This window comes from Pollicipes pollicipes, unplaced genomic scaffold, assembly GCF_011947565.3.
Source record: "Pollicipes pollicipes isolate AB1234 unplaced genomic scaffold, Ppol_2.1 Scaffold_4002;HRSCAF=4701_pilon_pilon_pilon, whole genome shotgun sequence".
NCBI lineage: Eukaryota > Metazoa > Arthropoda > Thecostraca > Pollicipedomorpha > Pollicipedidae > Pollicipes > Pollicipes pollicipes.
Genome location: NW_023596420.1, coordinates 34,818,620 through 34,890,708, shown reverse-complemented (window position 1 = coordinate 34,890,708; position 72,089 = coordinate 34,818,620). Strand labels below are relative to the sequence as shown.

Here is a 72,089-nt window from a genome sequence, read left to right as displayed (position 1 = left end):
AAAAAGCAAGTACCCAAGGCCCGACGTAGAGGTCGCCCAACAATCGAATGCACCGGAGCGGCTTATCAGAACGGGCCACGACAAGAACGTAAGGCCCTACATTCAAATAAGTAGTGCCGAGAGCCCAGTGTAGGGGGCCCCCGAAAGACAGAGTGTCTCGAGCAGATTATCTGATGGACCCCGATAAGAGCGCAGGGCCCTAAATTCAAACAGCGAAACCCAGTGTGCAGGGTCCGCGATCAATCCAGTGTGGCCGAACAGTGAGGCGAACAAAGGGGGCACCCGACAAGTGCGTGGGCCCTCCGTTTAAAAAGAATGACCCAGTGTAGAGTCCCCCCGAACGATCGAATGTGCTTGAGCAGGTTATCAGCTGGGCCCCTGACAAGCGCGTAGGGTCCTCCATTGAAATCGAAAGTACCCAAGACAAGACGTAGAGGTCCCCTAACAATCGAATGTGCCCGAGCAGCTTATCAGAAGGGGCGGCAACAAGAGCACAGAGCGTAATTCCCTCCATTAAAGTAAGAACTGCCCAAAGCCCAGTGCGGAGGGCCCCCAAAAGATGGAGTGTACCCGAGCAGGTTATTAGATGGCCCCGGTAGGAGCGCAGGGCCCTAAATTCAAACGTCAAGACTCAATGTGCAGGGCTCCCGGACAATCCACTTTGGCCAACAAGGTTAACAGATGGAACCCCAAACAAGTGCGTAAGGCCTTCAATCAAATAGGGCATCCCCAAGACCCAATGTAGAGGGCACCCAAAGATCGAGTGTATCCGAGCGGGCTATCAGATGGCCTTGACAATAGCGTAGGTTTCTACATTAAAATGTCCAATGTGCCGGGCCCCTAAGCAATACAGTGTGCCGGAGCAGGCTAACAGATGAGGCTCCGACAAGTGTGCAGGGCCCACCATTCAAATGGAAAGTACCCTCGACCCAGTTTGGAGGGCCCCAACGGACAGAGTGTGCATAGGCAGGTTAACAGATGGGCCCCCGACAAGAGCGTATGGCCCTGAGCAAGTGACATAAAATTGGAAGCACCCTAGACCAATGCCGAGGGCCCATGAGCATATCGCGAGTGTGTCGGTAGGTGAACCGAAGCCAACGTAAAGGGCCCCTGAGCCACCGAGAATACCCGGGCAAGTGAACACGGTGGTCCCCGGCTATAGCCCACAGAGCCTTCGTGGCGACTGGAAAGAATCCGTGGAAGACCTCTGGTTGACAAGAGCGCCCCGGCACGCTAGCAGGAAGAGCACAGCAACAGTGCAGGGCCCTCCGAGGAAACGTTAAGCAGTCAGGGCTAACGTGGAAGGCTCCTTAACAACAAAATGACCCTGCAAGTGGGCATATGGGTCCCCAAAAACAGGATGGAGCATTGGATAGCGTGGTAAGGTTTAAAATTCCCAATTAACAACTTTTTTCCATTATTGAAGATTTTTTCTCTGTTCTTGTATGCCATTCAATTCCGTTTGCAACTGTTTTCGGTGGCCTGGAAATCCAAAGAAATTTTGTTGTGTTTTGTGCTTAAAAAACTACATCTGTTCGGTCATCTATGGGGGCCTCTTCGGGGCCTATGGGCCACTTCGGGGCCCAAGGAGGGCCATGGCCCCATGACCGCTCTATCTGGATCCGTCCCTGACTCGATCGGTGGTGGAGGTAGGGCGGGGGAAGCACAGCGGCCACGTGCCAACAATTAAAGGGTGATAAGCTTGAACATCTCTCAACTTTATTTACATGCCCATGAACTGCTCCTGGAAAGCCGACGCAAGCGTGCAAAGTGGGCCCACACGAAAGTCAACCACCGCTCTGGGAATCGACCCTGTACCAGCCCTGGAATAAAAATGGCTTCATTGGCCGGCACGTCCGTGATACCGGACGGTGTCGTATTCAAGGGAGGACCGACGGAGGCAGATGCCCTGCTATTGTATTAACCCACGTATCATATCCAAGCCAATAGATGCTGATAACTAAGGAACCCGGAATGGGGGCGTTCTGATCGTCCAGCAAAAAGTTTCGCGATCCTAAAACAGAGCAATCTATTGCAGGAATGGCCCGCTGATGCAAATATGGGCCTCCTAATCCAAAACAGGATATTTCCGATTTTATTAAGGGGCCTTCAAATCTACCCAAGGGGCCTCGTTATTCCAGAAGAGGACATTCTGATTGCGAACTCGGGCATCGGGCGGTTGAAAGGGGCCTTCTGTTCGAAAAATGGGCTTCCTGAATATCATAGGTGCCTTCTAATTCCGAGCACTGAGACCAGCTAATCCAGAGCACCTCATAGCAGCTCAGAGCAGCTAACCCAGAGCAGCTCAGAGCAGCTCAGAGCAGCTCAGAGCAGCTAACCCAGAACACCTCAGAGCAGCTCAGATCAGCTAACCCAGAACACCTTAGAGCAGCTCAGAGCAGCTAACCCAGAGCACCTCAGGAGCAGCTCAGAGCAGCTAACCCAAAGCATCTCAGAGCAGCTCAGAGCAGCTCAGAGCAGCAGCCAGGTCCTACCTCGGCCTCCTAGTTCACAACGGGGTTTTCGGAGCGAGGAAATCGAGAGATGTACATTTCCGTCGCATAGCGCGAACGCCACCTCCGCCGAGCTGCCTTCCGGTGCACGCGGAAACACCCGGCTGCAGCTGGAAGGTCGGTGACCCGGACACCGTGCCGTTAGAACTCGGTCGCTGCGACGATAGACGAAAGCCGGCGAAACACTGGTGGCGAGCTCGGCACCCCAGAGCAAATGAAAGGAATCGCGGTGGGGCAACTTTTCGCAGGGGCGATATTTTTTAGGGAGCGTGACGCACGTCTTCACGGGCCTTTTAAGTGACGTCGGCGACTGCATATTAGCGCTCAGCGTCCATGGTGCAATCAGAACTCGGATCGGGCCCCCACCTAGTAGTGCGGTGCTCTAACCATTCGGTCGTTACGCCCCCTGGGAGCGGTTGCAGGAGAAGACAATCAAAACAACGGGCCGGCACATGGCGGGAGAATCAGGAGCAGGGAAATCAGGAATCGGAGAACGACAGAATCAGAGAGCGGATAGGCTAGCTCGGCTGGCACCCCGCCAGGCCCCTCCTGTGGGCGGCGGCGGCGACCGGTCATCAGACAAAGTCAGAGGTAGGATTAGGCTAGCTCGGCTGGCACCCCCGCCGGGCCCCTCCTGTGGGCGTTATTGGACGGCGGCGGCGACCGGTCATCAGACCGAATCAGAGATAGGATGAGGCTAGCTCGGTCGACGCCCCCGCCAGGGCGCTTCTGTGGGCGTTATTGGACGGCGGTGGTGACCGGTCATCACTACATCCACCGCCTCAAAATATCCAATGTCAGAGGAAGAATTGAACGCAGCATGAAACAATCAAGTTTGCTTTTCCCACTCCGCACATGGTCATAGCCCTCACTACCCCCCCCCCCCCCCCCCACACACACACCTAAAGGTGGTACAAGCTGTCTGATCATGAGCCTGGCGCGTGCTGCGATGTAAATCCCTCCATTTGGGACTGTTGGGGGGGGGGGGGGGGATGGACGTGCGTTAGAGGGATGCTCGCGGAGGGCCCGATGTGATAGAAGCGAAAAGGTGAAACTGGCAAAGATATCGGAAACCGGTGGCAGGCGTTGTGTTTAAAAACAAGCGTGCAGCAGGTCCTCTGTTTACAGTTCTTTGTTCTAACAAAGGAGCGCGGCTGACAAAGCTGTGCCAGCTTGCCTTGCGCCTACTGTTAGGAGAATGAGAACTGAACTGATGATCCTTGGGCAGCGGCCGGGGCCGAAAATGCGATGCTAAAGGATCCATTTGCGAAATGCAATATGCTACACTTTTCACTAGCAGCGGGATGCCCTGGCACTCGACGATGGCTTTGGTAAAGTTTTCGATAGGTCTGTCGCATGGCGGTTACAAGTCAGCGTGTCATATAATGACCGCCTATTAGAAAAAATTCGTTGATTAAGAGTGATCAGTGAGATTAACAGGATTTGAAATTATGTCCTGCCCGTCACCACCTAAGTGTAAAATTTCGAAGACGCACTGCTGTAACGACTTCACAGGAATCAGGCTGACCATCAAACATTAAACCAATACCAGCAATTTTTCATCTTGCATATGCGGTCATTATTGCTGCATTAGTAACAAAGGGATTCGTAAAAAATTGACGCCTGGATCTTGAAACTATACAAGCGACTATGTTTCAGTTAAGCAAAACGATCTACTTACTAGTTTTCCACGAAACTGTGTCACCATTTCTAAACCCATGCTGGGAATGCAGACGCCAATCAATCCAGTGGGTGGGTAGAGGAAGTGATGTCGTCACAGTTTTAAGCCTCGTGAAACCCCGGTTGCCATCGTGATCAACCCCGAGGCTAAAGAAACAACGAAGTGAAATACTGTGGTCTCCGTTAGTGTGGAGCCAGGGATGAATTTCTGAGTAATAACTTGATCCCTGGTAGAGCCTACTGCTTTGGCAGCAGCTGCGAAGTCGGGCATAATCCTATTGCTTTGATTGGTCAGAGGAAGTCACTTCGTTACACAATTAAACCTCGGCTGTCTGCTTTACGATGACGTGTTCCGGGGTTCGCTCTGGTATATGTTCCGCCACATTTTAGGATCCCGAGTTGGGAAAGGGATGGTTGTAAACGTTTATAGGCCTGCAGCCTCGTATGTGATTTTTTCTGACCCCGGTTACGCGTAAAGTCTGTTGTTCAGGATAACCGGTTTTCATGTAATGCACCAACCATTTTTTGCGATCCATTTGACGCGGCAAGACAAACTACTGTGATGTCAACAAGACCTGCACATGGGAATGGGAGCAAGGCGTGACGAACGACCCTGTGTGTGCTCCTCCGCTCCAACATTCAGACCCGTCACCCTGCTAGACGTGTCCAAGGCCATCAACTTCACGAGCTCTCGCGCGGTCGGTACGGACGGTGTGCATTTACAGCCACTGTGAACTGTTGCCCAGTCATCGGATCCCTTCTCATCAAACGCTCCATCATCACCTCTGTCTTCCAATCAGCCTGGGAACTAGCTCGTGTTACTCCAGTCCACAAATCCGGGACAGATCGTGTCACTCCAGTCCACAAATCCGACGACCTATCCGATCTCAACAGCTTCAGATCCATTTCAATACTCTCCGCGCTTTTCGAGATCACGGGGAATGTCGTCTGCATTCACCTCGTGACATAGCTCTGACATTCAACGGTGTCATATCTCCGCTCCACATCTCCGGCACGCGTACCGACCGTGGCGTTCCACTGAGGACGCCGTGCGCGATGCTGTCCACCGAGTGTCAGGAGATATCGACGACGGTCATGTGGTGTCGTTAACTACGCTCGACCTAGGCAAAACTTTTGACAGCATCGACCACGGCGTTCTGCAGGACAAGTTGGAGCGGTACGACGTCTAGTCAAAGGCAAAGGCGCAGGCAAAGCCAGAGGCAAAGGCACAGGCAAATGCACAGGCGAGTCAAAGGACTTGATTAAAACACTGCTGTGCGTTGACCGCCACAGTACGCCCCCCCCCCTTTCCCAGACGCGTCACTGGGTGAACGTGACGTGTCAAAACCGTGCCGGCCGAGACACAGCCCGACCCGAGCGGGTGCGCAAGGTGGGCCGTACAGGCGGCAGCTCCGGTTGCGTTAATTGAGCTGGCGCGACGGCCGTTGGCTCAACAGGAGCCGCAACGGGCAGCACTGGTCGACCTGCAGTTGGTGTAGACGCTCGAGTCGCCCGGTCCACGGCGGGTACCGCCAGTGAGGGTTCCACCGGTGGTGCGCACGCGGGCAGGAACAGCCTTGGTCCTGCTAGGGGCATGTCGGCGTTGGTCGCTGGGCCGCCCGGCGACTCCGGTAACGCCTCCCACGCGCCGTGAGAAGGGTCAAGGTAGGCAGGCTTCGCGCGGTCGATGGACACGACCTCCTCCTTCCCTTGGCGGTTGATGCTGATGGTCTTTGCGAACCTTTTCACCACCTTGAAGACGCCTCCCGACCCGCCCAGCGCGGGTCGGGAGGCGTCTCGGCGGACGAACACGTGGCTGCAGTTCTCGAGGGCCGACGGAATAAAAGCTCCTGCTGATTTTACCGGTCGGAGGACCGCTGGACGGAGACAACGCATGACCTGGTGCAGGTCGTCCACATATGGGGCAGGGTCCAGTAAGCCCGTCGGCGGCGGCGCTGTGAAGAACTCCCCGGGGAGCCGTAGGCGTTGCCCGTACACCAGCTCAGCCGCCGCGTAGCCGATGTCCTCCTTCAGGGCAGAGCGCATACCGAGCAGGATGAGCGGCAGCCTGTCAGTTCAGCGCGGCGATGCTTCGGACGCGCGTAACGCCGTCTTGAGCTGCCGGTGGAACCTTTACACCAAGCCGTTGCTCTGGGGTTGGCAACTTGTCGTGCGGTGGCGCTTGCACCCGAGCAGGATGGAGAGATGGCGCCACAGTCCAAACTCAAACTGCGAGCCGCGGTCGGTGGTGATTTGAGCCGGAACGTCGAACCGTGCCACCCATCCGGAAGCGAAGGCTCGCGCCACCGTGGCCGCCCTGATGTCAGACAGTGACAGGACCTCCTCCCACCGCGTGAACCGGTCCACACAGGCGAGGAGGTTGGAGTGTCCGTCGGAGGCCGGCATCGGACTGATGAGGTCGATGTGCACATTGTCGAAACGCGCCTCAGGGGACACGAACGCCTGCACCGGCGCCCGGGTGTGTCGTTACACTTTGGCACGTTGGCACCTGATGCACTCACGCGTCCAGTCCCTGATGTCGACCTTCATGTTGGGCCACACGAAGCGGCTGCAGACGATGTGCTGGGCGTCACGGATCCCCGGGTGTGAAAGATCGTGCAGGAGCTGGAAGCGTTCCCGCCGGAGGCGCTCGGGGACTAGGGGATATGGCGCGCCGGGCGACTCATCGACGATCGAGAGGCGCCCGCCATCCAGCTGCGTCCAGCGCAGTGTCAGGGAGTGTTGTGATGTCAGGAACGTCAGGAGGTCGTGATCCTCCCGCTGAGCGTCCACCAGCTCGTCGAAGTCCTGGAGAGGAGGCGGCGGGTCACAAAGCGCAGCCACCGTTCTGAACGGAGCGTCCACCACGGCACTGTCTTTTCCAGGGACGTGACGGATGTTTGTGGAGAACTGGCCGACGAAGTCCAGACGACGAGTCTCGCGCGGGGAGTAGCGCTCAGCGCTGGACCCGATGACCGAGACGAGCGGGCGATAGTCTGTGAAGATCGTGAACTCCTGGCCGTCCACGCTGTGTCTGAAGTGACGGATGGCCAGGTAGACTGCCAGGAGCTCCCGTCCGAACGTGCTGTAGCGCGTCTCGGCCGGCTTCAGGGTCTTGGAGAAGTATCCCAGTGGCTGTCATCGACCGCTGACGTGCTGCTGCAGGACTGCGCCAACGCCTGTGTCGGAAGCGTCCACTTGGAGGCTGAGCGGAACGCCGGCTGCGGGGTCAGCCTCTGCCAGCCTGGTTTTGATGGCTGTGAAGGCTCTCTCGGCCTCGTCACCGCACGTGAGGGCATGGGTCCGCCGGGACTCTTTGTTGGAGCATTCAGCGGCCGGAGGAGGGCGGCCGCGCCAGGTAGGAACCGGTGGTAGTACGTCACCACCCCGATGAACCGGCGAAGCTGCTGCTCTGTGTCCGGGCGAGGAAAATCCCGGATGGCCTGCACCTTGTCTGGCAGCGGTGCAATGTCATTGATGGTGACATTGTGGCCCAGGAAGGTGATGCTGCTGACGCCAAAGACACACTTCTCAGAGTTGACCACGACGCCGTACCTTTTCCAGTCGCTCCAGCACATGCATCAGATGAGCGAGGTGCTCCCCTTCTGAGCGGCTGGCGATGAGGATATGATCCGAATGGCTGAAACAGCCAGGGACACCCCTCAGCACCCCATCCATGGAGCGCTGGAATGTCTGGCTGGCGTCCCTGAGCCCGGACGGCAAGGCCATCATCTCCCACAGCCCAAACGGGATGGTGATGGCCATCTTGTGAACATCTGCAGGCTCAACTGGGATCTGGTTGTTTGCTCTGACCAGGTCAAGCTTGGAGAATACTGAGCAGCCCTGGAGGTGGACAGAAGAGTCTTGAAGGTATGTCAGAGGGTTCCTGCCAGGGACTGTAACAGCATTGAAAGCCCTGTAGTCGCCGCTGGGTCGCCACTCTCGTGGACTGACCTTGGGCACCAGATTCAGTGGAGATGCCCAGCTGCTCTTTGATGGCCGGATGACCCTAAGCCGCCTCAGTTTGTCAAACTTCTGACGGGCGATGGCGAGACGGTCTGGGGCCAGCCGTCCGGGGCGAGAAACCCTAGGCGGACCAGACGAGACTATGTGGTGGGTCACGGAATGTTTCAAGAGTGTTGGCCCCGTAGCTGGTGTGGTCACCCGTGGGAACTCAGCCAGGAGGCTTGCATAGGCACTGCTGGCTGCCACTGCACGCAGTCCCAGTGACGTCACCACGGCCGGTGTGCCTCTGGCTCGGATTTCTCCTGACACATCACGCAGCACTCGATGATGTATATCCACTGATAGTCTGTGGTGAGCCAAAAAGTCAGCACCCAAAATTGGAGGTGCAACCTCTGCAACAATGAAGCGCCATTCCAGGGGTGCACCAGTATCCATCTGGACTCCCCAACCACACCAGCCAACAGTCTTCACTGCTGAACTATTGGCAGCTTCCAGCCTGGGAAGCATCTCAGAAGTAATGTTGCGGCTGTTGGGAAGCACAGATGGTGACAGGACACTGACCTGTGCACCAGTGTCCACCAACAGTGCCTTGTCAAGTGTTGTATCCTCGACAAAGAGCAGCTGCGACAGGGGCAGTTGGCCTGAAGCATGACGCGGCACTCGCATCAGGCATGCCTGTTTTCCGCCTCCCAGGTACAGGGCTGAGAGCACTTGTGGGCACTGGCACTAAATGTCTCATGGTACCAGCAGTAGCTGCCTGGTGAATCAGCCCGGGATCTGGGACGGGAGCGGGAGGCCTGGCGTGACCGTTCAGGTGTGGCAGAGCGAGACCTGGAACGGCAGACATGCTCTTCCATTCGCTTGTTGGATGCCTCGAGTCGGCTGACCATGGCAGTCAAACTGGCGATGGCGGCCGCCACGCCTGATCCCTCTGCGTCGGTGCAGGTCAACTGGCTGGGACCAGGAACTGGCGTGGCCGAAGACACGCCCGCAATGCTCCCAGAAGCAGGTGGACGAAATCCCTCCAGGAACCTGTCTGCTGCTGCAGCCAGATCCTCCCGAGGCGTGCTGTCTGGAAGGAGCGAGAGGGCAGCCCTCGCTGTCTGAGGTAGCCGCTGTCTGAACAGCATGCGCAGCAGGTTGCTGTCGGCCGGCACGTCTCCTGCTGATGTCAGTTCGCCGCGCATACTGCGCAGAAGCTGCGAGGGCGTCCTCTCGCCCAGCTGCTGGTGACGCAGCAGGGCTTCCAAGCGGCTGGCTCGAGAGTGCACCAGCCTCTCCCGCAACGCCACACACAGTGCCTCAAACTCTCCACGCTTGGTGACTATAACGTCACGCACCTGTGAAGCGATAGCCGTAGGCACGTTTGCCACCAGCAGCTGAAACTTGGTGGCCGCGTCCGTGACGCCGGATGCATCGAATGCGCAGACCACCTGCACCAGCCAGAGTTATCTTCCGGCGAGAACGCTGGTAGCCGGAAGGACGCTAGCGGCCGTGGGTGAATGGCGTCCGTGCTGGCTGGTGCCGGCGACAGCGCGGGCGTCTCGGGCTCGTCATGGTCTCTAGCCATTGTCACTGTTCAGATCACGTCGGGGTCGCCAATATCGCGTCACCGTCCGCCCGCTATCTCCGGCTAACGACACAACCGGTGGAGGCGCGATTTATATGTATATTTGTACGGATGGCCGCAGCATCTGAAATTTGGTTTGGGCTATTGGGGAAGAGAACAAAAATATTGAAATCATGGCTTGTAGTAAGAACAAAAAAGCCCAAGTGAATTTGCACTGCATTCACCGCTGGCACTAAAGGACATTCTTTGGCAGCGGATGACAGTGAACACCATGCTCTAGCGGGTCTCAGTGATTGCCAAAGGCCATTAGAAATTGGCTGCTTGCAATTCTTACATTTTCTAGCTTCCTAAGTGAGTGCTTCCTTCCTAAGTCTGTGCCTGCACCGACTGTACTTTTTAAGCTATGGAGCTGATAAGAAGTTGATCTTGATAATCTATCGTAAAGGTGTCAGTCTCAATAAAGGCTGATAGGAGTAGATGCTTAAAATGTTGTGCACCTGTTGCACCATTCCCCGGAGCACATAATGCTAAGTTTATTATTGAAATGTCATGCAAGCTACAACATAAATAGGAGCATCTGGGGCATTGCAGTTATTGCAGGTACATTCTGGCCCAGGCACAATCTGTCTCACCCAGAGGGAAGATTTTGGGGCAATGTGATACCCGCTTAGGCTTTTACTGACCTAGACGTACTTGATTTGGGAACAAGTGTGTAGTTCCCGATTTGTTGGACAGGATGTCGACCCCTCCCCAACTTTAAGAAAAAGCTTGGTCAAAATCAGGGAGAACATGGTTTGCACCATTTGTTCGGAATATAAGACTTCTCTGCTCACCCGCTCTATGAAGTTATGTACAAAACTACACCACCTGGAACGTCAGGCTGCTGCGTGGTCGGGGCTCGGAGGCTAGCACAGCAGGGGCGGAGGAATTATTTCATCCTCAGAGCAATCCAGTCGCATAAGGTTAGCATCACTACATCTACTCACCGGCGTGGAGTCCAATACAATGTTTTTCTCAGTGCATGACGCAGAGCTAAATTCATATATTACCTCTATCTACACTTTATGCCTTTTAGGACCTCATCGAATTTGTAAAAAAGATAGTGGTTCGCAAAACCCGACTTAAATAAAAGGTAGATCTCAAGAAACGTAAATAACTATATAAATACGGCCGTGAAAGTTCTCCTCAACGGAGAACAAGAAACACTGCTTTAGCTTTGTGCCCATATCATGATTCTGTGAGGACGCTCTGTAGATCGATAGAAAAATTTCATACTTTTGTTTGATGACCCTTTTATGCATTTTATCATGTATTCAGCTCGGCTTTCTTGATGGAGAATATGCCTTCTCTGCAATGCTAAATCCTCCCCAAGAGCCGGAGACTCGCCGAACCGTGGTCTTCCGCGTGCCCGAGCGAGTGTTTGGGATGATGTTTGACGTCACCGTTATACGCTCTATACAATATCCATTTGCGATAGTTTCCAATATAACTTCAATATACACACTACTTAAAACGAATGAAAAATAACTTGTTCACCAATAATGATTGATTCACCCTTTATTTAGAGGTGCATGTAAGGGTGACATCATTTACTTCCGTATCAATTTTTCTTGTATTTCTATGATTCCTACGTGCCATCCAGAAAAGTTGAATCGTGCCGTGTGCGAGATATTCTCTGCGCTTCTCCCCTGCCCGTCAAGAGACACTGTTGTTTTGGGTGCGGGCTCGGGCCCGGTGTATGGGCGCGTTGGTGTCGTTGGACGGTAGGTGAGTTAAACATGTGCTGGTGAGCAGCACCAGGCCAAGACACTGAATGCATTGGAAGGAAAGAATATGTGTGATATGGTGGAGAGATTCGGCTGTAACCCGCAAGCAGTATCCCTCGTTCAGTCGTCAGTGTGGCGCGCGATGCTGTCGAAGTCGTAGGAACAGCTTGCCCCCATCTGACGTCGCTCACAGAGAACAATTTTTTACATTCTCTCCAGTGTATACTTGTGGAGAACAAAATGTCTTGGGGCTAAAAATACCAACAAACACCCAAGTTTCAGACACTGGGTGGCAATCTTGACTTTCTGTCTCCCAGAGCGCGCACGTCTTACCGGCGTCGTCGCATGGATGTCAAGACCGATGCGGCGCTGTCGTCCAGGTAACTAAAAACTATTAGATTATGTTACACGATCGAGAACATAGTAAAACACAACAAGTAAAATAACAATTGGAATTCACAATTAATAATAGTAACAACTCTATCCACAACCCACGCGAATGAAGTGGGTAATTACAGAAACGGAAAATTACCCACATGAAATATTTGGCATACGTTCCAGATCTGGCGCAAACGAATTCATATACAAACACGACGCGGTAGGCACAGGCAAGTCAAAGAACGTGATTAAAACGCTGCATTGCGTTGACCACCACAGAAGGGTATGCTATTGCACATGATGGGGCCAGATTATCTGAGTATTTGTTTAATCACTTGCAATAGTTGCAGACCAGACAGGCTGTTTTAAGGAAGCAGTGCAGCGATTCAAGAGCTATCTAGATCCAGAAAAAAAATGTGTTGCCGAGAGAATGACATTTCACAAGATGAGCACGGAAACTGGTGAAAAGTTTGAACAGTTCACCTGTCGTCTGAGAATTCAGGGGCGGAAGTGTGGCTTCGAGGGTCAAGCCCTTGGGACTGAAGTGCGGGATAGAGCAATCGCTGGCTGCAGATCCAACCTGCAGGAGAAGCTGCTCCATCAAGCTCTGGACAAGGGGGACAAGTTGACCCCGCAGCAGGTGCTGAGCCTAGCAAGAGTCTGGGAAGAGGCAAGGCGTGTCACACAAGATGTGCAACAAGAAGGAACAGTGGTGAACATGACACAGAGAGCCAAGTTCAAGAGAGATGAGAAGACCAAAGATGAAAGTAAATAATGCTCAGTGTGTCTGTTCAGAGGACACAACATGGGTCCCAGATGCCCGGCGAGAGGCAATAAATGTGCAAAGTGTGGCAAAATTGGACATTTTGCCAGGTGTTGTCAGCCGAGGATGCCACCACCAGGACCAGGACAGCAACGAGGTGCCAGAGTCCATGCTGTGAACCACGATGTGACTCAAAGACGGGAGGAATAAGGTGAGATGCATCCGAACCTCTGGGAAGTGAAAGGGGAAGAAGTTGCTGGATTCTCAGAAAATGCCGATGTGTTGATCAATGACTGTAACATTAAGATGTTGACTTATACAGGATTTCCGGTGTACATAGTAAAGATGTGCAGAAACCAAACCTGAAGCTCAGAAGCTCACTGCTGAAGCTGAAGTCGTTCACTGGGCACCTGATATCACTGATGGAAGAGGCAGATGTGACAGGCAAGAAGGGAGAGTGTGTGAAGACAGCGTGTCTCGTGGTGGCAGACATGTCTGGACAGAGAACCCTGATGGAACGAGACTGGATTGAAGTCCTGAAGATCTCTGTGCCAGGGGTGATGTTGGAGCCGTAGAACCAGTGCCTCTCCTGGAGAGTGTTCTTGAGAAGCACAAGGAGGTGTCCGAAGAGGGACTCAGGCGTGTCAGCATCAAAGCTCACCTGACACTGAAGCCAGATGCCAGACCAGTCATCAGGAAAGCACGGTCAGTATCACATGCCCCGTTCTCAAAAGTGGATGCTGAGCTCGACAGATGGCTGAGTGGAGGAGTGGCAGAGAAGGTGGACAGGAACGTTAACACTGGTTGGGGCACACCAATGGTCGCTGTGCCAAAGGTGGATAGAACTGTCGGTCTGGCGGCTGACTACAGAATCACAGTCAACCCGCAGCTGATGGTTCAGAAGCATCCTCCACCGACACCAGAAGAGCTGTTCGTCAGAGTGAAGGGGAAGAAATTCTGCAAGCAGGATCTGAAGGATGCATACCTGCTGATCGAGCTGGACGATCTTCCCAAGGGCATGATGACAGTCACAACGCACAAGGGACTGCTGAGGATGAACCGTCTTCCTTTCGAGATCTGTTCCTGTGGAGACATCTTGCAGCCAGCGATGGACCGGATCATGGAGGGCCTAGATGGCTGTGTTGGCTATCTGGATGACCTCCTGGTGATGGGCGAGACGGAAGCAGAGATGCTGAGGAACCTGGATCAAGTGCTGACACGACTGAAGGAGCACGGAATGAGGCTGAAGAACAGCAAGTGCAAGCTCAACCTGAATGAAGTCACCTATCTGGGGTGGGGAATGTCAGGAACGGACCTGAAGCCAGTACCAGAGAAGATTAAAGCACTGCAGAAGATGCCAGAGCCAAAAGACGTCGGTGAGCTGAGAACACTACTCGGTAGTGTAAACTACTACCAGCGACTGGTTTCCAACATGCCAACGACGCTGGCTCCCCTGTACAGCGTAATGAAGAAAGATGTCAAGTGGAAATGGACCTCAGAGTGCAGCAGAGCAGTGAAGGAAGTGAAGCAGATCTTGAGAAGCGAGAAGGTGCTCATGAGATATGACACCAGCCTGCCCATCAAGCTGGTCACTGATGCCAGTTCAGTCGGAATGGCTGCAGTACTGGTCCATGTACTACCGGACAGGATCGAGAGACTGGTCTGCTACACGTCACGAGCGCTGACGGCGACGGAGACCAAGTACGTAGTCGTCGAGAAGGAGGCGGTAGCCGTATCATTTGTGATCAAGAGATTCCACCAGTACCTCTACGGACGCCGTTTCTGCCTTATAATGGACAACAGGGCCCTATCGATGATTTGCACTCACAGCGAGAGCTGTCCAGTCTGACGGCGGCGCGAATGCAGAGATACGCGCTACAGCTGGCAGCGTATTCGTACGAAATGGGGCTGCGCAAGTCGGAGAAGATGGGGATCGCGGACACGCTGTCACAAATTCATCTGTCCGCTGAAGAAGAAGAAGAAGAGGAGACGTGTTGCCCCCGTGTTCTAAACACAGAGAACGAAGGACCGACACTGAGCTCTGCAAAAGCGGAGACAGCCACACGCCGGGATCCAGTGCTGGGACGAGTACTGCACTATGTGCGCACCGGATTGACTGAGACGTTGGACTCAGCACTAAATGTTTACCAGAAAAAGAAGGACGAGCTGTCGACGGAAGGAGACTGCCTGATCTGGGGCGGACGCTTGATAGTGCCCACCAAGCTGAGGAAGATGGCGCTGATGGAAGTGCACACTGGACACGTGGGAGGCAACAAGATGAAGCAGCTGGCCAGACGCTACGTATGGTGGCCGGGTCTAGACTCGGACCTGCTCAGCCTGCGTGGAGAAGAGAGCGGCACCGCCAAAGTCAACTCTGCATCTGTGGGAGCCGACTTCAGGGCCCTGGGAGCTCATCCACGTCGACATCGCTGGTCCGTTTCAGGGGACGATGATACTGATCGTCGCTGACAGTTTCTTCAAATGGATCGAGGCTGTGACAATGAAGACCATCACGGCAGCACGGACGGTGGAAGAGCTGAGGAATCTGTTCGCCGGACACGGACGGCCTCTGCAAATTGTGTCGGACAACGAGGCACAGTTTACATCAGAAGAGTTCGCGACGTTCACCAAGAGGAACGATATCAGGCATATCAGAGTGGCGCCATTCCATCCACAAAGCAATGGCGCGGCGGAGAAGGCTGTCCAGACCGTTAAGTTAGTTAACCAGATCGTAGCCCGTTAAGAACGGGCTACGGGCCAAACTATGCGAAGGTGGCACGATGGAACAGCGGCTGGCACGCTTTCTAATGGTGCATCGATCCACGCCGCTCTTCTGCACAGGAAAATCTCCCGCTGAACTGCTGTACGGAAGAAACTTTAAGACAAGATTCAACCTCATCCGCCCGGACAGAACAGGGGCCGATAGATCACATGAGAAACAGGTGGTGGAGGCCGGGGGCAGCCACCGGGTCTTCCGAGAGGGAGAAGAGGTCTGGGCAAAGAGCTACTTTGGCCCAAAATGGAGAAAAGGGACAATAGTGACACGAACCGGCCCGGTCTCATACGGAGTCGACATCGGAGAAGCCGTGTGGGGTCGGCATGCCGACCAGTTGCTCCACGCCGGTCCGAGAGAGAAGAAGACGGGAAGAAGAGAGGAAAGCCAAGAGAGAAGAGAGAGCAGGCGGGACAGAGAAGACAGAGGCGAGAGCAGTCGAGACAGAGGAGACAGAAGCGAGAGTAGTCTAGACAGAGGAGACTGAAGCAAAGAAGACTCGGGGTCCCGCAGCAGGAGGCGGTGATCCCACCGGAGACAAGTCGGCAGCAGACGCTGTCGGATCCGGGGTCACCACAGCAGGGGGCAGTGACCCCACCGACTACATCACGCCGGGTCACGCCGCGCCCACAGAGGCAGCAGCAGCAGACGTGGTGGGACCCGGGGTCACCACAGCAGCGGAGGGTGACCCCACCGACTACATCACGCCGGATCACGCCGCGCCCACAGAGGCAGCAGCAGCATACGCGGTCGGACCCGGGGTCACCACAGCGAGACATCGAGCCGCGTCGATCAACGAGAATCCGGAAGCCACAGGAGTGGTTAAATTATTAAGTGGGGGGTGGTGCTGTGGAGCAAAAACACCCCTCGAGATGGCACGACCGTCGCTTATACAATGTATTCAGGGTAGATGTCGCTGTATGTGTCTATCGGAGTGAGTCAATGCACAAACCCGCACCCGATCGGACGTGTGTCGGTGCAGAGTGCCGCCCCAGCGAGCGGAGCACCAGTGGCCGGACGGTATCACGACACTGCATCAAGCTTAGCTCCGTGTGCGTTAGCATGCGTGCGTTAGCATTAGCAAATGTCTCGTTTGCATTCAGCATCGCCGGCAGATCTGACTCAGCTGTAATGGATAGGCTGTTGCGTATTATTCGTGCCCAATCATCACTCATTATTGGCAGCAAATCCACTCGCTGCTCACCAAATCGCAGTGGCAGCAGCTCAGCCGAGCGAGCAGCGCATGTCCACCAAACGTCGACGCCGCGCGTCAAACCACTTCAGGGGCGCTGCAGGCGACAAACGCATAGCGTAGATAACAGGCTTACCCGAGAGCCTGACCAATTATGCTACCGTCAGCGAGTGACCGCGCTCGAGACGACATTGCAAGTTGGTCTCGAAACGGCAGCAGCAGTTCTACCATCGCGGTCAGCCGCTGCAGTCCAGTGACTTGGCCTCGAGCCGGAAGCGCTGCTCTCGCCTGCTTGGCCAGGAGGGACGTTAATTTGCTCACTGGCGTACTGCTCATGGTAGCCACTAGCCAAGTACGTGAAGTCCCGTAGTCACGGGCCTTTAATAACCTACCGAGCCATGTGATGTCTCTGCTCCGTCCCGAGCCCTCCACAAGGTAACTCAAGCTGCCTGTACTGTCGGGCTGAGCGCTCGGTCCAGCCCGCCACGAGAGTTGCCAAACCAAGACTGCTCGCGCACCACGCGGGGCCACACCCGACAACGAGGTGCGGCTGTCATATACATTCTGCCCTAAGCATGCAGACCGAAGTCGACCATGCCAGAGGGCAACGAAGTAGCAATTGATACACATCACACATATGACAACTGCACACGTTACAACCACGCATAAGCGCAAGTTGGCTGGCCTCCCGTCAATAAGACACCTAGTAAGGGTCATGTCGAGTTACTGACCTTAATTCGCCGGCAAGCGGGCCTGATGTCTGCGTGTCTTCTCACAGCCTTGCACTAATATCTTAAAACGCGCAAAGTTTCGCTGCACTTGATTCATCAGAACGTTCAAAACCATCTTGTTTAGTGGTTTATCTTTGGTCTCATGGTTTCCACATGGCATGCGTCGTTTTCAGTGACCTCAACAAATTTTAATATTTCCTGATCAAAGCAGACTTCTTGACCAACACAGCGTATAACAAATATCAATCATTTTCTAGAAGGGAAGAGCACGCGACCGCATTTCAATAAGGCCCTATGCGGTGGTCCTGTCAAACTATGAATCAAAAGGCCGCGGCAAAGGATCAACCATTTGGCTATTCTTAGACAACATTGTGCTGGTGTCAGGAAGCAGGAACGGCCTTACTCTAGGCACTCGGTTACAAACCATTTTGGAATAATAGCATGGTCTCACATCCATTATTTCCGCGCAGCCTGCAACATCAAGCTTTCCACAAACATGTCCTTACGATCACCGGCACCGCATGCATGAGTGACATGCTGCACGCGTGCCCCCCCCCCCAAAGCATGATATGGCGTGAGGGGATAACGCCATCTCCAACGGAAGGTGCCAACGCGTGGGTGACATTTGTCTTGACACCCATGCGCTAGAATTGTCAAAAAGAGTGTTTTCACTCTCCTCGCTCGATAACATTATTTTAAAAACCATAGTTGGGCCAGAACAATTTCTACGTGCCCGGCAGTCTCAATGGGGATGTATAAATACACTTCTATCGCCACCGACTCTGTGCCAGGCACCGAATGCGTTTGTAAAGTGATAACCCGCCGCCATCATTGCTATTTTTATACCGTGGAGAGCCTTCAGTAAGACGTTGCGTTACCACTCCTTGAAAATTATGCCAAATCATTGACAAAAACGACTGACACCATGTTTGGGTGTCCTTTGACAGCCCTACCCTAATCCTATCAAGTGTGCATTGTTTTACATCCCTTGCACGACCATCAATAAGTTTCAAACAATACCCTATTTTTGCTTCTAGTGTGAACACGTAACTTAAAGGGACATCGGTGACCTTCACGCATTTCCAAAAATACCTACTTATCACCGCACGTTACTTCGCAAGCACCGAATACAAATACGAAGTGCCGACACGCTGCCCCAGTTACTACCTTGAGAAGCATAGAGAGTGACGAGGGTAGAGGGTACTCTCCCCATTTTCGCGGGCCTATAGCTCATAAACTAGAGGGGCTTAGTTCCCAAGAATGGCACGACTCTCAACTGCATCGAAAGGTCTTCGAAATGACCATTTCGGGTCAAAACCCCACACAAATGCCAGCACTCTCTTCAAAGAAAGAAAGAAAGGGCCCTATCTTTACGGAAATATTTTAAAAACATTCTGCTGAAACATCAGTACCAGTTATGCCTAAAAATAGCACGGGGTAGTGCTACTGCAGCAACGTCAATATATAATCAAGGATACCACTTTCAACTATTTTCGAATCCAAATTACACTGTTAGCACTTTGTAAGAGCACTGCATTTCCTCTCTGCAGTTGTCACAATCGTCGCCACCATGACAACCGCCGTGCGTACCTCCACTGGTACTAACAAAAGAAGATTTGTGATTGACGCAGCGGGCGACAAGGGCGTCTTGCCAACAATCGCACAGGATGAAGTTTGAATCCATATGTCACCATTGATCACGTGATATGTCACTATGGACCATGATCCATTGGTCCATGATCCATGATCCATCCATGATCACTATGGACTTAACCAGCACAAAACTCGCATTGGTAAACGTATTAGAAGCAAAGCTTTCCAGCGCTTCATGATATCAATTAGGAAGCGTGACAGGTAGACCTGGTCGTTGATATACGTTACATGAAGATCTTACATTTCAAGTGTACAAATTTCAAAGAGACGCTTCGCGCGGATCAGCATTTGCAAGACCATAAACCCTTGACTTACTGCTATACTGAATCCGTTCATATAAGCCTCACAATCTCACATGGGAAATATACGCTCTAATCCAACGTTTGAACGATACGAACGAAGAAGGCGAAGCGCCTATCACCCGCCACCTCGTGTTCGCTGAAGCCAACAACTCTGCGCGTTTGGACGCAGACTACAATGCAAGGTAACGGCATTTTTTGGTATAAATATTGCGTGGGGGCGTACTCGAAACTATTGCATTTCTCACTTGTCGAGCCTGAAAACGAGGGACGTCCTTATAGGGACGGACTTGCCACTGTTTATTCATGATTTTGACAATTCATCATTTTTTTCTATTCAAAAAGTGGCCCAAATCTAGGAAGAGAGCTGCTTTGGACCAGTTTGGAGGCAGGCTTGGCTATTCTTCTTCTCGCGCTCACTCCTCCCTTATCTCCAGTGTATTTTTCAAAGCTGCACCCCTATAGCCCTACATCTACTGATAACGTGGTTCTGCAAGCACATAAATATCATGCCACTTTCGGTTATGTGATGTCATCGGGCATCCAGCTGGAAGCGGTGGCGACCCTCATTTCCTTCGAATTCTCACTGTTGTGACCGGTGCAGACCTTGCACTTCCTAATATGGTCTCAATCAATGGAATCTTGTGTAAAACTCATGCAATATTGTTATCATGCAATAATGATACCATGGACAGTTCTAAACACATCTAGCCCCGTTATCTAGATCTATATCCAATACAATGACAATCAAAAAGCGAGCTATCTCATGCCTGTTAACCAGTCATTTCGCTGAATCTAGGTACAACGGGCAGAATGGGAGACCCACGTCAATACTCGGTCTCTTACCCCAAAGTCGCCATTTTTCTCAACGGTGGAATCCCCCAGATGAATCCTCAACATGTGTCGCTCCAAAGTCCTGCGTTGACCATTTCAGGTACAGTTCAGGCATCCACAAAGAGCTCTAACGCTATTACCAGGTACGCCCTCCGTGGTAGATCCCAGAAGAGCCGCACAGCGCTTTTAGCAAAATGGCGATTAACTACGTTCTTTAAGCCAGTGAGCTTCTCTTGACACAAACACTACCAACGGCAGCCCGCAGCCATGCACTCGACCCAATTCGAAGCCGTCTGTCTCGCATGCCGCTCTAAAACGCCGCGCACATACTGACCACGTTCGTCGTAACATGCTGTAGTCAGCCACGATTCGTTCTAGTGATAAGTCTAGCTATTTAGTATCTTACGCTGTTTAGTATGCGAGGCAAATCTTGGCCGAAAAATCTGTGGAAAACACCGACCCGACGAGCCTTGGAAAAACACTGCGTTACCACTGATCTGTGATGGTAGCACTTCTATAGTACAGTTTGTAGTATACTTATGCCACCTACTAAAGATATTCTAATTATGAAATTATTTTAATCTAAAAGCTACTATGTTTGATATAATTCTGTGTTTCAATTCACTCATCAGCGAAATATGAATGTTTGGACATGCGATTCGGCAAAAGCTCACGCTGCAAGCGTTAACGAGTATAGACCAATGCTGAGCTTTAAGTTACGCCTAACTGTGATCGTCTGTTGTAATATTGTTTGATCTGCTATCATTTGTTTCCATTTTCGCAACTTAGTTATCAGTTAGCTCGGAAGAGTCCATTTTTGCCAGCGATCATATCCGGTTAATCGGAAACTTGTTCACACGGCCAGGATGAAGAATCCCGCATTTCTTGCACGGTGCACGTGTCGCTATCGCGTGACCACACCATCTCAGGAAACAGTCTTAATTTGCTTTCGTTCATGTTGGCATGCTTGTCGCGTGCTTATATCTAATGACAAGCGTGACATCAAGCCGTCTGAATGCATGCCAACTCCTACTACTTGGACAATTGCAGGAGTTGAAGAAAAGTTTGCCAAAGTTTAGCAAAGTTCGCAAACATTCTTCTGCCTTTTCCAGACAGAATCAGGACGCTCAAAACGCTAGTACGGAGAAGTCACAACAACAGGATAGTCTCCATTTCGAGCATTTACGGGACGAAACGGTATCATGGGGGAAGATGCACGATGGGCCGAGTTGAATCACATCGGTTTTGATTATATTTCCCCCCCCCCCGATGGGTAGTCTGAGGCATATGGATGTTACAGCTAAGTTTAACGAATAAGGCCGTAGGTCCAGTGGGCCTGAACGGAAATACCGAACAATTTAAAGCTTCATCAACCCTAACCGATCCTACACTTGCCCAACCAGCAAAGCGGGCTCACATCTTTACGACTGACTCATTCCGACTAAGGTTTCAGCAAAAGCCAGCACAGCTCCTCAAAGGGAATGTTCCACATTTATATGGCGTTTTGAGCTGAAATAGCCATCTTGAGGACCTTTTGATGCAGTTCACGGTTATGTACTTTTTAATACCCAAAACTATCTGGTTCCTGAGTTACATGCCCGCAAAAGTATGAACAGGTTTTTTCGAGCTGGAACCTATCTCCAAGCTGCCTCAGCGTTTATGAGGTCATAGAAGCGCCATGCGATCGCAGTCATACTACAGGCTGTTTTCTGCTTACTGTCAAAACAGCATGGCCGCTGGCACATTCGCAAAAGCGCTGATGCGGCACGCATGATACCATGCTCAGAAGACGATTAGCTGTTAGCAAGATTTTGCTGCTGAATACATTCACGAACGTAAGCGTGAGCACTTCCGGGTTGTGCGGCACTCGTCGTGAACGGGTCATTTTTCTTTTTATCTAGGCCATAGGTCAATGCCATAAAAAAGAACGCCACTGTTTGCAAGAAACGGCACCCAAAAAACGTACACTCTCCCGAAAGTTATGTAAAAGAAGACGCGACAGCAAAGCTGTCTTTTTTCCCGTGCTAGCGTTTTTTTCTTCTTGAAAAATATCCTGAGCCGCATTATCATGAACCCCCGTCGGAACACTGAACGGCGGTCACTGTGAAATGCGGTGTTATGCAGAAAATCTGTGCGAAAACTGGGAGAAAATCTGCAATTTGATAGTTCCGCGAGATGTGCAGGTGTGAGGTCACACTTATTTGACAAAAGAGTGTGAATCGGGGGCTCACAATGTGTGTGATCACTGGTGGTGTGTGTCAGTGGCTTGTATTGACCTTGATGTAATGGGGAGTGTGCGTGGGTGGTTTGCACCCTTGAGAGAACATTATTTTGGTATTATTTAAGTCTACTGACTCTCAATAAAATGTGATATATTGATACCTGCCTCTATCTACATGTTTGTGTTTGAACATGACGAAGGAACGCTGGCAAACTAAGAGAAGCACTAGCACTTATGTTGCAGGATTGTACAAAGGGAAGCTGGTGCTGCATTATCATCTTGCCAACATTTTGAGCCTCTTGAGGTATTACAGCATGTAATTAATCCATTGTGTGTCATTATATCAGCAGCTCATTTTGGCGGTAGGGGCTGGTGCATACAGCTCAGCAATGCACATGCTCAGTATAGGATCATATTATATGGCTTTGCAAAATTGTCTTTCCCTAAACAATTCTGAAAATATGGAACTGCCTTATTACTGAGGCACACTTCACTGTCTTCACAAATTTGGTATGCAGGCGATCATTGCTCGTGAGTCATCAATGTCATAGCCACTGCGACATGCGTGAGATACTGGGTGCTGAGCAAGGTGGAAAAGTATTGCTGTTGGTGTCTTGGATAGCACTTAATTATATTTTTATCATGAGCTTTGTGTGCACTGGCGGCTTCATGACTTGCTTGCATTTTGACCATCCAACTATAACTTTGTGCACTTGTGATGTTTCCAGCCTTGTGCAAGGTCAGCATGTTTGCAGCTTCATTTCACCATATTTAAAATTTCCCTATTATTTTTTCTAGGAAAGCGGTCCGATGGCTGCAGCATGTTACATGACTGTGGAAGTGAAATATGCGTTTGCATCTTTCTCACCTACCTTTTGTGAACTCCTAAAACAGACTGAGCCAATGATGCCATTTATTGGTTGTCCGCCTTTCTGAAAGTGATCTGTCTATTGTATCATGTGTTTTGGGTCAGTCGTATGTCAGATGGGGAGCCTATACAAGAGTGTATGCCTGACCCATCTTTTCGTGATGGAATTTATTATGAGAGCAGCATGGATTGCAGTACAAAAACCATAGCATTGTTCATTATGTCACGCCACAGTACAGCACTGAGGTAGTGTCACAGCTATTGACCCGTACCATTGCACAATATACCACATTGGTCGCCTACTCTGTCAAGCCTACGAGACAGCAGCTTATAATTTATGAATGACTCGCAACAACTGATTTAACAATGCCAAAGGACTATCAAGAGCAAGAATGTCATCGCACCACATTGGTCATACCAGGGATCACTACAAATCGCATAAAAAATTCTAAGCAAAAAAAACATTCGTAGCCTGACCTTACCATGTCTACCATAGCTATAGCAACGCTTAGACAATCAGTTCATAGCAACGTTACAACTTTATTAATGTTCGCATGGCACTGCATTTCCAGGTACAAACAATAACGAAAGCAAGTACTGTGCACATCACATGATACCAATGTCAGGACTACAGCACTAGAGGCAACGATGGGTCGACAATAAAATATTTACAAGATCATCAAGAGCACAGCAGCAACAGCGGCAACACAGCATAGCATGCTTTGATATTAACAATCTGCCATAAAAGCTCGCGATCTCTACGTTGCTTGTGTCAAACAGCCCACTAAAGCCTTTCATACGGCCAGCACCAAGACAAAAATCCACAAACAAACCACCCATTAACCCGCCGCCCAACACAGCCCCCGCGGCGAGAATGGCCGGTTCGCGTCAGCTTTCGTGTGTTTCGAGGCATTCTTTATGCCTGGCCGTCATGTGCCTCTAGGTATTGCTGGCGTCACAGAACCATTCCATGACGCCATCAAACGATGACGTAATGGGGCGCATTTTTACCTTTGAAATTATGCTGCTTAGTGTCGTTTTTGAACCTTAAAATCTCACCAATAGTTACAAGTAAGCTTTCCCATCATATCTGATACCTACCTCAACATCTCCGAATGTGGAACATTCACTCTAAACATTGCACTATATGATTATTGAGGCGTTTCATCCGGAGTGCTCGATCTGACATCGTGCTTCTATAACGTTGACATATCGCCAGTACCTTTCTTCTCCGTTCGGTTAAAGAGGATGCTCAAGACCGAAAAGTATTGAAGAAAAAATCAGGTACATAAAGCAAACTTACCTATAACACTTGGTATATTTGCTTACTGGAAACATACTCGAAATAGCACAATTTTTCTATTTCGTTAATATTCTCCTCAATATGCCACTGGCTGCGTTTGCTCTGTCAACATATTTGTCAGCTGGAATGCGTGACGCCATGCGTCTTAACAGAGCGTTCGATGCGTGGGCTGGCGGGGAAGTTTTTTAACTTAACTTCCCTTCTTCTTTTGTCTTTTACTTTAGATCACACCCAAACTCGCTTACACTGTGACACACTACCAATAAACACTACCAATAAAGTAGTGTTTGAAAGGGTAGCTTCTGTTCCGACATCACCATCATCTACCAAACCCGTATGTATTGTTTTTTATTCTTTCCATTTCAAATTCATTTCAGTTTCTTCTCACTAATTTGAAGTATTTTCTCACAACGTTATCAGTTTGCTGCGTAATGCAACCACATACAACACCAAACACTGCCACTTACCTTTTCCTAGCTACTTCTGGTATGTCGATTCCCTCCTTATCTATCTTACGTTGCATTTCCCCCAAAATTGCAGAAATGTGCCCCCCCCCCCCCACCCAACGTATTCGCCAACGCAAGAGCTACCTAATCAAACCCCGCCAGTTCGAGTAATTTTTAATCTCGTAGCGCTTTCTCCCCATGCTGACATAATGACAAAACTCTTGGGGTCATCGCCAACTGGCGCGCGAAGTTACAATCCACGTGTCTTTGTGGTCACGTGACGTGACGTAGGGCGAATACTGGGCCGTGACTGGTGCTGGCAAGCGTGCTGACAGCAGATCGAACGTGGCCATTGATTGCATCGTGGAGCATTTGTATGACAGCGTTTACTTGTAGTTCCTCAATCTCCCTATAGATGGTAGTATGGGCTGAAAGTGTTCGCCGAGCCAAGTGTTGTTGCGTGCTCGCGTTTTGGCCTTTTCTCGTGGTATTCTTGCAAGTCTGTTCGTGAGTTTAAAATATTTATTTGTATTCACATGCTCGGTTGGAGTGCAGTTGTTAAGTTATTTGATTGCAAGACTGATTTCCATAATAACTAGAAAGATCTACAACTTCTTGCATTATATGGCACAAAACGTAATTCCTACGTCAGGGTTGATACGTTCCTATAATCTTGTATCCAAGTACATCTTGCATGATTGGGGCATCCCGCCCGTCCGGGGCAGGCCGCACGTGTCTGATACGAGTGGGCCAAGTGCTCCTTGGGAACGGGACCTCGACCGGGTACCCAGCGCGTATACCCGGATTAAAGCTCGACGCTTAGACCCCCCCCCCCCCCCCCCCACCCTCGTGCGCAATGCGCGTCTGGCCTACCGCTAACCATTTTCCTTTATTGTATAGCGTTGAAATGGACATTTCTGGCCAGAAGGGCTGTGGTCCAGAAATCCGGTCTGTCTTGCTTCGTCCTGTATCCTCACGACGCTCCACATGTTCGGAGCGGGCTACATACGTCAGCCACGAGTAGGCCGAGTGAAGGAGGACCCTGACCGGGCGCCCAGCGCACACTCCGCAGAGGGTGTGCACGCCCTGCGGTGGCTGAGGTTCGGCGGTTACCCCCCCCCCCCCCCCCCAGGCGTGTGTAGTCCTATCCCACCACTATCCATTCTGCCTCATCTTAGCCCCGAAATGATCATTTCTGGTCGAAGGTAGTCTACCCAAACAACCAGCCGCGTTCCAATCTAACACAGCTTTCGCAGCAATGTTTTAAAGCCCATTAAAGCCGTTATATCTGGAAGTCGTGACCACGAACGGCTTATATGAACCACCCGACAATGATACTTGTTTTGACCCTGAACGCTGCATGGCCATTAGAATGGCATGATTTGATTACATTATTACTGCGTCATGGATGCCTGGGTAACCTTTAAAAGTCTGCACTTATTTGCGGGCATGTACATAAGAAGCCAGACGTGTGTCAAGTGCTTAGAAGGGCAGGGCTGCGAACTGCATAGGAATAGCCTTCGAGATGGCTTTTTCCGTTCAAAACCCAATACAAATATGGAACACACCCTGTAACGAGAGGAATTGTATTTTTTGTTGTGGAAAGGCGCGGCCCGTTTTTCAAAACCCTCTCCAGAGTTCTACGAACAGGAGCTGCAGCAAAGTGAGACTAAGTGATACTGACTAAAAATAAAATGTCCAGTTGTCCTAGCAATAGTGTGGGTCGATATGTGAATACCACTACCTGCAATCGTGCGAGGCCATGCATCCATAAGTTTCTGGGTGTTTTTTTTTTAAGGATCAATGCCAGATATCGACAACCAGAGCAGATCGAGACATGAGACCGATTGTATGACATATGCACACGTACCGTCTACAGACCACCAGCGGCTTCAACACTGTCCGACATATAGGTGCGCCAGTAGTAGACTGTAAAGTCAATGGTCGCGTTGACGAAGAGCAATTGAAATATCGCTAGGATGGAACGAAGGTTTGGCAAACGAACCAGGTACGTCACCAACGTCAAAGCGTCCTAAGTGGTTGATACGATAATGTCGCAACTTTATCCTACCCAAACGCAGACAGGTCCCGATTTTGGTCTCTGTCTGCCTTTAACGTGATATTTTTGACTCATTTGACTACGAGTGCTGGCCAAAAAGTGCACCGGCCTATTACCATATGAGTAACGCACCTCACAATGGGGCGTCCAAGCGGATGGTATCTAAATGTTGCCATGAATCCTACCTGAGGACCTGCAGCTGTCGGGTAGTTGCCGCGTGCCTGGCTGAAGCGGCCTGGCTCGTGCAGCCATTACACACACGGGCGTGCCGTGCGTGCGGCCGCAGCTGGCGCGGTCGCCATGGCGGCGCAGCACACTGAATGGCGTCGTTTCGCCGAGTGCCGACTTCCCCCGCTGCGTAGGCGCCGTGCCTAACGAGTATTGTATGTGTGGCCGCCACACAGCCGGCCGTTTGTTGCGCGGCATCGATGGCAGCGGTAGGAGAGGTTTCGCCCGCGAAAACACCTCCGTGTCGTAAGAGAAGCGACCAACACTATGCCGCGCTGGGAGCCACGGGCACAGGTGAAATGGACTCAGGCCGGCCACCTCCGGAGCAACGTGTAATCAAGTGTCGTAACGCAATTATGACTCTGAGGCATGGATCAAATTTTCGTGGATTTTTCTGCTCCATATTTGTCAAAACTAAAGTCATTTTCGCGTGTGCTTAAACTCTGTGGGATTAGACTATCATTAGAATTTTACGTAGTGACTGAAGCGACTTGTTGACATTGCGGATGGAAGAGCTGTTAGGGCTATCCTCCTCGTTTTTTTTGTGTTGGTATGCACGCGGCGTTTCGGACAATGAGTTCTCCGGACGGTATCAACTATCGCCTGGCTGCCACGCAACTTTCGAAATATTCTAAAACGCCCTTGAATGCCGCGATCACTTCGACTGCCGAAGGTTTAATCACACAAAAAACATGAAACGGGGCGGCGTAGCCGCGCTGATGGAGCCACATCAGCATGATTTGGACGATAACTTCGCGACCAGTTGTAGTGAATGTCTGGGGTCAATTCACGCTATGTCAGAGAAACATAAAACGGGTAAGCTCTGACAAGCATAGTTTGCGCCGTGGCTGTTACAGACATGCTGTATTGATGATCGCTCATTCTTCAACTCGCTTTTTTTTGGATACTGTCATGGAAGCGGCACTGGTCTTGTAAAGACGGGGCAAGCTCATAACCTTGCACTGCTGATGCCTGCAAGCAGCATCTGAGTTGCGCTTCAATCGCCTGTAATGCGCCTAGTATAGCTTGAGCGCGCTTGTTCAGTCTTGTTCTTCACTGCATAACATCTAAATTATACTTATTATTGAAAAATATTGAAGGACTCTGTGACCCCGTTTGACGTTCACAGGCATTTCACCTGTTTTCAAATACCAGCCATTTGGAACTATTTGTCTTGTGGCGCCAAATGTCGTTTATCACATTGTCTTAATTGGGAGGCCATCACATGACACGCATTATTTGGTATATTTGCAAGCTTGACCTTGACGTGCCAGAGGTTTGACCCATAGTATGGAAATAAATCGCAAGGTGAAATAGTGACGACAAATCTAAATTACTTTTATATGATAATCGTAGTGCATAACCAGCATTGCGTAGCGATACATGGCATGTGCGCTCTCAGCGACGTGGATTGACTTTAGGGGTCCGAAATTGCCCCCAAAAAAGCATAATTGGACATTTAAACGAGGATCATTGCATCGGTTTTTTCCTCAGTTACCCTACCTTGTTTAGCATAGCCGCAACCGGTAATACGGTTATACGCCATTCACTCCAATGAACATTTCGGCTGTGGCGATGCTTTCGTGACCTGAGAGGTCGCTCAGTTAACACAGATTCAATCCAAGACCCAACATTCAGTCCAAGGCTCCAAGACCCAATTCAGCTTCAAGATCCAGGCATCAAGTGCGGAAGCAAGCAGGGAACATACCATTTCTTACACATTTACGTTCTCTTTTTAGGCCTGCAAATGATTCCTGCCAGAAAGGTTAGTCTCAGTTCTGATATGACGATTAAAAATGCAAGTACCGTGCCATGAAACGTCACCTATTGACCTGGGCCAAACCAACTGGATGTACGGTAGATAACTTCGACAACAACTTGCATGCTGTTTTTATTGTGAGGGTTTATCAGCCGTAGTGCAAATATAAGTAGGGGAGTCTGTCAGCCCCCTTCGTCGGGCGAGGGTTAACAACAAAATGTTCGGTAATCGCTCAAAACGCAGACGTAAAAATGATCCAGTTTAAGATTCGAAGCAAGCTTGAATGAGCCAAGTGATCAAGAAGACCCAATGCACACGTCTGCCTACAGGTTTTGTATTGACCTTGCATGCCAGAAAGCCACCATTTGCGGCATGGAACTAGCGAGGTGATAAGAAAAGTGGCAGTTGTCGCCGTAGAGATGAGTCCTGAAGAAAAGCATATGGAACCCGTTGTCTTTGGCGTTGCAATTTCGCCGTCAATGAACTCAGCAGGCGGACGTGCACTGATGCTTAGCTACCGCGCTCAGGTTTACAGATGGCAGTGCTGAACTGGTGCTTAGCTATGCGACGCCTGTACGGATTTAGAAGAGTTCACGCTTTTGCATCACTGCGCTGTAAGAATGCAAAATAACATCATTTTGGGTTGAAATCAATAAAAAACAACTGTAGTAAGTTTTGTAGTTAAGCTCATTCGATCTGTCTCGGTCTAGGTCATGGCGTGTGCTACGTGACTGATGATAGCACGAAATCAGTGTGAATGTCTGTTCCTGGGGTGTTGCTGGTGTACCATGGTTACGGGTCAGACAGCGTTGAGATTTTCAGTGATGCTGTACACGGCACGTCCGCCTGTACCGTAGCATCTGGTGCAGCTGGTCTCGCATCTTTACCAGCCCTGGCTGCGGGCATCGGACGGCAATTCTTCTTAACGCCAGAAGCGTTAGAGGATCCATGGTCTGCTCTTCACGGTGAGGATAGACCCACGGATTGCGGATACATCCGTCAAAGTTGCCAGCTCACACAGAGTTCAACTCTGTTCAACAGAGTTCACTCTGTTCAACAGCTCACACAGAGTTCAACTCAACTCAGCCTCATTCAACTCACCCGATCATTAACTCAGAAAAAACCTTACAACAATAAAACACAGCAGTGTCAGTTCAAAGCAATGCACGAACAGCCTTCATAGCGCATAACTCAGCCAAATCTCAAATATTCTGCTTTAGAAAAGCAAAGCTCTAGTTCCTTCGAAGGTAGGTAAAATATCTAGTGACCTATTAGTCTGTCTAATAATGATGAAACCATTATTTTTCCTTATCCTGCCAGCAATCCCATTTGACGACATTGGGTAGCAATGTATTTCAATGATGAAAAATTTGGCAGAAGCGTGTATTGCTGGTAGAAAGCACACCAAATAATTTTCATATCAAAGCTTCTGTCTGAGAAAATTTAAAAGAAAAACTCTGCGGTCCCACTATAGTTATGTTTTCCTAGTCATTTCCATGTAAAATCCATGTACAAGCTGGACGCTTGCAGTGATTTTGCATGCCAGTGATTCTCTTATAATTATTTAAAACGTCCAAGACACTTGTAACCAAAGCCACGAAAATTACGTGGGTGAGCATGCCAACCGTGACTATCCATTCATACTTCAAATGAAGATGTAGCAAAATTTGGATCAGCGTGTGCGATCATCATGGCCCTTGTCGAGTGGCTAATATGTATTTGAGATGTCAAAGCTGTCATGACAGACACCGTATGACGGACGGCATGTGACGAACTCTCGCACCACGTTTTGTGAGTATTGAATTATATTTGTGTCCAAGGCACTTACCTCGCACGGAGTATTGCACACTATGATTAAAATTCTGCACAATCTAATAAAGAAAAATGACTAGTGGGCTGAATGCAACAAAATGAATCAAAGCGACACACCATTGCCAATATGTGTGGAAAATCAGTCTTGAGCTGTGTGGATGTGAAGGCATCCAACTGCAAAATGGACGGCTACAAATAAAACAGCTTTCATGTTTTCCAAGATCAGCAAAACGCGGAGATCTGAAGTCACCTGGCATTTTAGCATTGTGAATATAAAATGCCTCATCTGTTTTATTCTCCTGGATGAAACAGCCGGCACTACATGCACGTTCTGCTGCCAGTGGCGCGCGTGGATCAGAGTCATAACACGGCCGGTAGCCTAGCAGGAAATGGTGGTCTCAGTTGAGGTCGTTTCATCAGTTGGCGTATCGGGTGACCTATGCAGACATGAAGCATCACATGTCAGGTGGGATGGTTGCTTCATTTATTAGGAAGGCGTACTGGATGAGCGTCGCTCTGTGTTTATGTACTGGTCACCCATGAAGCTTTGAGTGACGCGTGTAGACAGACATCTTGCACTAGTTAGGATTCTGCAAATGTTAGGCTGTTTGCCTATGCCTCAAGGTTATTTGAACCAGAAGCGACTTTGGTTCCTGCTTTGTGGTGATGTTTATGAAATAATGTTGAAAATAATGGTCACATCATTAGTAATATGATGAACCCTGTTTGCTCTGATGTTCGTGCAGAATTGCATTCCCAGCAGTCAAAGCAACATGCCGTGTTATGCGTCTCAGCACCCACTGGCTGATGCCGACTAATTGCACAATATCATGCCGATGGAAATTAACTCTCACGCTGATAGTGGGGATGGGGGCTGGGTCGATCCGACCCCTTAGGTTTTTCAGGTACTTTTCCGACATACTGTTAAATCGCGCTCAAATTTGCAGTAGCCTATGGCGCATCCATTTACGTGATTTGACACCAAAAACGTGTTCATAGCTTTTCCGCTTTCGGAGCAGCGACGGTTTTGGAGGAACATTGCACGGCGATTAACGGCAGGCGCGGCCGGCGAGCTGCGGACAATACCGCGGAACGCGCGCGGCGGGCCGGCATTGTTTCATTAACGGGGCCATATATCATGGGTTTATGCTTAAACACAGACTATTATGCACCATTCTACTACGGGTTGAGCAGGAAACGCGCCTGTTTATGTTTCGCGTCAGGATAAGGCATGATCTCAAGCATATGAACATTTATACGTGAAAGGTGTGAGTTTCTTAGAAATTTGAGTTATATAATATATATATATATATATATATATATATATATATAATATAGATATATATATAATATATATATATATCTATATATATTATATCTATATATATATATATATATATTCTCTCTCTCTCCTCTCTCTCTCTCTCTCTCCTCTCTCTCTCTCTCTCTCTCTCTCTCTCTCTCTCTCTCTCTCTCTCTCTCTCTCTCTCTCTCTCTCTCTCTCTCTCTCTCTCTCTCTCTCTCTCTCTCTCTCTCTCTCTCTCTCTCTCTTCTCTCTCTCTCTCTCTCTCTCTCCTCTCTCTCTCTCTCTCTCTCCTCTCTCTCTCTCTCTCTCTCTCTCTCTCTCTCCTCTCTTCTCTCTTCTCTCTCTCTCTCTCTCTCTCTCTCTCTCTCTTCTCTCTCTCTCTCTCTCTCTCTCTCTCTCTCTCTCTTCTCTCTCTCTCTCTCTTCTCTCTCTCTCTCTCTCTCTCTCTCTCTCTCTCTCTCTCTCTCTCTCTCTCTCTCTCTCTCTCTCTCTCTCTCTCTCTCTCTCTCTCTCTCTCTCTCTTCTCTCCTTCTCTCTCTCTCTCTCTCTCTCTCTCTCTCTCTCTCTCTCTCTCTCTATCTCTCTCTCTCTCTCTCTCTCTCTCTCTCTCTCTCTCTCTCTCTCTCTCTCTCTCTCTCTCTCTCTCTCTCTCTCTCTCTCTCTCTCTCTCTCTCTCTCTCTCTCTCTCTCTCTCTCTCTCCTCTTTCTCTCTCTCTCCTCTCTCTCTCTTCTCTCTTCTCTTCTCTCTCTCTCTCTCTCTCTCTCTCTCTTCTCTCTCTCTCCTCTCTTCTCTCTCTCTCTCTCTCTCTCTCTCTCTCTCTCTCTCTCTCTCTCTCTCTCTCTCTCTCCTCTCTCTCTCTCTCTCTCTCTCTCTCTCTCTCTCTCTCTCTCTCTTCTCTCTCTCTCTCTCTCTCTCTCTCTCTCTCTCTCTCCTCTCTCTCTCTCTCTCTCTCTCTCTCTCATATATATATATATATATATATATATATAGAAACAAACTGACACTGCGAGATCAGATATTTGCCTAGTAACATGAAACTTGCCACCAATCACAAGATTTTCTTGAAGCCAATCACATGGTATTTTCCGGTAAGCTTTATCTTTATTAGCTTGGAAACAGCAAGCGGGGGGGGGGGGGGGGCGGGACGCAGCGACCCACCGATCAGTCCGCGTTATGAAAAACAGCGGATCAGGGCGACGGTTCAAGAAAATGCTCTACGTTTGAAGAAGTTAAAGCAAGCACCAGGTAGGATAAGCTAAGCTCACTTATAACTATTTGTATGCTTTTAATTGGAAAATGCTGCTTTCAACGACATAAATGCTCCATTTAGGAAACATTCTTCTCAATACGTCATTGTTTGATTGCGTCATGGTGCGTAATTATGACGCTGAGGTGCTACCAAACTGGCCGCGCGAGCTTGGCACCCTAGCACCCGCATGTAGTGCTTTGATCTTACCGAGAATTGGCCGTGGCGGTGCTGAAGGTGTTTGCTGAACCAAAAATCGTTATGTGCTCGTGTTGTGATCACTTCGCGTCGTGTTCTTGCATATTTATCGGTGAGCTTTAGTTGTTTATTTGTATTCACACGCTCAGTTATGACGCCTTTCTTAAGTTAATTGATGGCTAGTCGTAATTCCGTGATAAACAGTACTCACGTCCAGATTCGTGCATTATGTAGCACACAACGTGATTCATGATTCAAACTTGCACAGCCCGGTTAACACTGACTGAGAGCAATGGACGTCCGTTATCTCTGTAAATTGTGCTCACGCCAGATGTAAAGGACTCGACGGTTATACTCTTCTTAGTCATGAACGCTGCATGATTAATGGAGTGGGACGATTTGAATGATTTTCCTATGGCGTCATGCATGCCTGAATGATCTTGGAATATTCTGCACGGAAAGGTATGAACATCTTTGCGGATGTATGACTAGGGAACTAAAGGCTTTAGATCTTGAAAAGAGTATGGCTGTGAACTGCGCCGAATGCTCTTCAAAATGACTATTTCTTTTAAAAAACACACAAATTTCCAACGCTCTCTTTAACACATTCCTAAAATCTAAGACACTAGGGTGAAACGAATTTGTCGTTGAAGAGATGAAAGCCCGTAATGCGAGGGCTGATCGACGTGGACTCAGTTGATTCGTTTTCTGGTAGGTCGGATCGCATCGGATCAGGTTGACAGCACGTTTGCGCTCGGCAGCCAGCGCACCCCGCTTCACGCTTCTGCCAGTGTGGTTGTGCGTCTTTTCTTCCGTCGGTATCATTTAGATTGCCTTCACCGCGACACCCGGGGGCTGCTATCTGGCCATGTTTGTGTCCCGTCCTGTTCATCGTATTTGTGACACGAGAATGGTATGCTTTCCATGCTGCACGAGCGAAGGGATAAAATTGCAGTGATGCTGCAACGTTGTAGAAATACGCTGGTTGATAAAGACAGCGACATATAAGCGACTTTGGAACATTTAAGAAGAATCTTCAAAGGATGGTACGGTGACAACGCAAGATGAGTGCTGCTGACATCAATGATTGCAAAGATCTAGGGCCATCAAAAACATGATTGACCGGAGCAAACCGGGCCCTTAGCTGTTGAATCTACACAATTTACGGTTAGCTGATGGGCCGGCTCTGCCTGGGCCTTGTTCTGCCTGGAGCATTGCTCTGCCTGGGACCTTGTTCTTAATATCTTTTTTTAAGGATTAGCTCTGCTATGTAACTCAATACCAGGTAAATAAACGGATGGTGAGCAAGGCTGACTCCTCGTTGCGTCGCAAGTGTATTTAAATTGCGCATGGTTTGTTGTGGATACGATACCATCTTTAAGCCGCTATCCACAAAACGTTCTTTGTATGGCCTTTGTTCAGCCGTTGGGGTGGATTGACGTCCACGCCATAGCCTCACATCACCTGCGAACTTTACAGGGCCCCGCACATGTTCGCCGCCCAAGAAGCCGCACATGTTGCGCACTGTGCACCACACATGTGGCGCGCGGCTGGCCGGGTGCTGAGACGTTCGTCTCTGTTTACAGCTCGCTTCATTCGATCATCACAGCGCAGCCACCATCACTTCATGGGGCCTATACCTATCGCCGCAGGGCAGACTTGCCAGCTGACCGTCTGCCGTGCTTCGCCTATTGCTGTTAGGCTGGAGTGTCACAGGTACGGTGACTGCCAGAGTGTTCGCACTCCAGATAAACACGAGCACACAAAGCCTGCGCCCACTGACGGCGAACTTCTCCAGGCGAATGCAGCGGCAGTGGGCGCCAGAGCCGTTGTACCCACCCCGCTGAGCCCGAATTAACTTCGTGAACCAGTCCAGGCCAAGCCGCCCATCCAACAATCGCAAACATTGGCGACGAATGTCAATGAACCGTGAACGTTTCAGGGAAAGTAAATACCGAACTCCGGACCAGGCAGCTGCTCGCCTCAGCACATTTGGATACCTACTTCTCCAGCTTTACCCACCAGGACAGAACAAACAGAGGGCGCCGTCTCTAGGACACTCCATCAACATAAAATTCTGAAGTGATGGTTCAAGTGGACCACGCTTTGTCTCATGCTTCCTCTCAAGCGACGTCCATAATCATAGCCTGTTTTAGGGAATGCCGCCAACCGGAAGCGAACACCGGTGAGCACCGAGCGAAGAGGACGGGGAACGGTGTGAGGAGAATACAGAGCATGCCGGACAAAGATGATAGTGATTAACACGGGAAGTTGGTGGGGAAGAACAGACAGAGATGGCAGAGAGCATTGGATGGATACCGCGAGACACACGAAAAAGACACGCAACCTAGGGCAAAGATGACAGGGAACACTAGAAAAAAGTATAGGGAACAATGGACGAACGAGGCAGCAAACACCGTGATGGGATACCAAAAATTACTTTGTGCGGTCAGGACCGCAACACCGAATGTGGACTGCTGAGGCGCGTAGCAGAGAACGCTGGACAACAAAATTGCGTTTTTTGAAAGACAGAGATTTCACAGAATAGTCCGTGTACACCCTGAGCTGCCCATTTCTCCATTTGCTATTTGCGAACAGAGATAACACACGATAAGGGACAGGGATGCCATGACGCGGGAACGAATCGAGTTCCATCTGGCGACATGCGATTTGCTTCTCCTTCCAGAAACAAATTACCAATCCATTCATGGCATGCAAAAACGGGAGCTCTCAATCATTGGGCTGACGACGCATCCCTTTCAGCTAGCGGAACACGTCTGGGGAGCCGCGCGAGCAGCTCAGGTCCCTGCTCCGACATGGAGGCTGCGGTTGGAGGGGGGAGGGGGGGGGGCGTCTGACCGACATTGATTGCCGGACGGCTACCCCGGCCGGCTACCAACTTGGCCGCAGTTATGTCCAAACCGAGCCGGATTAGTCTAATGTAATTGATACGTTGGAGCGGGGTGGCCTCCGGCGGAAGATGAGGCCGTTAAATTCAGGCCAGGCCATACTGAACAGACCGCTTCACGGCCTATATATTGCCGCGGTCAGTTGGGAGAGCTCTCGACGCGGCTTTCAGACGTCAGTGTCCCCTCTGTTTTCGCGGCCGCTGCTCTCTCAGCCGTCCAGGTCCTCTCTGTCATCCCTACCGCTGCTCTCTCAGTCGTCCGTGTCCTCTCTGTTATCCCGGCCGCTGCTCTCTCAGTCGTCTGTGTCCTCTCTGTCATCCCTGTCGCTGCTCTCTCAGTCGTCCGTGTCCTCTCTGTTCTCCCGGCCGCTGCTCTCTCAGTCGTCCGTGTCCTCTCTGTTGTCTCTGTCGCTGCTTTCTCAGTCGTCCGCGTCCTCTCTGTTATCCCTGTCGCTGCTCTCTCAGCTGTCCGTGTCCTCTCTGTTTTCCCGGCCGTTACTCTCTCAGTCGTCCGTGTCCCCTCTGTCATCCCGGCCGCTGCTGAGCGCAAGCAGCTAACGTTAGAACCTGTGGGGATGAAAACGTACCAGTGCGTGTCTGAACAGGTACTGAGCAGGATAACCGCACATTTGTGAAAAAAGCAAATGGCCCGTGATGTCTCCATAGATCAGGCGTAGTGCTGGCCTTGTCACCTCCGAATGGCAGACGATGAGGACTCGAGAAAAAGCGCCACATGAGTGCCATCCGGCCCAAGGCTTTTGAATTTCCAGTCGCGTGATTTATGCGATCGTATTTCTAGTCCAATGTTCAGCATTTATGATTTTATTTCATAGTCATAAAGAGCTCTGAAATATCGTGTCCGGATATTGAGAATATCACTGCAGGCCTGGCCAGTGCAGCGGCGGGTCAGGCTCCGCCACATGGCGTCACGTGACCGAGAGGAGACAAAGAGGCCGCCAGGTCAGGGCACGCCTATCATTTGCCCTTGGTAAAGTGCCTCTCCCGTATGACTGGACAAAAGCGCAACTTAATTGTCAGAGACTGAGTAAGGCTGCCGGAAGCGCATTGATCTTGAATACGTTAAAGCAAAAGTGTCGAACGCATTAACGCAACGGCGTTTCCAGACCTAGGAGTGCTTAGCTAACTTAAAACATCCACTAATTATGTCGGGGCGCTTTTACCAAAAAGCGCCACATTATATTTTTTCCGGCAGCTAAACTGACAAAGCGACCGGCCTACCTATCTGCTTGGGGAAGAACACCGCACACCCTTTGCCTGCTGTGACGTGCGTCGAATGTGTCTGCGATAACCGACCACCTCCTCTCACATTATTCTAATACGCGCGTCACCGATTTACATGTTAGTGGGCGGATCATGCAAATGGCTCCCGTGTGTCCCGAACGAGGTGTCGTATTTCCCCATGGCGCTTCGCCCATTATATCCCGATGACAAATCGATAGGACCAGTGACGCTTCTCGAATCCCGCGGCGGTTCCAATGCAGTTGTGGCCAGCGGCTCTTCCCAGACGCGCTGAACGTGGCACGTCTAACCGCAGTATTTTGTTGACTGCCTGTGCTATCCGCGCTTTGTAAAAAAATGCGCAGGTGCTGACGGCTGTGGGGAAATGGCCCCTCTACACAACTCTCGTAAACAAAACGCCGTGAACTGATGCATGTGTAACATTCTGATAGAATAATCTACATTCTAAAGAGAATCATGGCCGCTCGCTGACTGCGACACTGCGTCCCTTTTAATATGGATGCGTCTCTTGCAAAGCTTACTGGCGTAGACGTGGCCGCACATGGGTCTCCGCAGTCCCGCATCGCAGCGACACAGAACCAACACCGCTCGACGGGGCAGATAACAAGCAGTCACGTTGGAAAAAGTGCGATAACGTTCAACTGGGGGCAAACCGCGGATCCGCCGGTCACGGGGCATGTATGAGGACTGAGACCAGATATGGGTCACCGGAGTTGATAAATACGTAAAACTAACGACACCGCGTGGTTGTCAGATTCCGAACGCCCCATATTGCTATACTCACAGAAAATCGTCAGCTTTTTGCCAAGCTGACCGAAAAACACCCATATTCCGTTTCTCGCCTATGTTTTCAATAGAACTGCCCTTTATGTGCAGGCATGCATGGTAAGGGTAAAATGCTTAGTATCTTTACGTATGCCGGTATTTATGCAATGAAGCATTTGCAGCGAAAGCCGCTTCAAAAGCAGATCGCACCGGTGTTTTGTGTGTCCGTGTTGCCGGCTGGGGTCGCCGAGGTCAGCTGTCCAGGGAGGGCCGTCACGACACATGGAGACCGCGACGTAGCTGCGCACGGCAGGGGCGCTGAGCTGGAGCTGCACTACTAGCCTGTGGTCTCAGGGTATAGCCACCAAGCGCTGCTCAGCGCCAAGGTCAAACCAGCGGGAGCAACGCATAAGATTTAAATACATCGAAGAGGGTAAAACCGCAAAAGCAGATCCCTGTGTTACACATGCACATTGTAAATCATTGTAAGCATTCCTCCTGGCGTTTCTGATATTTTAAGTGTAATTAGAACTTTTTCAAGGTTTATGTTCAAGGCCCATGCTGCAGCATCAATGATGAGAAATATCATTGGCTTGTTAGACGGCAATATAAGAAGTCTGGCGTCTAAAACAACAAATGCAAAGGAGGAATGTGCAGTAATGATTTATACTCCCGAATAACTACACCGGACCTCCTTCTACCGTAAGTCGTCATCATCTCCGCCTCTATATGGATATTTTGGGTGACCTTTTACACACCTGAAGTCATGGTGGTGTGAGAAAAAGTAAATCAGTAATCTTGGCACCGACCGCAGTGTATTGTGGTAACCGATTATCTGGGAGCTAGGAAGACGACCCACAGTCCCTTAAACGTGTTAAGGAAAGTGTTCCACATTTGTATGACGTTTTAAATTGAAATAGCCATATTGAAGATCATTCAATGCAGTTCACAACTTTGCCCTTCTTAAGACCTAGGGTGGTCTAGTTTCTGAGCTACACGCCCGCGCCGATGTGCAAACGTTTTGTGCAGATTATTTCAATGTCACCGGGGCATTAATGGCGCCTTAATAACGCCATTGAAATCCTGTTATTCTATTGACAATGCGATCATCGATGTATGAAAATTATGATTGTTGAGTTGTACACGTCTGGCGCCCGTGAGCACGATTTACAGATATAACGGCAGTCAATCACGTCTCAATCAGTGTCTGTGCGGTGACGCAATAAAACACGGACGTATTGAGGAATTTACTAAATGGGGAAATTCTGATGTCTAAAGCAGTCTTTTCCATTTGAAAGCATGCCAAAAATTGTAAGGGAGGTTATTTCATAATGTCTGGCGTTTACTTCGATATCTTCAAATGTGGAACATTCCCTCCAGCTGAGCAAGCAGTTATGGACATTGAAGGAAGCGCACCTGTACGCATCCTAGCGTACTGAAGCGTGCGTATCTGTGTGGGCGTTTGCGCCGCAAAGTCAATTGAAGACCCTTCGCTGCAGTTCACAGTCCTGCCTTCCTTAAGACCTGACAGTCTCCAGTTTCTGGGCTACACGCCCGCGAAGATGTACTGAATATTTTGTGCACACCATTTCAAGGTCATTCAAGCATGCATGTCACTATAGCAACGCTATTCCAGTTATGCTACCCCATTGGCCAGTCGGCGTTTAAGGTCAAAAAGAACATTGTCGTCCAGCCACTCAGCTCTGGCGTCCGTGCCCACGATTTCCAAATCGGGTGAACGTCAATTGGCCTCGAACAATGCAAGGCAAGCTGTGCGAGCCGCAGTCACGAATCTCATTTGTTTGGTTGGATTAGAGCCGTGCTGACCATAAATGATCAGTCCAGAGCTATGGGATGAAGGAAAATGGTTAGCGGTGGGGCAGACTTGCATGTGCCCGGGGGCCAACCGTCGAGCTTAAACACGCGCATGTGCGCTGGGTACCCTGTCGGCGTCTCCCTTCCCACGGGGATCTCGGCCCACTCGAGGCCAACGCGTGCAACCTGCCCCGGTCAAACGAGGCGTCGCGCGGATGCAAGGCGAAGCGACGTTGAGGACAAGAATAACGAATAGCAAGGATAACGAATAACGAACGGAACCGCCTTTGGTTTGGTTGCTTGGATTACAGCCCTTTTGACCAATAATGGTCAGGTTAGGGCCATGGGATGAAGGAAAGTAGTCAAAGATGGGGCAGTCTTGCATGCGCCTCAGCGGCCAAGCACCGGGCTTCAGTCGCGTATGCGCGCTGTGTACCCGTTCGGGGTCCCCCTCCCACAAGACCCCCGGCCCACTCGTAAATCGACGCACGTAGTCTCCCCGGGTAACCAGGGAGTTCTAGGTCGCGGGGCGAAGAAATTAAAAATATCGTCGGGTGAGCCGCGTTTCGTGCGACATAGCATAAGAAGTTGGGGATGTTTTCTTCACTTGCTAGTTATTTCGGAAATGCGACTTATAATCGAATAACTTAGGCATAACTTTCTAACCGAGCATGTGAATACAAATAAACATCCTAAACCCAAGGATGAATATGCAGGAGCGCCACGAGAAGGGCCAAAAATCGAGCACATAACGATATTTGCCGCAGCGAACACTTTCAGCACTACCACTGTCATTTCTTGACGAGTTTAAAGCGCTATGATTAAGTGTCAGGGTGACGATTTCGTACGGCTAGCTTGGAAGCACCTCAACATCATGCAAACTCCCAGGATGCACCCAAACAATGACGCATTGAGAAGCATAGTTACTTAATAGAGAGACTGTGGGGTCTGAAGTCTTTTTTCCACTTTAAAGTGTGCCGATAGCTATAAGTCAACAGAGTTAAGTAGATTCACCGCCTTCTACCGCCACCACCAACGTTACGATATTCGCGTTATGACGTCGTTATGACGTCGTTATGACGCGTTATGACGTTCCCTGAGTGGCATTCCAACTTCGGCGTTGTATACAAGTCATGGTTTTTGCGTTTTGTCATTCACTGTTCAGTGTTTAGTTTGATTCCCAACGGTACACACCCTTTCTGCGTGCGAGAGGCAGGCTTAGCCATGTAGTCTCAGTAGCGTCGTAAAAGCCAATGACATGCAACCAAGCATTGTAAGGCTGGAGAGCTACAAAATGCAACTTTCTGCTGGTTTCGTTGCATGTAGGTTGGCAATGGCTAGTTAGTCAAGTTGTGTCGTGCCTGACTTTGATGGTATCTAGCAGGCAACTTAAACCCATTTTGCCATATCTCCTCTGAAATATTAATGAAAAGGTCCATTAGTGTCTAGAAAAAAGATGAACGTGTACCTTGTAAATTCACATCCATCAATGCCTAGCCCTTCTCAATGCGCATAGTACGATAGCTTACCGATTGGAAAATAGGGACTTGGAAACGAAGTGTCTGAAATCCGAGGAATTTTTGAGGGGAGCGTTAATTTCCAGAGGGCACCACAGCGAAGCGTGGCACCGCCCTTCGCGGAATCCTGGCGGCGCCACAGTGGTACGCCGAAAATATGTGGCGTTTTCTTTACCGCTTACACTGTGGCTGTGGGACACCCATGGCTCTACCAGGTCCCTGCGCGGTGCGAGGCTGACTGGGAATACGCGCTTGAAGTTTACATTTATTCACAGCTATCTGAAAATACTGTGGTGTTGTGACTCACTTTGCCAGCACAGTATGCGGCACCCGGGTTAGAGGCACCACTTTTGGACCGTTTCGACCCGCACATTGCGGGCCTGCGGGCTCAAAGTAGCACCTCTGCTGATATGAGTGACATCAGTACAGATGGACGTTTGTGATTGGCACAGCGGGTGGCAAGAGCCAGTTACCGAGAACAGCATTGGTTGAAGCTTGAACCAATGCATCACCATAGATCATATGATGCTACATTTCCCAAAGCCAAAGCGCACTTCAGAAAGAGTCACCGTGCCAAACGCCATATGGGATAAATCAAAACCATGTTATAGGTTTCGTTAAACCCGCGATATAATAGCCTCATGTCTGCACATCTTTTCTCTAAAAAAGTGTTTCAGGCTTTCACAGCACTGATTACACAAATATTTTGACACATTAGCCTTCTCAAGCATATCAGAAGACACACGTTAGAAAAAGCGTGGCAAATAACACGCATTACTTTCATAGTGGTAAGCAGGGGTCCAATGAGATTTCGCTTTGCAGGAGCGGATACTTCGAATAGAAATTCTGAACTATTTAGCAGGATCTCTAGAAGCCTGGTATCACCGATCGAATCGGACACGTCCGGTCTGGCAAAAAGTAGAGAATACAAAAAGGTGGCATGCTTCCTTTAAATCTCAGACGGGTGGGCCGCACGAATTACCGACATGGACTTTGTTCCTTTGATGCTTTCAGACAGTTCAACATGAGAATGGGAATGTGATAAGTGCTTTTATGCGTGTTGCGTGCTTTATACAATCACACCGCCTGTTGTTTGTATACTTTTACCACGCAAACAACAACCGGTATGCCTGTAGTTGTATGGTGAAATCGCTTGCAATTGTGAATGCGGAATGTTTACTTAATGCCTTTTGCATGTGTGCATTATGCATGTTGTATATTCGGGTGTTTTTAATTCTTAACTAGCCATGCACTGCGTCGTAATAATGCTGACAATTGTTTCCTGTATGATCCCTTGGATGATGGTGACGTGTAAAAACTGTGGTCGCTGTTCCCTCAATAAAGAAAAACGGCCCCCAAAAAGTGGGGCTGGCAGATGATTCTGAGTTTGCTGCTCATAATCGCTATGAGAGATACGTGTAGCCAAAATATTTGTGCATTCTTCTCTCTCCGCGCTCTCCTAGCTATTCCATGAGGAATAAGGCTATCGGAGCCATCGTCTGTACACATAATGCCCGCTGCAATGGACATTTGTCAAAATATTTACTCTTTGAGAGCTTGTAGGTACCGGTGTGCCTGTTGTTTGTGTTTATATTCCTAAGTAAGAAACTATAAAAAGAAATGCTGTACATTGGACGTTTCAATGCTTACCTGTATTCCACATAGTGATCATTCCGTTGAATACGACAGCATGTCGGTTTCCTTGCTAATAGACAGGAGTGTGTGCTGTATGGTATATATATATATACATATATTCGTATAAAATATATATATATATATATATATATATATATATATATATATATATATATAGGGGTGCAGAATCAAGCTGCTCAATAACTTGTACATCTGTATACGCCGTGGAAGTAAACTCTTTAATTTTTTCTTGTCGACCGGTCTCTCCCAACCACGAGATTTACCACTGCGGAACGTCTCGCGCGCACTTGCGTCGCATCAAACTTGCTTGCTCCAGCAACACTCAGTTCAACCCAGACACAACCCAACGCAAAATGAAGATAGACGGGCAGGTGCATCCTGCCAAATGGTGTACAGACCGGCGCTCGCGTGCCTACTTCGCTAAGCGGTGAAATCAAATCCTTAAAAGTTCAAGGAGGGGCCAGTTTTATCGTGGGGACAACTTGTGCTGGTGTACTGCAGGTGTATTTGCCGTTATGTGTATGATTTTCAGGCGCTTTCACTGCTCGGTCGCTGAGTTCCACGTTTGAAAGCGGTAGGAGATTGCATTGACGTGCTGAAGGACAGGATCAAATGCCTGTCAGGTGAGACAGGGAGATATGTTTCCGGGCCAATGTTTACCATGCAGCAGCGTGGGATGCCTTACCAATGAGACGAACGTGGGCAGTGATACCCCCCCCCCCCTCCCCCCACACACACCCTTTTTCCTCTTGAAACCCCTGTGGCGAAAGGTTGTTATAAATTTATGTGCACCTCAATAACTTAAGGATCCATTTCCGCGTACAAAAATGACTTTTCATTATTAAGTCATTTTTGCTACTAGTGCGTGATTGCATGAATAGCATACCACGCGAATAAAGAAGGTTAGTACATATATTGCCCTTTCAAGGGCTGAAAAGTTTCACGCCATATTATGTCAGCCAGAGTACGTGTGTGCGTTAATCTAACCTAAAAGAATCAAGCACTCTTAGGTTCACAATTTGCGTGGCCGACGCCACTTTCTACGGCGCCAGAAATCGAGGGACAGCCCAAAGATATCAACATCTTGCAAAACGTTGTCGAATGCAACCCGCTGTCGTTGAAATATGGCTTGGGTCGCGACGCAATTTGCATTAAGGTTCGCTCCCTATCATTTCCTCTATTTTCCACTCGTTTGTTTGCCATTGTCTGTCCGATCTCTGTAATAGACCAACTTTGGCTCAAATGTTACGATTTCATATTTTGGCTAGGTCGCGTTGCCACCGATCGACCGTCCAGCCGCAGCCACCGCGTACTTAAAGTCAAGCGGCCGGGTGCTTTTGCTGCGTTTTGCCTGGCGGTCGGCAGTAATCTCTTCAGATTTCGTGCATTCATTCGCCCAGCGAAAAGGTGAGTCACAGAGGAGATCAAATGCATTAAAGCAGCCCTCTGCGACGATTTGAGTTGGTTTTGAGTTGAGTTGAGTTTTTACGAGTTTTCGACGAGTTGAGTTTTGAGTGACGAGTAGTTGGTAAATGGCCTGGTGAGGGGACCAATGAAAATCGAGCGAAGCCCTCTGCTGCAGGACAAAATCAGCGCACAGCGCTCTTAAAAGGCGCGTTTTTGAATCTCCGCCGAGTGCGAACGTCCAAAAGCATTGCAGCAGCCTCCATACGTGGCAGCGATAAAATAGAAAAGTTTGCCACTGGCAGTGGCAGCCAGAACAGCGTCCTTGAAGTTTTGAAATGCGTAAGAAAATTCCGATCCAGTAATCGTGTGAGGAGCAGCCTTTAAAGGTTGAGCGTTGTGTTGATTTCAACTCATACTCTCGCATATGGTGCTGTCCATGGTTGTATTTTATGTACTCCTACCATTATGGTGTCACTTTCTCGACACCAATATAGAGTTATTCAGGGTTCAACAACAATATCTCTCCAGAAAACGCACATGAACAGGGCAGACGGGGAGCAAATAGCCATGGTCCGATTTGTTGTCAGAGCAGCTCTAACGTGATTCGTCCCACGCTGGTGCATGGAAATAATCAGTCGGCTACAGGAGTTCCCTCGTTCACACTCATGTTTCTCTCCGCTGATGCCAGCCGGTTTCGGTGAGGTGTAGTGGCTCAGCCGCTGATGAGCCGTCTGCCCTCCGAGAGCCTGGACGTCAGCCGACAGTGGCACGTCAGCCGCTGATGATCCTTCTAGCCTCCGAGAGCCTGAGCGTCAGCCGACGGTGGCACGTCAGCCGCTGATGGGCCGTCTGCCCTCCGAGAACCTGGACGTCGGCCGACAGAGCCACGTCAGCCGCTGATGAGCCGTATGCCCTCCGAGAGCCTGAGCGTCAGCCGACAGTGGCACGTCAACTGCTGATGAGCCGTATGCCCTCCGAGAGCCTGAGCGTCAGCCGACAGTGGCACGCCAGCCGCTGAGCCGTCTGCCCTCCGAGAGTCTGAGCGTCAGCCGACAGTGGCACGTTTGGTGAGTCGCGAGAGCTCCATGCAGTCGGGCTGCGCAGCGCTCGCCGTTCCGACCCGGCCCCTTCCCGGTACTATCTGTTCCGCCCAACGATCGAGACCAATGCCCGGAGCGTGACGCCGATGGGCCGCGCCCGGCGGGAACGGAGCAGCACACTCGCGACCCGCGTCTGGCCAGTGGAACGGCCATCCCCAGCGCACAGTGCACTGTTACACCAGCCATCTGCCCTGCTGGTCACCTCGCTCCTCAGCGTACGCACTGCACTCATGCACCAGCGACCGCAAATTGCACTGTTGAACCAGCCATCTGCCCTGCTGGTCAGCTCGGTCCTCAGCTTACCCACTGCACTGATGCACCAGCGATCTGCCCTGCTGGTCAGCTCGGTCCTCAGCTTACCCACTGCACTGATGCACCAGCGATCTGCCCTACTCGTCAGCCCGGTCCTTAGCGTACACACAGTGCACTGAAACACAAGCGATCTGCCCTGCTGGTCAGCTCAGTCCTCAGCTTACTGCGCTGATGCACCAGCGATCTGCCCTGCTGGTCAGCTCGGTCCTCAGCTTACTGCGCTGATGCACCAGCGATCTGCCCTGCTGGTCAGCTCGGTCCCTGGCGTATGCCCTGCACTGTTGCACAGCACTGATGCACCAGCAGCAGCGAGTTATCGCATAACTCATTTGCTCTGCCTCTTGAACTATCCCATACATGATCTGTTTTGCACTGCGTCTGTAGTCCCAGTCCTGTAAAGAACAAGTGCAGCGCCTTGAGTTCTGACCCTGACTGGTCTGCTCTACATGTCGACCGCCATCTGTGTGCTCGGACGTTTGACTGGTTAACGACGCCCTGTTGCGCCTGGTCTCTGTCAGCCTGCCATCGATGTGTTCCTCCGTTTGACTGATCTATTACGCTCTGAGATTGGCCCCCTCCTCCCTGTGACTGATCAGCTCCACTCTGCAACTGATCCACTCTGCAACTGATCCACTCTGTAGCTGGTCCGTCCTGTGACTGGTCAGCTCTACTCTGCAACTGATTCACTCTGTAGCTGGTCCGCCCTGTAACTAACCCAATCCGTACCTGGTCCACTCCCTAACTGGTCCGCTCTGTAACTGGTCCACTTTGTAACTGGTCCGCTCTGTAACTAACCCACTCTGTAACTGATCCGTTCTGTAACTAACCCAATCTGTAACTGGTCCGCTCTGTAACTAGTCCGCCCTGTAACTGATCCGCTCTGTAACTGCTCTCCTCTATAACTGGTCCGCCCTGCAACTAGTCCGCTCTGTAACTGGTCCGCCCTGCAACCGGTCCGCTGTGTAACTGCTCCCCTCTGTAACTGGTCCGCCCTGCAACTAGTCCGCTCTGTAACTGGTCCGCCCTGTAACCGGTCCGCTCTGTAACTGCTCCCCTCTGTAACTAGTCCGCCCTGTAACTGGCCCTCCCCGTAACTGGTCCACTGTGTTACTGGTCCGCTCCGTACTGGTCCGTTCCGTAACTGGTCCGCTACACGCTGCAAGACCTGTTAGCTGTGTCCTTTCCATCTGCGCGAGGCGCTTGCGTCTTCCAAACAGTACGCTGTTATGCATGTACTGAAATGTATTCACAGAAGTGCCGGCAAGTGCAAGTGCAATATCGCAGGCTTCGATAAGGGTGACCACGTATGGCGTCGACAGAGAGGCAGCCATTCGACTGGCAACCGAGATTCAGTGAAGGACACGCTTTTACTGAAATGCCATGAGTTTCTTGTCCAAAAATAGCTGACGTTATCCCACACATCAGCACGCCTGGATGATGTGGCCAGTTGAACACGGAAGCCGCAGGAATGCTTAGGATCAACGAACCGACGGCTCAAGGCTCGCTTCCCCCATATTACCGCTAAGACCGTGGATCATGTATTTGTGTCTGGACCGTGGCCGCGTATTCGGTTCGATCGTGGCTCATTGGAACGTTGGAAGAATCCACGATAAATTGTCACGCGGCTTCCCCAGAATATCCGGCAGCTTAGGCTTTTGCGACGTCGGGCCACATCGATCGGGTTTGACTCTGCAAACTGTTCGGGGACGCAATCTCGCGGCTGAATTCCTCGCTGCCAGAGCGCGACCTGTCACGGCGTCAGTCCGGAGCCCGCCGTCAGGGCCGTCAGGACGCCGGCCCGGCCGTCCACGCGCCCCGCTTGGCAGTCGGTCGGCGCCGCGCCCGTCTGCCCAACGATTGTCAAATGCAGTAGCTCGGGGCCTCGTAGTGCTTCTCAGCCGTCTGGCTCATCGGGAGCGTCCAGCCGGATGGACCGAGCTTGAAGTTCCATTGGCTGTTGTTGAGACCTAGCGATGGACCTAACTGAAAACGTTCACCGCTGCTTGTTCTGTTTTTTTTTTCAAGTCGCAGCTGTTGCGGTTTTTGGCTCTGCAGGCGCATGACCAGTTGCCTGCTTGCTGTTGTCATATTTCTGTGCAGCAAGACAGTGAAAAGTTCGCAGGTAGTTTTGTAATCCTGGAAAGGAGAGATAATGACATCACTAACCGAGCTGTTGGGGTCCTAGTGTTAATTTCAAGTTTGACATCACCTTCATTTTCTTTTTCCTTGTTCATGGATCGTCAACGCTACTATGCAGAAATCCGTCAGTTTCTAACCTGTTCAGTTATCTTTCATCTAGCACAAAATTGGCATTGTTTATAGTGCTCAATATTTTGAAGGCCAACTACAAGGTATTGTTTAAAGTTAGTGTTACACACCGCATACACACGCATGTTCTGACACGCGCCCGGGTGGCCGGTTGAATACCCCTCGCTCGGTTGGGGGTCAGTTTGGCCCCATAGATTAAAGCAACCTAGATAGCTTGACTCACCAAATTCACGGGGTAGGTTATCCTGTATGTGAACTCACTTGTGTCAAGATTTGAGGTTCCTAAGTCATGACCATGGTTTCAAGTAAAGTCAAACCAGTTCAACCTCCAAACTGGTGTACAAGGGGCTCCAGATCTCCTCATGCAAACGACTTGAACGGAGATAGCTGTTGTAAAGCAGAAAGACACTAGCTCCCATTGAAGGTCAGTGACCTTTTGTGGTGTTTGGAAGGTCAAGGTGACCAAAAATGTACCAGGTTGCGTCCATTTTATGGTACGAAAAAAGCGTCAAGGCCTAGGCTTGGCGGTATGCTCCTAAAGCCAAATGTTGACCTGGGCCATTTTAGATCAGTAACCTGCTCTGACCTTAAATAGGTGCATGGAACATGTATGTTGTGGTCTATATTTATACTATATTATTACTATATTCGAAGCGTACACCAGACTCCGCTGTCGAATCAGATTGAACGATTTCCTAGACGTAGTTTTCGCTGACAGCCAAAGCCTGACTTTGACCGGTCATAGGTCAGCGACCTCACATAGAACACCTGATTTAGTGGTCGTTTGAATTAGTTTTTACCTGACAGTGCCACACGGGTATTGGAAATGATTCAGGACGGTCAGTCGGGTCGCCTGTTGATAGATGGATGATCGGTTACCAACACTGAATGCTGCCAACATTGTTTATTTGAGGCGTGCGCGGCTCTAAAGATTATTCTGAGGTACAACCCAGTTGAGATGGTACCTGCATGGGATACAATCAGCAACATCCAACAACCATCATAAACAAAGACGGCGCGTATGCGCAAACACATGACGTAGAGTGGAGCAGCTTTCCGGGGCTTGCTCACATTGCGTACGACGCCGCACCGCAAGCACTTCAGAATGTGTGGCGCGTATAGTGGTGACGGTTTCAGTGGCTCAATTTAATATCTCAAAACTCTCCTGTGGTTTTATCTTTAATTCTTCAGGAACTAAAGAGGTTATTTGTCATATAGCATGATAACAACTGGCATTGTTTTCGCGACGCATTTTTAGCTCCATGTGGGATCAGCATGAAAATTCAACCCTCCGGTGTGTTGCTATGAAATTGTGGCGAAAACCTTAAAATTACCGTGAAGTCTTTAGAACGAGGGTCGTAGAAACTGGCGTAGCTGCCTAGTTGTTAGGACACTGCACTATGGTGAATGACTGAAGTGCTGCAAACCAGCACACCAAAAAGCAAAACCGAGGCTCTAACAAGCAAAATTATGGCGTACCCCAATAACCAAGCCAACCATATAACAGCCAGTTTGCGACTGGGAAAGCTCAGCATTTGTTGCTTGTGTTCCTGAGCGATGCCCAGGCATTCCGTTTCCACGGCGGCGCGGTAGAAACTCCGTGTGGGAGCGAATGGAAGTGCAGCCGGCCAATAAAAACTGCGGATAAGTCAAAGGTGGATTCTGGAATCGGTGTTGAGATTCCGGCCACACGGTATCATACAAAAGATGGGTACTACTCATCAATCACTGTCGTGGCTCAACCATCCGGTGTTTTCCGCGAAGGCAACTGACAGACCTCCTCAACTCAATGACCACGAACTCGTAGCCGACTGACCAGCTTAATTAAGCAAATTAAAGCAGAGTTGTTACAGAGCGCGTCGTTGGGTGGACTCTGGACTCTGCCAAGGGCTATGGACCACCTCAGCTTGTCTGATCTGTGTTCGCATGCTTATTTGGCAACAGAAACAGCGGTGCTGTGCGAGCCTTGTTGAGCCTTGTTGTTGATGCGCGGCCCGTCCCTGCGGACACCTGGTCTGGTGGGGGGGGGGGGGGGGGGGGGGGAGAGCTGCACTGGCGTTACAGCGACACCGGCTGCGAGCACCGCCTTGTGTGTGTCGCGCTTGCCCCGGTGTCACCGGACGGTCCCCTGGCAACTAGCGTGGTACTGGGTACGAGGCTCGGGGCTCGTGGTACTGAGTACGGCTCGAGGTGCTCGAGTGCCGCATTACACATCGAACGCTCTGCCGTGCCAGATGGGGGGAGCCCGGCATTCTCTCTTGGCTGCGTCTATGTGCACTTGCTATTTCACCACCGACTTAGATGCTATAAGCTTTATGGGGAATTAAACCATATTCCCTTCCTGTCTACCAATAACCTTACGTTAAGGACACAAAGGGAATGGTTTCAAGCATTTCCTTTTATTTATGCCAGTGAAAAGCGTGTGGCAGACCCCCCTTGCCCCATATACACAGTGTCATTACTATATTAATGTTATGTGCCCTAGGCATTTATATTGTACAAAAACAAATGTTACCAAATAACGGACCACTTGTGCAAACCAAGACATCATGTGACCGCGCAAGATGTTAAGTCTGGGGACATCCTGAATCTTGCACCAAATGGGTTAGGTGCTATCCCAATTATGGCTCTGCTTAACTATCATGCTTCAACATATGGTCTATCACCAAATTTATACTTCTTGGCACCCACCGACAAAATTTTTCAGAGCTTTAACACAAAAATGCTCCTATCATTTGCGTATTCAACTCATGTAGTACATTCGGCACTGTCTTGCTTCATTTGTGGCGCTGCCCGCCAGGTGAGTGAGGTTTAACGCGCTCGGGTAGGGGATCGGGGTCAAAGTGACCCCCCCGAATGTTTTTCAAGAGTGGCTTCTGAACGGCGCGGCGTAGCCCCGCCAAATTGTGCATAGCTGTGGAATATTGAATAGCGGATCGTTTGGTATAAAAAATTTAGATGTACCTTATCAGGTCGCTGATCTATGGCAGGTCAAATCAGGCCATGGTTTAAGGGAAGGCAATTTCTAGGGAATCCTTCAATCTGATCCATTAACGGAGTGTTAGACGAAGCCATACATCTCTGAAATGCTTTCTTAGGCAAAACAACCGTGGAATGAGCAAATGGCATTGACCTAAGGTCAGATATGAAGGTCAGACCAAGGTCAAAACCAACCTGTTGTGTTGCTCTAGGGCTTGTTGTATGTGATAGTTTCTGGTGCTCATTTCGAATTTATTGATGGCCGGAACCGCATTATACATCTTCCATGGACTTCTTAGAGATCAGAGCAGGTCATTGGCCTGAAATAACCCAGTTCAACATTTTATTTTCAGGAACATACTGCCTAACGTAATCTTTGTTGCTTATTCAAATGCCGTCCTCAAAGCAACCTTGTATGATTTTGGTCACTATGGCGTTCAATAGGTCAAACAAGGTCACTGACCTTAGATGAGCATGTGAACTTTTGCTTAGAAACGGTTATCTAGGTTCTGGGGGCACTTTGAAGACCAGCTTGGAATTTAACCTTGTTTGACATTATTTGACACGAAGTTCATAACTTAGAAACCTGAAACTTTGCCCTAAGCGAGTTCACGTAAATATCGACGCAGCCTGTAAATGTGGTGTCTCTAGCTTTCTTAGTTTCTGAGATCTTATGGGGTCAAATTGACCCCTCCACCCGAGCGAAGGGTATGCAGCCGGCCACCCGGGCGCGAGTTAAACTCGGAAATCTCACTGGACATCAAACACGTTGCCTTATATGCTGATTATATCCCCAAAAGTTAAATATACCAATAATAAAATGCAGTTTTGTTCATGTTCTGTCTAAAAAATTCAAGTCTGGCCAATTTCCCGTGTCTTTAAAACATAAAAAGTTCATTTCACAATGATGCTGTTTCCATACTGAGACCTCATTTTAGAACTTGACTGTCAGGTACGAATTGTAGGGAGCTGAACATCTTCACACGAAGAAAGAGGAAATGTTCAAAATCTAGATGTTTTGAGCCCCATACCCTATTCACAGTCATTCACATTGCACGTATTACTGGGCCGGCAAATGTGTAAACTTGGGTAAGCCTTACCTGCATGCATCCGCCAATGTATGTACCCAGATTTTACTCACACTTCTCACACTCACACTTTTTTCTCTCTTTTCTCTTTTTTCTCTTTTTTCTCTTTTTTTCTCTTTCTCACACTCACACTTCTCACACTCACACTCACACACCCCACCAAATATTACATTCAAATTAACCTACACTTACCAGCTCTTCACAACCCTTCCGGAAACACACACCGTAGCACGAGCCCAGATGATATTGGCCATGTTTGATGCCGTGATGGCTCATTTGAAAGCAAACCGCGCTATGCTCGCAATCATAAAGTTGGTGCACAACGATGATAATGACTTCACTAGTTCTTCAATCACCATACCTGCAACATTCCCTTTTTATCAATCCCAAATATATTTTAAATTGCATCAATGGATTGACTCACTTGCTTCATTCCTTCAATAAACAAATCTGTTGCACAAACTCGGCTAGGCGCTACCGTGATGTCATATAAGGTGCATATGGTGCGTTTACGCCCTCAGTGCGCGGTCAGTTTTTTACGCTTAGGAGACTGCACAGTGAGGACGAGGGGCATACAAAAATAGGGAGACTCTGGAGTGTGCTTACAAATCGCCCACAAGCTGTCTGCCAACACGACAGTGCTGGAAAGCTCTAGACCACTAAAATGCATTTCTCTCTTTCAGTGTTCCAATGGGTGCAATTGCATCGCACTCAACATTTTGTGAAAAGATGTTTATAGAACTTTGAACAAGGTGAGCGTTTCAGTCATTTTTCATGATGGACAAGCGCTGATATAAGTCTCCCACGCTCGTAGGCGAGTGGACGCTTTTTTGACATTTGACTTGGATGGTCCACGGCCGGTGGCAGCGGTCGTTTAAAAGAAGAGAGGTCAGAGAATCGGGTGGACCACGCCGAGCGTCACGGCACGTTTTTTTCAGAGTTCTGCCGAAGGATGGGAATTTTACGATAGGATGGTAGGGTCATTCACAACAAGCCTGCTTTGCGTGGGATCTGATTTTAACTGAATCCGATCAAAAGCTTTTGAAGAGAATTATGCCATCTTAGGGGGCCGGAGCTCTGAACGGCTTCCGTTCGGCACTGAGGTCCATGACTGGCAGAGCCCTTCTTCTATAACCTTCTTAAGAACCGATTCATTGTCTTTTACCGTTTGTTTCATTTCCCGTCGATGTGTCCCCTTGCCTTTAATGTCTGGGGATCCCGACCAACACAAAAAGCATTCTGACATGCAGGGTCCCATCCTGTCCCTCTTCAGCAAATGTCCCCCTGGCCGACTCGAGGCTCCTCGCCGACACGGGCTTCCGCGTTATAGCATTATGGGTCTCTGAACGCCACCGGTAGCCACCTTGTTGCACGGGCCCCGACCAACGCAGGAGACGTTCAGTAACAACCGCGCACATCAGCCTTGTCACTGCTTCGTAAATAGGCCTCCAGAGCCCAAGCCGACACAGGGCCATCTGTTCAGCATTGGTGGTCTCTGACCCAGATAGAGGCCCTCGTCGTCCCGAAGGCCTCAGTATTTGCACGAGGTCCTTGTCTGACCTTTGATGGCTCGGCCTGCTCTGAGGGCCGGGGTCGTCCCCCGGCCAGTCATTCAAGCACCAGAATCGGCCCCTTGATCGTCTGTCCCGAGGGGTTCGAAGGCCCAAGGGCTTAGCGGGGTGCAGGTCCCCAATGACCCCTGGCTTGTCCCTAGGCGTGCAGATACGTACTTAAAATATTATGGACACACACACTCAAACGTGTGTTAAGCAGCTCGCACTGAGTACACGACTTCTGGGCGAATGGCGGAGGTGGATGTCAAAACACGCGCAATGGATGCTCTACGTGCTATCAAAAATTTGGGCGCGATTGCACGGCACGACGGAGATGTATTCTCAGAAAACTTAATAGTGGTAGTATCTGCCTACATCTATCATCATCTACATCAGAGCGATGATAAATGGATACATAGTAGGAACTCTGGGGAGGGGATGTGTCAGAAACTAACGGTTTTGATTAAAAAGGGAGAGGTCCTGACGTGGCCCCACAGCTGGAGCCCGGCTATACCACACTGCCTACAAGGCATCAGCTCTGTCTACGACCACGGTCACGCAGCACAAGGCAGCGACTTAAGACAGGATGCCGCCGTTTTTAGCGCAGGAAAGTAGCCCGTGAGCCACGCGTTTGCCTGAGATAGCAGCACGATATATCAAAGCGCTGAATTGTGTCATGCCTTAAGATATTTCCATGAAGTTTTCCTGTTTACTAAACAGCCTTACAAGGATATGATCGTGTTCATGCGATTTCATGGACATTTCAATAGCCAAGCTGCGCATGTATTATTAAGCATAGGCTGATTATATGAAGAAACTCTTCATAGACCTTTCATCAGTCTAAACCTTTAGTTTATCCAAGGTCTAGGTGAATGCCAGACCTGGCAACCAGCAGTGTGGATCGGTGAAGGGTATTGAATGCTGGCTGCGCCATTATTGTTTACATCGGTGCTGTGTGTGGAGCAAGACAGGCTTTGAGGATCACTTTTTTCAATGATCATTCGCGGTAAATAATGTCTAGGCATGTACGCTCTGTAAGCAACACATACCGATAAATATGGCCGCGGCTGGGATATTGGAATTTATTTTGCCGTGTTTGCGTCAGATATGTCCATGAATGCTTTTAAAAAGTTTTGAGAAGTTTCGGAATGTATATATGTGGCATCATACCTACCCATACAAGCGTGATCTTTCATAAAGCCAACCAACCGCAATTTAACCAAAATGACGTTTTAACAAACAGGTTCTTACTAATCTTCAAAACATTTCGAGCCAAAAATTACGGACAAAAAGCGTATCTTCATCGCGAAACGGCTAATATGGGTGATGGTGACAGAAACTGTCGCCACCTGCTCCCACTCGCATGTGGCAAGGACACAGATACTCCGAGAGGAGAGAACCAAAGACGTATTTGCGGTCCGTCGACGACGTAGAGTAAGACCGCACTGAAATGGTTCCACTGGAGGGAACAAGCGCCTCAGCCTTTTAAATCAGTGTTCCCGAGGAGCGAACGAAATTTCAACACCCCAAACGATACTTCACCATTATCAAATGGACGTGGATGAGCAGTGAACTATTGTGAAGACCCATCGCTGGCGAGCAAATAACGCACTTTTCAACAGTGATAAGGTTATTTGCGGGAATGAAAATGTTGGCTCCATGATAACATTTATTTTTAGCTGATAACATCCACTTCACTTTCAGTGCACCATCAAAACCTGCAGAGACGTATGCGGGTACAATAATGGACACAGAAACAGTTGCAACTGATACTGATTACCAAACCAGCAGCTTTTGGTCAATCTAATGGCAAACACGATGCAACTATTCCACGGACATGTGTGATTCTATATTTTTATTTGATCATATGTCTGCATGTTTGACAGCCCCGGGCTACATAATCCTTTAAATCCGTACTAGCGGTGTCAATCCGGTAAGAACACGTGTGTGTTCGATGTGACACATGTATCTTATTTGGGAAGAGTGGACCAGCGGGTATACTTAATACATTGCAACAAAAAGTGTAGCGAATGACGCCTTCCTAATTAAAAACAGATACATTTACTTACAGGACCCTGCGTTCAGAGTATAATACTGCTTACGTCTTTTGGCTGTCACTGCCTGTCCGCGACCAGTTGTTGCTGGTCATAGTAAGCTGCTCCACTCGAATCTACCGCTTTGCCAGACAAAAAATGCCGACAATAAGTACGCCTCACAATGGAGACTAGAAGAACTAGACACTAGTCTAGGAGGCATCGCAAACTGTTTCTTTCGGATATTCTTAAACAGCGTTTTCTGTTTGCCGCTGCAATGTGTTTTCGTTTAATTTTTACGTTTAAGGGAAGTTCAAAGCTAAGTGGTATGCACCACGCCATCACGAAAAGAATGGCAGGCTGTGTGAAGCGAGTCAGCCTATACGTTACTATGTTCTACCCCCTGTTGCATTTGTAAAGCTTCAGCTTTGCACCCGTAAAATGAAGTGCCCAGTTCAGTCTAGCTTTTTCCTCAGAACTCTAGAAAATCCAGCATCAGTGGTATCTCACTTAAGCCTCTCACTGCTGCGCCTGTTGCGCTGTCCCTGTCGCTGACTTGAGCCAGGGTCGCACCCCCTCCAGGGAAGGGCGGGGTCGTCGCTGCTGCCACCTGGTGTCGGTCGCCGTGTGCCGGCCGTCGTCCGTCGGTGTGTCCGGCAGTGAGGCGCGGCACCGAGTGCAGTGCGCGGGCCGGCCCGTCCCGGCAGGCTGCCAGCTCGGCCGTCGGTGGTGGGGGCCGCTGCTGTCGGGCCGCCCGCCGGTCCGTCCCCCGGCCTGTCGGTCTGATGACGCCGCTCCGGCTCTGGCTGCAGACGGCGGTGCTCGGATGGGTCTTCTGGTCAGGTCAGTCGCTGGGCTGATCGCCACATGCCTCGAGGCGCAGATCCAGATGGGCCGAAATGGGCTTGTGCACAGCGGCTCCAAACCTTCAGCAGCTGTAGGCAATGAAATATTCTATCATTTGGTATCTAAAACTTGGCGTACCCCGTAAGGTCGCTGACCAAAAGGTCACAGGTCAAGGTCAGGTCATGACTCGGGGAAGGAAATTCTCAGGGCATCGTTCAATGTAATGTGGCAACGGATACTTAGATGAAGTCATGCAACTTTGAGATGACTTTTGAACAATTCTATTATTTATCAGGATTGAGGATTACGACTAATTTTAATGACCTTGGGTCAGTCATGAAGGTCAGATTAACGTCGACACTAAACCGCTTTATTGGTAGCAAACTTGGTCTATCATTTGCCGCTCATTTTGAATTCCTGGATCACAAAAATGTCAAGCCATTTCGTAGTTGACTTCAAGAAGGTCGACAGAGGTCACTAAATGGCCTACATCACCCTTTTATTTTGAGGAGCACGCCTTCTAGGCCAGTGCTTGGCGCTGATTCTTAATTAAGATATCAAAATAATCCCGACGGTTTTCGGCTATTTTTACGCCCAACGTACAAGCGGTCATTAGAGCCCAATGAATACCAGTACCATTTTACTTATAAGATATATCTAGGTTAAATTTGGTTATGTGAGATCTGAGAACACTACGGACGCCGATCTGGAGTTTGACCTTGTTTTATTTGGGCTGGAAATCACGGCCTAGGGGCTTAACACTTGATAGGAGTGAGTTCTCATAAAGCCCTACATACCCTGCGAATTTGGCGTTTCTGCAACCGGGCGCGTCGCATTCAGTTTGGCCGTCCGGGTGCGTGTTTAAGCACACCATCAAGCATGATGTCATTGCCCTGCATTGCGTAAAAAACACCACATGAGAATTTCGCTGTGTATAAAAATCGGAATTCCAAAAAAAAACGCGACTTGCCCCCAGGTATTCTCCAATGCACGGTTATCACCACCTTGTCCCTTCGAAACCCTGGGCGTCGTTTAATTGTATGACAATAATATAGCGTCGAAAAACACCTTGCTACGAGAGGTCCGTTTATCTCTGTAATGCACAAATCGTGTTCCAACGCCCAGAGGTCAAGCCAGTTCAATGATCTTGCTTGGCCTGACATGACGCGTTAGGGCTACAGCTGTCATCCAGTAATGCAGGTATGCTGGACATTATGAAATGCACGCAGTTTTGACCATTCGAACTAATAGTCTTAAGGTATGTCATTTCCGTGGATATAGGGGGAAAACAGATAAACAAGGTCGGAAGGGTGCCAGGATGCGAACGGAACACCATTACTGGCACGCAGATGGGGTCAAGCGATGCCTCGGGTTGCACAGAACCAGTTAAGTTCAAGGCCCTGGGTCCAAGTCCCAGTGTCTCGGGCCCTGGGACTTGACTAGTGTCAACAATATTAAATAGACCCCCAGGGCCCTGGGCCCTGGGAATAACGTCCGTGACCTACGTAATATGTGATGGTATCCACTAGATGGTAACCTAGTGGCCTTTTCTAACCGGCAGGCCTGAATCGGATCCAAAACATCATTTTGCCTCATTTCAACCTAAACACATCGCTCCGCCTAAGCAGTTCACAAGAAAAATAATTGGTATTTGCGATTCGAAGATTGACCACACTCTGGGAGGTCACAGGCTGACATAGCGCGGTCCGCTAATGCGTCATTTTATGCCTAAGACACCGGGGAAGACTATGGTGACATTTCGCTGGAGGGAAGAACAAGTTGGGACCGTCCTCAGGGCAGCAACATCCCCCATTTTGTTCGGTACAAAATGTCCCGACCATAAAAACCGTGAGAATGGATAGTCTGGACCTTTACCTTAGAGACCGGTGTCCAAGAAACACGGCTTATTGAACACAAAAGCGTTGCTGAACCTGAAACAGATTGTGATATCCGTTACACCTTTGAATTACAGAAAAAGTGTGACAGGCATGGGAAGGTAAGGCTCGTCCGACGTTAAGAATAATACTGTCCCGTCACGTGCCGGTGGCGGTACAGAGGGCGGGTGGGAGGGGGAGGCAATGACCTATGAACCACGGTACCCGAAAACACCATTTCATAGGAAATAGAATACTGATAACAACGAACTAAGGCTTCCAGCATGGTTCGCATCCTGTTGTGACAAATTGCGCTCAAAAAGGGAATTTCAGGCTGAATGTCACATCAGATCATGTCAAAATCATCTCTTACAATTGACCCGTGGTTCGGAAGTTGCATAATTTCGGTGTCACAATTTCTTTGTCGTTGCTCAGTTACCTGCTTTTTAGGCCCAGTCCCTGAGTGTTATTTGCACAACAGTCCGTTAACCGAACAGGTCATTGATCGGAAGTGCTACTGAATTATATGTTATTGCAATGGTGAAGGATTTGATTATTTCAAACTCAGTCACTTCAGAAACTTCTCCAAGGTTGAGCTGGGTAAGTTATGCCCAGTGACCAGCTTCTTTGGAGAGACCTGACTGGATCTTGCGGCGTTATTTGGAATGACACTGGGCACATCACATTCTTAACTGTTCTAAGGAGCATTTCATGTTTCTAGCTTCGTGTGGTGTCCAACATAGGCAAACGGTACTTAAATGGCGAATTTGTGTTCCCTATAAGTGCAGTTGCAAGTGTTTTTTTGCATCATAACTTTCTTTGAATTGTCACAGATGGCATCCAGACCCGCAAATTTTTGGCGTATGTCCTTTAGTGTGCTATCCGCCCAACAAGCTTATGAACTAATTTCCACACCCGGATTTATAAATAGAAATGAATCTCGGGCTAGAGAACCCACTTCAGTCGAGATTTTCGACTGTCCCATCATGGAAACCGTGCCATTGTGATAAATCACACCAATCTAATTCTACAGTTAAAGAGGTTGAGCGAGTATTATTTCATGCCGCCCTCCGCTCTACATAACGATGCCGCCCTCTGCTCCGCCGTAGCATTTTCAATGTACACAAAGGTCAAAAGTCCGGGCTGAACGCCATGAATGGTCCATCGGGCCCACCAAATGTGTGAAAACGCACCCAGAGACGATGAGCTTTGCCACCCTGGGATGAAGTGATCAGTGTCCACAGCTTGGCACAATTCGAAATCAATACGGAAGCGTGTTCACGAATTGGAGTGAGTGCAAACCTGCATAAACCATCAAAACACTTCCTCTCGGTGGAGCCCCCAATCTCAGTCCAGGTCGTCACTGTTCTGCATCAAGTCATGGCACTGGAGGCAGTGGTGGTTAAGTGGTTGGGGTGGTCGGCCCTGCACCCGTCTATCATGGATTCCAGTCCGTGTCATGTCACTACCGCATCCCATATAGTTCCTAATGTTGACATCCCATTTCGAAGTGGCCGTGGTATGCGGTGAGACGTAAACCGCACGTAATTTTATCAAGTCGTGGCGCTATGTGGGGGAATGGGGGGGAGGGGAAGGGGAGGGGGAAGGGATGGGAGCGGTCAAATGCCTTGACATTCCTATCATCTGCGTTAGTTTTAAATTTGGCAAATAAAGATCTAATAAAATGTGTCATGCAATGCAGTCATTCGCATATAGACATTGCGAACGAAATAAAGCCATAGCATAATGCCATAAAATAATCATTTCACATAATGCTCACACCCCTTACCTCCTACACCATGTGTAACAAAGCTGTAGTGTGTAGCTAGCTACCCGACCAGAATAATAGCAGTCACATTCAGACAGTGTACGTGCAGCTCACTACACCATGTCATGCGGCGCTCTAGTTTCGACTTCAATAGGTTTAACACGCGGCCGGGTGGGGCTATGGTCGATTTGACCCCCCCCCCCCCTCCCCTCCCCCGACGTAACTATAGACGATTGAACAACCAATCTAATGCAAAATTTAGGATATGAGCGGCAAGGCCACCATCGCTTGGCGAGGTCAAGTCAGGTCATGGTTATGGTTGCCAGAAAGATGATAACTGGAGCACATTTTAAGCTATTGCAACGACACAGGCTTAGGCGAAGCGGTGTAGCAATGCGAACGTCGTTTAGACAGTCATGCAATTCGCTTATGATACCAACTAATAACAATGGCCTAGGCTAGTTATAAAGTAAGATCAAGGCAAATGCATATTAGCTTTTTGACTGGAAATCTTGTTTGAGGTGGTAGTTTTTGACGCTCATTTCGAGTTGTTTGATCACGAAGATGTCAGTCGCTCTCTTATGTGAGAGTTATTAAGCTCAGAGGACGCTATCAACTTAGAATGACTTAGGTCAACCTTTTGTGATGAGAACTTTGCCGTCGAGGGCAGCTCTTCAACTGGTGGTTAAGTTAAATTTCAAAATGATTGTAAAGCGTTGTTGTCACTTCTAATTTTTAAATGTCGGGTGAAGACACACAACTGGAATCATTCTGGGTGATGGTTTGTTTCAAAATGTACTCAGGTTAAAATGCACGCGCGAAGAGGCGTTGGGCCCTTCCGATACCGATTTAGAGTGTGGGCTAGTCGGACTGTAGTTGACCTCAAGGTAAAACCTATGATCTATGTAGTTCAACGAAACGAATTCAGTTAAACTGCTGCACACCCTGTGTTTTCGTTGCTTCTAGCTTCTTCCTTTTTGACATCCTAGGGTGGGTCGAAGCCCCAACCGCGTCCCAGTTCACACGATCCTACCACAGATGACATATCAGTGGTTTAATCTTCTGCATGTTTTTCCGCCGCCCACTCTCACGCTAATATAGATGTAAAGGCCTTATTCTCCCGTCCGCAAGCAAATGTGTTGTTCATGACCTCTGCTTGTTACGGTACTAATGAGCCATACATCATTCGACTACACCTGACATACATGTCACAACCCTAAAAACTGGAAAGTTCACCGTACAAAAAACAAACAAGCGGAGACATACCAGGGGTATGCAAAAGACAAGCCTCGCAGCTGAGCCCATAAGCAGTCTGCAAACTTGTCTGTCCCAGCCAATATGAACCAGCCGTGCAGCTCGCTCGCAAACTTTCACTTCCTCACAGCCTGTAATAAAGAAGCCAACTTCTATCTGGTTAATATATGACTTACCGTAACGCCTGGCGGTATTAACATCGCACTTAACTTGTCTTTCATGAAGGATGGCACTCAAACGTTTGATTTTTCATTGCCCCTACCACTGAACAAATAGTGGCCATCTAAATTGCAATCTGAGCAACGAAGCCATGGTTCACGTAAACATTGCGTAATAAAAGTTTGGCACTTTACTGACCTGATACAGGAAATACTTGGTTACCAAGTGCAACAAACTATGCGCCAATGGCCAGCAACTTAAGCACTGACCCAAATTGTCTTCTAACCAGGTGCTGGGAGCTAAAGCCATCATGGGCGCGACGGTCGAGGGTACCGGAACTACACCACGACAAAATACATATCATATCAGATTAGCTGTATTGTGCCCACGTCACGTGAACAATGCCAAGTTGAATAACTCACCGAATACCCCTCCCCTCACTCGTTACTTCCAGTAGGTAATGACAAAGAACTGTTGGCAATGCCGGCTATGACTGGCTGGTTGAAATATTTGTCAGCATCAACGCTGTGTTATGTGTCCTAACGCGCTGACAGAGCAGATGCTTTGATTTTAAAAAAAAAACGTTTATGTTTTATTACGTCTGAACAGTCACGTTTGATATCACGAACTGATTATGAGGTCTAACTTATCACTAGCTCTGAACCAAACAGAAATGGTGTAATCTTTCCAACAACAACAAAAACATGCACGGCCCCCATTTCAAACAACACGCACGAGACTTCGGTTTTCATTACCCTAGTCTTGTGTGTTTTATCTCTTTAGGGACCTGGTGTGTTGCCTTATCCGGCATGTGCGTGTTTTCCACACTGACAGCTCTTCCTGCGATGCACCAGTTGTGTTCCCGCCACGGACGTATCTCATCGAAGGCTGTAAGGTGTAGTGGACATAGATTCATAGACTCATTTCCAGATTAACCAATAATGCACCAAATGAGAAATGATTTCCATCCAGCCACTGACCTTTACGCTGCGCCCCTCTCCCCCAGACAAGTTGGAATACTGTCATGACACACATGTGAATGGTACAAGGGCGCATTTTCTCGGAGACGCGCGGGACCTCGCTCTTGCAAACTTCATAGATGTCAGTCATTTAACCATCGCGATGCCGGGGCTTGGTGAAATCGTCTGAGTGACGAACGTTAGACCATTATACAGCAACATTTCGGTACAAAGTTGTGCCTTGCCGCAGAACCTGGCAACGCGAGCAAGCTCGGCACTAATGCAAAACAGGGCTCCTTTTCTGCTACTAAAAGACAACACACGAACCCACGCTCAATCTCAGCTTTGTGTTAATCTAGAGCTACATTACTTTTTATAACGACTAAGTCAAAACAACGCCAACCCTGGTGATTTTTTCAGTGAGTGTACCCACACCTGCACAGTTGTTTGAGCAGAGTTGTTTGAGAGCGGAATAAGGCAACCACATCTCTGAATTTGTTCGTAACCGATTCTCATACCAGGTGTGAGCCTTACATCTAGTATATGAGTGTGTGTAAGTGATTCACTGCAAATATAATTTCTAAATTAGCTTACGTGTATGTATAGATATTGGCTCCGTAAAATGTCCCACCTTGGAGCCCATGCAATTTAAATGGTACTTCCATCATCATTGACCCGGCAAGCACCACACCGTCACGACAGAATGACATTCGTTTTGACACAGGTCGTGGCCCGTCCGCGTAAGCTGTGCATAACGTGATTTATTTTATTCGGCTCTCTCACTGCTGCAAACTCATCAACTGCCTGTTTCAGTTCTTGCTGTGCCGCTGGTATTCTATACGAGTTAGGAGGTCGATTCATCTTTCACTTGCTTCATATTGGAGGTCGTTCCCCGGTGAATGGAAGAAAACAACAGACCTATGCTTGGGGCCGTGTCATGCATAAATGTAGACGTGCATAAAGGTACAAAATGCTCGCCCACGTCCACACACAAACGCACAACAAACGCAAAGCCAACAAGTACACAGAGTTAAAGTTTGTAAAAGGGAACGCGACACATGTCGCCGTGCTCCCTTTTGTGGAACGCCACCGACTGTAATGGTAACATTTCTCTCGAATCGAACGCGATGATTGTGTACTGCCTGGCGCCTGACACTCTGGTATGGATCGTTGGCAATGTAAAGGAAGTATTTGCCTTCAGTTCGGGCGCGATACCTCTAGGGACTATGCAGGCTCGTAAAAGTGAAATGCTGTCAAAGCATTTCCCGCACTACTTTGCAGCACCTAACGAGACTACGCCTGCGATCTCTCGTATCCACGCAGCCAGCCAGCACGTGGAGTATAGTAGCAGACGCGCGCGACAAACGAAAACCAAGCATCGGCCTTACAAACATGCATTGGTCATACGACACACGCGCTGTGGCAGGGACGGATCCAGAAAGGAGGGGGGGGGGGGGCAAGGAGTCACCCCCCAAAAAAGTCGTGAAAACACAGTTTGCCCCCTCAAAAGGGTGGACGTATGCTGTTATGCGTATGTACGGTCATGTTTCCAACAACTAATTCAGTAAGTTGTCAAGTGCACTTGCGAGGAATACTACGCATGTAGAAGAGACAGCACGTCACACGCTCATGCATCAGGAACTCGACGGAATTGAACACATTTTCGCCAACAATAACTTAAGTCTCCATAAGATAGACAATTGCATTCGTAGGCAGTTTCACACACACTTTTACTCAAACGATGAACAGACAGGATGACAACCACCAAGCACTGGCGTTAAACTGTACTACCAGAACAGAATGTTAACTGCGTACAAGGCTGAAAAGAAAGCAACCCGCGACATCTCATCAAAAAACTGTTTTCCAGTAAATTTCGTGCGACAAGATCCAGTTCACAATTTACTTTAAAGTCCCAGAGCATCGAACCTTATTATAAAGAACAACCTGTCCAATAAACCATGTCTGAAAATGAGCAGCGTTGACGACGAGTTTCCATGCCCACCGGCGACTGCACGTGCCGACCAAACTCGTACATCGGCCATATTACGAAAACGCTATCAAGACGGATGACGACGCACCTCCAGAACGGTGCGCCAAAACCGCGTGTGACTTAAGCTCACAGGACGTCATCTCGACACTAGTCAGAGACAAATGCCGCGATACTGGCGAAGTGCTGGCAAAAAGTAAACCCGGAAGTGCTGGAAGCTGTTTACACCCGGCATAAAGATCTGGCAATCAACCGGCAGATGGATATGCGAGCCACGCTGTGGTGGAGAATGGGCATCCTCCAGCACCTAGAAATATGCCACAGGATGGGGAAGGAGGGGGGGGGGGGCGACAAAGCTCGGCGAGGACTCAACCAGCGTTCGTCCCTAGACAAGGTGCCCACGTGTGCTGTACATAACAGCAGCTTTCATAACACCAAATTATCTTTTTGAGCAAGGGAAATACAGGAATGCAACGTTGAGCCGACGCGACTACGAAATTTTTGTATTTTGTTGCCATGTGAAATTCTTCCTATGTTGTCTGATCATCTTGGCAGGACCAATGAAACGCTACAGTGTAGTAAAGGCATGTTTCTGCATACAGTTTTTAAGATGATGGGGAAACAATTGAAGAGAGAGAGAGAGAGAGAGAGAGAGAGAGAGAGAGAGAAGAAGAGAGAGAGAGAGAGAGAGAGAGAGAGAGAGAGAGAGAGAAGAGAGAGAGAGAGAGAGAGAGAGAGAGAGAGAGAGAGAGAGAGAGAGAGAGATAGTGAGAGAGAGAGAGAGAGAGAGAGAGAAATAGACAGATAGGTAGGCGTGTCTATGTGTGGGTGGTAGAGCCACCAGGTGTTTTAGATGACGCTCTACAGGGAGGGTTTAACCCCTCCCAAAAAACAAATGAATGAAAGTTTAAATCCACCTAAACTGTGTACGACTAAGCAATCAATATTTGACCATCAAAGCGAGATCAAAGTCAGCAGGTTTAAGTTGTCAAGTCAACTCGCAAACTCCTCAGCTTTGTTCCAGTTTGCTGCCCGAGAGGTGCGTGCTCTGCGCCATTGCCGATCCCACGGAATCACAGGACTGGACTAGTACAACTGTATGTTTTATGTTTAAAGGTTCCAGTGTATATTTCGAGGATAAAGTGGCGTTTGGCGCTCAGGGCATGGTGTTTGTCAAGACGTCTCCAGAAATTAATGACGATTGTCTGCCTTGTACTGTAGCTTGTTATACAGCTGTATTATTGTACTACATATTACACTATATTATAATATATAGCTGCGGAATATTTGTCAAAGTCAAAGCAGCCCTGCTTGCCGGATGGCGTTAGAGCTACACTTCTTGAGGAGCATTTCGACCGGCCGAGGCCCTGTCAAGGGGTGCCAGCAGGCCGTACCGCCATGGCCCTGCCACGGGGTGCCAGCAGACCGACCCGCCACGGCGCCGTCGAGAAGCGTCAGCGGGCTGCTGTCGTCATTAATTACGGTCACGCTTTTGTCTGCGACGGCCGGCATCGTTCTGGCGGCGGAAGGCAGCTGGGACCAGCTGGGACCGGTGGTAACGACCGGGCGAGCGCATGACCGCGGCGGGAGAAGGACCTCCAGCGTGGGCGACCTGGACAAGTTGTAGTGGAACGACTACACTTCACTGTGTGAAACATTGGTATTGCGTCGTTGGCTTATTCTGTTCGTGGCCCTGGTATGACGGATCGTAGGGAGGTGCCGTCTGTTGTAGAGCGTGTTGGCGAGGCTGCCCTTTAGCGGGCATCGCGACGTCCATTTGCGTGAGGATATGTTATGGACAGATGCCTGATATTCCTTCAACGACCTTTGTACCTCAGCTGCAAAAGTATGCTCGCAGGCAGTTCGAGGCTATTTTGTTAACAAACATGCTTAATTTTGTGTGCTGATTTCACTCACAACTCACTTTGCTGTGATCAGTGCGCTGAGGGTGGCATTACGAATGAGTTATCAGATATTACCGCGGTTCAGCAACTGCGACCGCTTTGTTTTGTTTTGTTTTGTTTTGCTTGTTTTTTTGCTCCGACGCATCGACGTCCGCTTTGCAAATGGCTGAAATCAGTGAGCTGTGGTGTCAACATTTTCATGACGATATCTAGGGCGGGAGCACATTACGGTGTCAATATTTTGTGCACCGATATCTTGCACTGACGCCACCTTACGGAGTCCCTGAGCTGACATTTTGCGTGACGATATTTTGTCCTGTAATCGAGCGACCCGATCATCATGTCCGCGGCAGCGGGCCGACTGATTCATTGCACGGGACCATCGGCCCGGCGCCGGGGGCCGTTGTGAACGGTATGATTTACAAGTCGTGGCAGGCAGACGGTTGCCACTGCTACCACGTCCTCCCTATAATTCAGATGCTGTCACGTGTGATGATCTCGTATATCGAGGAGCAGGCTATGGTTGTTTGATTGTGATGTCAGCAGTAGCATTTGGTGGTGTACACGTGATGGATTCGCGGAATTGAAACTCGTCGTTATGCACCTTTCCCTGCAGAATCACAAGTGTAAAGAAGAAGCTGTCTTGGTGGCATACGTTGTGCTCGGTGCCTTCGCGCCTTGCTTGGACAATGCAATCTTTCAACGGTTATGTCAGCAACAGTATTCTGGGTGTGGCCCGCAACCACGGCACTGTTCACACCTCTGCCAGTGACTGACATAACCGTCATTCGGATAGACTCGAGTTTGTTTTTTGCACACAGAGAAGATGGCTCTGGATGCTGTGATATTAAAGTCAAGATCTCGCTGGCTCTAGCCCCCGAGGCGCGACTCAAAGCAGAAGGAGGCATCTCGGATTCTGTCTGTTGGACATTCAAATGCGTTCGTGAATCGGCCGCTGAAAGCCTTCACGACCGGTTCTGTACGAACGATTTGAAATTGATTGCTGCAAACATCCGAGCTCTTCTATTTGGCACGCCCGCCAAGCCCAAAGGCTTGCCACCTGTCTCGCTGAAATTCTTAGGCACGGTGACACATGACTCCCGTTGTAAAAAATTCAGTGCCCGCCAGGGACAACCCTCTCAGTTTCAAACCGCTTTCAAACCATATCACGTCAAAATACGGAAGCGCCCTCATTGGGCTGACACATGTGAAACGTGTCATACGGAAAGTGGCTCTAGCAAACAACGTTGAGGCTCTGGTCATTTCCACCGTCAAATGTGTTTTATCGTTATCTGACAGGTGTAGCGTCACGCAAAACTTCACAAAGCGCAGACAGCGCTGAACTTCGGTGCTTGAATGACCAGTGGCAGAAAAGAACACGGTCCCGTGAACGACATTTTCAGGCAACATGGCTCGCTCCACGCACACAGCCTCGTCAAGTATCAGATACTGTATATGATCCTTGCAGTCATGGCAACACGGAAATCAGACAGATCGCTAACATCATCATGCAGCACAGCACCAGTGCATGACACGAGGCGCCACCAGACGCATGCTACCGAGAATGCGTTCGTAGGCCGTCCGCCGCCGTCCTCGCAACGATGTAGTGCCGGGGAACGATTGGCTCCCATTGAACGTTAGCCTGGGGAACCATATTTGCTGTCAGAAACGACACCTACTGCTTGCACGATGAGGTGATCTGCGGTGTGTAGGTGCTCTGCTGAATGTTTGGTTTGCGCAAAACTGCCCAAACTATGACCTGTGCCTGAATCCTCATAGGCCTCCACTGCTGGACACGAGCACACTACAGTCGCACTAGTCCCACGTAGCATGAGTCTGCCATTGATGAAGACTGAGTCTCACCATGCAGACTGAGCTCAACCTTGTGGACCCCTCCCCAGACCTCCATGCGCATTCTGGAAGGTCACGTCGAAGTCGACCGTGTTGTCACGAGGTGCCCGAGACTGGGACTGATGCGACACATCCAGAACCCGTCGGGCTCGTCGGGGGGGGGGGGGGGCTCTTCTCCTCGGGGTGGGCGAGGAGAGCCCGCACACCGGTGCTATTCCTTACAATAATTTGCAACGGTGCTTTGAGCAAGAAGTATAATTTTGAGCGCAATTTTCCCCATCCAAAAACGCAGGGCAAATCCTCGCTGCGTACGCTGGCACACATGTAAGTCAACTCACTCAAGGTTTATGTGATAGAAGAGAATGTCGATCAACGCTTTCGAAACTTTACCCAAATATTTATTTTCAACGTGCTTTACATAAGTGTGCAAAAAAAGATTCAAGATTTCGCAACACAATGTTTGAGGACCACTCTAATAGAGGTGTTTGAGAAGCTCTGCTGTGATGCATCAACCAACCCTTCACCAATACTATTCACTTTGCTTAGTTCATCGTCATCATGGGCTCGTACCGAGCAGAGAACTGTCAGCCCTCTGCTGGTAATGACCACGCTGAATATCAAACGCCTTCGAAGCATTGCAAGTGAGCGTAAGTAGTGAATGACAGCCTTGGCATGGCTACCGCTCTCAAGGCAACGTACCATTCGACTTTTTATATTCTGGCGATTCTAAGGTTTGTAAAAGCCTTTCCAATGATATCCGTTAGCAGTGAGCATTTGCTGCTCTTCGAGACCGCTTGTTGCGTGAGTGAAGCCTATTAGCCACGGCCTAAAGCTGCACCTCGTCAGCACCGAGAGCCATCCAGCTCCAGATCGGCCCAGTCGGCGGCGCCTGAGCTGGCGCCGCGCCAGAGGTGAAACCCAGCCCTCGGGGTAAAAAGTTGGGGGCTCGTTAATCTTGAACCCGTGGTGACCTCCGCTCGCCAACTCTACGAACAGCGTCGCGCTGGGAGCTGAGGGCCCGGAGCTGGTGCCTTGGCGGCGATGTTGGCGCGGCATGCTTCCCAACGCGGCGGGCCGGATCCGGAGGACCCCGGATCCCCTAATTTACATGGTAAGAGAGACAGAGAGAGAGAGAGAGAGAGAGAGAGAGAGAGAGAGAGAGAGAGAGAGAGAGAGAGAGAGAGAGAGAGGGAGAGAGAGAGAGAGAGAGAGAGAGAGAGAGAGAGAGAGAGAGAGAGAGATACGTGTTGTTTAAAAATAGACTCAAGTCAGCAGTGATGATCTTTTCGATTATTCCTCGATAGATATGACGACAGCTTTCGCTTCTTCTCACTGATCGTTTTAGATGGCCCCACGGATCATGATGCATAGAGGACATTTGCTATGATGACTGTTTTATACAAAGCCGATACAATCGCATGTTGAAATTCATGTTCACGTGACTGTTCTAACATGGATTTCATGTTGACATACATCAACTTTTTAACACCAGTAAAGCATAAACATACTACATACGTATCGCAATACAGACATAAGCATTTAGTAATTGCATACACTCATTATTAGCAGGCAGCAACGTTCATCCGCGACACGCAAACACTAAGTGTTCCTGCGCTCTCCGCTCTTATAGTGGCCCTCCACACAACTGGCGGGTTCTAAGCGCATTTGTTTATTCATAGCTGTTTTCACGTAGAACTACGGTGCAAAACCTTTTAAGGTTAAAAAAGCATTTATTTTCTAACCATACACCTGTCGTCAGCGACTTCCGGCTGGGCATGTAGTGCGATTATTTAAAAACATGTTCGTTAGGACGCGTAATTTGATATAATTTTGGTTACATGGCAACGAGCGAAATTATGGTTTCATGGAGAGGTATGATGCCAGATCTCTTCCTGCCCGACAGTATTCGATGGCATGTGTGACACAGACGCGACAAAACAAACTCATATATAATTGTAGCGTCCATGTTCATAGGTATGCAATATATATATATATATATATATATATATATATATATATATATGTATATAGTTTATAGTATATAGGAAGCCTCAGCGCTAATCCACTAAAAATTTAAGCAAAACGAAATATGTCCGTAGAATTGAGGGTTGGGTCGCGTGTCATTGCAAGTGTTTGTAAAGCAGTTTCAATTTGTTCGTGTCACGCACGTGTGTTAGGTCGCCTCGTCATGAAAGGCAGAACTCGCCGCCTCTCGCCTCTCACCCAAAGGCAGAGCCATAGCCAGGGCATAGCCATTAAATATTTTAGTTTCCTCAATGAGGTTGCTGTGACCAGCTTGTTTCTCATTTCGACGTGCGACGAAACGACATGCGGGGTATAGGGCTTAACGATAATATCTACAACCTAATGAAATGAAACGTTCGTTTCGGCTGATGAACACATGCGTTTCATAAAAGAAACCGTCAAAAGAACAGCCTACGCCGCTGCACATTTGACAAAATTAGTGGGAACGGACACTGGAAACACAGCTTTGAAACTCTCGCGATGAGTGCGCACAACTCACTTGGCTACGTATGCATGCCGCGTATGTAGTCGCTCGTTGAGGCCCTTTCAGATAATGTTCCTATTCTCTCCATGCGCAGTAGTGTTTACTTTCACACTGCGAGATGATTTTGTTGATTGCAATTTGTAAAGCACGATTCGAATTTAAAAGCGTACCCAATTACTTTAGAAAAATAACAACTCAGACACAGTCAACTAAGACATTCTACGGCTAAGTCATTCAACATTCTATGGCTCACCCGCAACCGGGCATTAGTCGGAGAAAACAGCAAATACGCTTTTAAGGACGATCTGATGTCATATCGCACCAGTTAACGATGAACTGCATACGAGGAAAGAGAGGTGTGACGTGCACCGCAGGCGCTATGTAACCGCTGCATGTGTTCTGATCAGAGCAGGACCTCAGCAGAGTATCTACCCAAGGCTCAAACCTGGCTGTTCTGTTCGGTTCTGATCAGAGCAGGACCTCAGCAGAGTATCTACCTAAGGCTCGAACCTGGCTGTTCTGTGCTGCTCTGATCGGAGCAGGACCTCAGCAGAGTATCTACCCAAGGCTCGAACGAGCCAGATGGTCCTGGGCGACGCCTGCCTTTACTGGAACCAGTGCATCGGCCGGTACCACCGCAGCCAGCTCGTTCTGGCCTCATTGGAGCCAGCGTAGTCACTGATTCCATGCGATGTAGAGAAAAAGCCGGTCTTACAAGAGCCACTGCAGCCGCCGGCTCCACCACTCACTAC

The 72,089-nt window shown here is 49.3% G+C and overlaps 1 protein-coding gene across 1 annotated transcript; it reads left to right on the top strand.

The window, feature by feature from the left end:
* The first annotated feature begins 14,538 nt into the window (after positions 1-14,538).
* LOC119094423 (uncharacterized protein K02A2.6-like) lies at positions 14,539-45,793 on the top strand. Its single transcript, XM_037217484.1, has 3 exons — positions 14,539-15,018; positions 15,080-15,282; positions 45,688-45,793. The coding sequence occupies exons 1-3, from the start codon at positions 14,539-14,541 to the stop codon at positions 45,791-45,793; spliced, it is 789 nt and encodes a 262-aa protein (XP_037073379.1).
* Positions 45,794-72,089: the final 26,296 nt, after the last annotated feature.

Coding starts and splice junctions, on each gene's coding strand:
- LOC119094423 (XM_037217484.1), top strand. CDS start 14,539: ATGGGGCTGCGCAAGTCGGAGAAGATGGGGATCGCGGACACGCTGTCA. Junction 15,019..15,079: donor CCAAAGTCAACTCTGCATCT/GTGGGAGCCGAC, acceptor GGTCCGTTTCAG/GGGACGATGATACTGATCGT. Junction 15,283..45,687: donor ACCAAGAGGAACGATATCAG/GCATATCAGAGT, acceptor TGATCCTTCTAG/CCTCCGAGAGCCTGAGCGTC.